Here is a 71,631-nt window from a genome sequence, read left to right on the forward strand (position 1 = left end):
TGTTTCTCCTTAAGATACGCCCATGGGAACGAAAATAATTCAGAAAACAAAGACTGGCTTTCAAAACTATGTTTTACTCAAACTAAAAATATCCTACTCTTTATTTCAAAAGGTGAACCTTTCTCTTCGCCTTTCTTCTTAATAATTGTTATCTTCTCAAAGGCAAATGGATGGTGCTGGCTTTTTTATTAATTTTTTCCTGCTGTCTGCTTTCCTGGGCCTACCTTTTACCAGGTGTACAATTCAGTTGGCTACACAATCCAGTTGGCTTTCTGTATTCTTTGAAGGAAAAAAAGAAAAACAACAAAAAATGACTCTGCATTAAGGCTATACAAGTTCTGAAAAGATATGGCTTCTAATGTCATTTAACTTAATCGCCCCAAATTCTAAACGAAAGAGAGTTTCACATTTCTATACAGCAAGGGAACAAATGCTTACACAGACCTGGGCCAAGAAAGAGCCCATTTACCCCTGCCTGGGATCAGCTGTAGTGTTGCCAAGAAAGTTTCCCCTGTCTCACTCAGATGTCATAGATAGAGGTCACGACACAGTCCTACTATGCCTGACCTTAATTCCAGATCACATTTACTCTAGTAGACAAACTCACATTTCTTGTTAGACAGTTAAGAGATTACGTGTTGCTAACAGTGTAAAGTTTGAATGACATCATGTAGAAGGAAACAAAAAGATTTCATTTCAGCCAAGTTTTAAGCCACTGTGGCAATGCACCCAAATAAACTAAAAGGCTCTGAGATGGACCAATGCCATATGTGTAACACAAACTCAGATAATTTCCATATTAGTCCCGTGGTGTGTAATTCTTTATTTATCTCATGGCTCTTGCAACGGTTATCAAGGGGTGCTGGAATTATTCCCTTGGTCTGCATGAATGTTGAACAGATAGATGCCAGATTAATTCTCGTACAAAAAAAGGCCTAGATTGGGGGGATTATTTTGCATGTCCAAAAATGTATTATAGTTGGCTGCATAATTATCATTATAGAGTTAGAATGAATGTTAGAAGGTATCTTTGTTCAAACTCCTCATTTTGCAAATTCATTTCAACAAATGCTCATTAAGTACCTAAGGCCAGAATAAGCCTAATAAGTGCTTGTCAATCCTTGTTGTGCCTTGAATTGCCTAGATTTATTTAAAAAATATGCATACTGCTCTGGACGGTTGCTCAGTGGTTAGAGTGTCAGTCCATGATTGAAGGGTCCAGGTACAGTTCCCCATCAAGGGCATGTACCTGGGTTGCAGGCCTGATCTTGGCCCAGGCCGGCATGTGTGTGGGAGGTAGCTGAGTGATATGTCACTCTCACGTCAATGTTTCTCTCTCTCTTTCTCCACCACCCCCCCCCCACCTTCCACTCTCTCTAAAAATATGCATACCTGGACTCCAACTGAGGAATTCTGATAAAATTGCTCCGGTGTGAGGCCTGTATATTGGTAGTTTAAAAACTTCTCGAGTGATTCTCATTCTCCTAGCACTACCCTCTCCCCCCATTAAAAAACAAGCAAACAAACAAAAACACCTGGCATTAACATTTTTTATTGTATATCTTATCTACTTACTTAAATTAATAAAGTAACGGAGGAAAAAAATAGAGGAACTTTCCAGCTGCCTCCTCGCTTCTATAGGCTTTCATAACCTCATTCCTTTTACCTGTGTATTTTTTCAGCTAGTCCAACCTCTTTTAAAATAAAAAATTGAATACCTCCTGTAGAATGCACAAGTTCCATTCACTCAAAATGTGATTTTTACTCCTCATTATGGATACTGTGAAAACATATTCAGGTAAGGATAAATCATGCTTTGTAGCTGACTGATTTGTCTGAGCTACCAAAGGGCACAAAACTTCAGGCTCAATGATTGTATAAACCCCAGCTGGACCACTGCCCAGCAGTCCTAAATGCATCATTTCCCAAGGAAGAATTGACCGTATTTGGTGCTATCAGACATTAGACACAAATTAAAGAAAGAATTTCAAGGACTTTAAGGCCTGAGAGAATGGTTTGGATAAAAGTCAATAGTCAGAAATGGGGGAAAGGAGAGCTTGCTGTTTTAGGTAAAGAAATGTTGTGTGAGATCAGCCCCTAGTGGGCACCTTGAGTATTACAGTGGTTCAGCATTTCCGTGGAGGTGATGTGGCTTGATACTGGAAAGTTCATTTCTACCGCAGACCACGAATGTTCTAAACACAGACTGGCTTCAGATGGACAGACTTATCACATTCTCTATATTATACATCAACATGTAATATTAATCTTTCACAGGCTCTATGGCAAGAGGCTCTCTCTGCCTCTCTCTGAAACAGGCTTGTAATTCTTGGTGGTTTTCCATCATTTGCAGAAAAGAGAGACCCCTGGAAACTCCATGTAGGAAAAAATGGTCCCACATGGCCTTTGCCCTTCTCACCTCTCCATCCTCACCTTCTGATTCGTCAGGATCCCATTCACAGATTTAGGAGGAGGAGGAGTTTTCCAGGTGGAGAAGGAGGAAAATGCATTCAGAGAGGAGATCTCTATGCAAAGACCCAGCGTGTGGCAGGTTTAGGGAATTGCAAATGCATTTTTGAAGTGTATAATGCAAGAGAGGATGGCTGGCTGGGCCTTTTAGTCTGGCTTTCATTGCCTCTCATTTCCACGCTAAGTGACAATTGGTGGAACAGAAACAGGGGCACAGAAATACTTCTCTGCCCCAAAATAAACCCAGAGCAAGCAGGGGTTTTCACAGCAGACAGAGTCCATCCAGAGGTGGCGGGAGTCACGGAGAATGTGGCCCCTGAGAAGGTCCCTGTTCCATCTTAGCCAGACGGCCCATCCTCAGCTCCAGTCTCTGGGAAAGGGGTCTGATGCTGTGGGGTTTCCCACATTTTCAACAGAATTCCAAAGTCTGGATTTTTATGAGAATTCTGCTCTCTCTGCCCCATCTATTCATTCATTCATTCATTCATTCATTCGTTCAATATTTATCGAGTGACTACTATGTCTTATTCTAAGCCTAAGGACACAGCAGAGAACAAAACAGACAAAAACCCCTACCTCAGGGCACTTCCAGTCTAACGGGAGAGATAAATAATTCTAAAAATGATGTAAATTATTAAACACATAAGATGGTAATAAGTGCTATGAAGAAAAATTATGCAGGGCAAGAGCTGAGGAGGACTGGAGGTGTGTTACAATGTTGAATAAAGTGGTCAGGGAAGAGAACTGAGAAGGTGACATTTCAGAGCTCAGGTGTCATGTAACTAGTTCACTCATTCAATACATTCTGTGGTATCTATCTGTGTGCAAGGCAAGATTCTAAACACTGGAGATAGACTGATGAACGAGACAGACAAGTTCCTTCCTACTCAGAGATTATATTCTTGCTGGGGAGACAGACCACAAATAAGAAACCAGATAGGATAATGTCAGAAAGTGACTCCTTGCAACAAAGGAAATAGACACAGGTAGTGTGTTAGACAGAGGAGGAGGAGAAGTGGGTAGGCTGGACAAAGTAGTTGGAGAAGGCCACACTAAAGGACAATTGGTGGAATAACGGAAGCCTGCTATGCAAAGGTCTAAGGGAAAAGCTTGCATTCAAGGTCAAAGAAACAGCATCCTGGCCAGTATGCCTCTGTTGATTGAGCCTGGTCCATGCACCAAAAGGTCCCGGTCAGGACTTGAGCAGGAGGCAACCAATGGATGTTTTTCTTTCTGTGTCTTTCTCTCCCTTCCTCTCTGTATCTAAAAATCAATGAAAACAATTAAAAAAAAAAAAAAAAGGCCAAAGGAACAGCAAGGGCAAAAGCCATCAGGTGGGAACCATGGTGTTGAGCATCAGGAGGCAGTGAATTGGTTCATGAGAGAGAGCAATGCATATGGGAAACCCAAGGTCAAGCCCAGGCAAAATGGTGAAATAGAAAATGTGTCCAGTGGCTTCCTCCCCTCCCTTTCTTTCCTCTAGACATCAGTGCCTCCCCTACAGGTACTTCTCTGGTCTCATTTAATCCTGAGTTCTTTCTCTTTCAAACTTTCAGAAAGGGATGTGATAGTTCATATATACCCACCCCCTCAAAAAAAAAATACCCCACAAAACAAGCAAATGAAAAAAGCACACGATAAGGCTAAAAAGCTATTATTCCTCCTACAGGGATTTACATTTAAATTATAATGATTTAATTATGAAATTTAATGCATCAGCTGTTGGGGCGTTGGAGTAGTTTATTATTGGGGAAGTATATTAATGTCCTATGGCTGCTGTAACAAATTGCTGCAAATCTAGTGACTCAAAATGACCCACGTTTATTACCTTGGCGTTCTGGAGATCAGAAATCCAAAATGAGTTGGCAGAGCCGTGACCCTCTGTGAGGCTCTGGGGGCAAATCTCTTTCTTTTTCCAGCTCCAAGAAACTGCCCCCATACCTTGCCTTGTGGCCCAAAGTCACTCTGAGCTCTGCATCATCGTCACATCTCCATCTCTGACTCTGGCCCTCCAGCCTCCCTTTCGTAAGGACCCAGTGGGTACATTGAACCCACTCAGATTAGCCACTAGGCTAATCTCCCCATCTTAAAATCCTTAGCTTCATCACAGAGGAAGCAGTCCCTTTGCCATGTGAGGGGACGTAGTCTCGGGGCACAGGCATTGAGACATGGACATCTTTGGGGGGTCGTTATTCTATATCAGTGATGGTGAACCTTTTGAGCTCGGCGTGTCCGCATTTTGAAAAACCCTAATTTAACTCTGGTGCCGTGTCACATATAGAAATTTTTTGATATTTGCAACCATAGTAAAACAAAGACGTATATTTTTGATATTTATTTTATATATTTAAATGCCATTTAACAAAGAAAAATCAACCAAAAAAATGAGTTCGCGTGTCAGAGGTGACATAGGGTCGCCATCACTGTTCTATATACACACAAAGCGATATTCTGGAGGCTGTGAAATTAGATCACCAGAAAGCTCCCTGTATTCAGGTTGTTTCTGCTCACTATTTTTGTTGGAATTTCAGGAATGAAACAGTTCGGTAGTCTGTCCGAGGGGCAGCTTGCCCAAGCCATTTGGGTAATTTTCCTTCGTCTCCGTGGGTAAAGTCAGATAAGATTGAATCTCATTGCCCTTGAATTTCTGAACACATGGTTCACCCACAGGCTCATTTGCATGGCAGCTTCTGGGAAAGGGCTTCTCGCACTCTGCAGTGTCTGACCGCTCTGGAATTTGACAAGGAAAGGGCTAATGAAGCAGAAATAGCCGGGCCTGAGTCCGGACCTAAAGGGATGGTCATTATTGTTTACCAGTGAGCAGTTTTTTGTGCTCCCTGCTGTTGGAGGGAGCAGTCCTGTCCTTAACTTCCCAGCAGAGGGGCCTTTGAACCCTGTAGGTTGACCTGTTGTCTCTCTGAATTGCTTTGTTTTCCAAACTCTCAAAGACAGGTCACCTTGGGGGAAATGAGGCAGATCAGTACTGTAATCAGCACCCTGATTCTCATAAGCCAAACTCTGTCACCAGATTATACTCTGAGGGGCTTGCCATTTGGATTCTTCCCACACCTAGCTTTGACCCATTACCATTCCTTCCTTCAAATTCTGCCTCTCTCAGACATTTATTAGATTAGAGTCTTTTCTATTTTCATTCTTTCTATTGTAACTACTATGTCAGAGTCTTTTCTTTTCCTGGCCCAATTTTCAAAGGTCTGTGTCTTATGGATTCAGTGGGAGTTCATCTCCACCATGTCCCATCTCCTTTTGTAGTTCTTGATGTGTCCACACTATCGTCAATATTTGTTGATAAAAAAGATGAATGTAACAGGTGGTTGTCTGTTTAACTGTTATAATTAGCTAAAAATCGTTGTTTAATAGGGGTTTAAAAATGATGTCGACTTTAATTTTTGTTGTTACTTGCATTGCATTAAATCAAAGTTAGACTTTGGAAGAATATGGGTTCTATACTTAGAAGCATTAAAAATGATCTTTGAGGGTGATTTGTGTTGTTGACTTTAACTGAACATTGTCTGAACTGGAACAAGAGGCGGGACAGTTCAGGGAGAGCCTGACTCGAGGAATTGAAAGGATGGCTCTGGCATCAGGCAGCTTTGGGTTTCGGTTTGGCTCCGTCACTACCACCTGTGTGATCTCGCCAGCAAGTCAGGCATCCCTGCCAAGCCTGTTTCTTCCTCCGTTAAATCAGAATGGGAATAGCACTATTCCTTCCTACGGTTCTGAGGAACAACAATCTATTGCAAGTCAAGGGCTTTATATATAGCAGACAGGTAATCAATATTTGTTGAATAAATGTCTCATGGTCAGAGTTCTTTTAACTTTAACTATGATGATGAAAGTCTGTAAACACAGGATTCAGAGCACTTAGTTGTGGGCTCTTATAGTTGGACTAGGGGCCCAGTGCATGAATTCATGCACCTTGAAAGGAGCTGTGGGCCGCGAGGCTGCCTTGGGGACAGGGGTGGGTCTCAACCCATTCTCTGTGCCCCTGCCTGGCCCCTCCCTCCACACCTCCGGTCCCCTGTCTGCTGGCAGCCCCTCTCCCAATGCCGCCACTCCCATGCCCTGATGGCACTGACCCCGCTTGTACCCACTGATGGCGCAAAGCAATTGGGGCTGGTGCCAGCAGTGGGTGCAAGAGGCAGGTGGGACCACAGTGTGCAGGAGCAAAGAATTTTCAGTAACCACCAGAGGCTCACCCCAATGACAGCGACTGGCACCCCACCTTGGTCTGGTGCCCCACTCCCCTGCTCCACCATCCCGCCGAGGCCGATGTCCACCATATCCCCTGCTCTGCTGCCTGCTGCCAACACCCGCCATGTTCTGCGCGCCCCCTGATGAATAGCACACATCATAGTGACCGGTTGTTTGGTTGTTCCACCGTTTGGTCTATTTACATATTAGCCTTTTATTATATAGGATAACCTCAGATCAATACACTTATGCAAGGGGAGTGTGGACCACATTTGTTTCAACTCATCAGAAACAATGGGGTTCTTACTATGAGTTAGACTGGTCAGCTGCTGAGATATGGGCTAGGTATCTTTTAAAAATTCCTGAGTATACAAGTGTCGGTGTATAAAAAACAACAACATTGTTTAAAACTGAAAAATAGTTGCAAAAATACTGAGCTTGTCTCTAGTTGCTGCCAGTAACAGTGGTCATGGGTTTGCTAAGCCAGTGTAACAAATTCTGGAAGAAATGGTTCCCAAGCATCTCTCTAGAACTGAAACTAAATAGGCTGGATTTCTGCCTTTAACAAGTGACTCTGGAGGCATTTGTATGAAGAGAGCAGAAGAAAGCAGAAACCAAGGGGCTGCCTGCAAGGGTGTTTATCTCCTGGGTTCCCTTTCTGCCTCCCTCGCTTATCGCTTATCGGCACCAGCTTGTTTAATTCTCAGCTCCCTGAATCTCTCTACATTGTAGGAATTTGGATCTTTGTTTGAAGCAGATCCCAAAGTTTCTCTTCCACAAGATTCAGCTACTACCTGGGAGGGACGAAAGGTCACCAGACCTTTGCTCTGCTACTTCCCAGCTTCTCACTCAATTGTGGGGAAAGCTCTGATAAAAACTCCCTAGGTGGTGGTGCCCAGAGGCACAGGCCTGGGGTTGGCTATGGAGAAGCCCTCTGGGGGCTCACTGCTCTCGCACTATTTGAAACCAGCCATTGGCTCTTGTAATCGCGGCTCTTGGGCCCCCTGGGCTCGCATTTGGGGGCAAGTGGGTCACCCAACAATGGCAGTGCCAACCCAAGCGCCCTTTTTGATTCTTCCCCAGAGCGACTGCGGGAGACAAAGGGCGTGGGCAGGGGGCGCAGGTACCCGGGTACCTCTGGACATCACCTCGTAGCCCCGCCCCGGAGTGCAGAGGGCGGGGCCAGAGGCCAGCCTGGAGCCCCGCCCCTTCGGCCTCGCGCCAGCGGGCGGAAGTGACGCACACCCAGAGCCATTTCCGGCGGGCGAAACTAGGAAGAAACTTGAAGCTGCCAAGGTTTCCCCGTGCCCGTCCCCGCGGCTCCCGTGCCCTTTGGCCCGGGCCGCGCCGAGCCGTCGGGAGCCCTGGCCATGGGGCTGTGCGGGCGGTCGGCGGTGTGAGCGCGGGCCTCCCGCGGGCCCCCCGGACAGGCCGAGGGCGGGAGGCGGGAGGCGTCGTTGCAGCCGCGGGCCGGGGCGCCCCCGCCGGCCAGGGCTCGGGGCACCATGAACATAGACGTGGAGTTCCACATCCGGCACAACTACCCCTGGAGCAAGTTGCCGGCCAACGTGAGGCAGGTACGGCCGCCGTCTGGGGCCGGCCCCGCCGGCCGTCACCTGCTGGCTGCGCCCGCGGGGCCGGGCTGGTTGCTCGCGGCTGGCTCCCGCCCGCCCCCCGCCGGGTCCGGGGTGAGGAGGGGAGGCTCGGGGGCCGCCGAGGCTGGAAGCTGTGGGCTGGGACCGCGCTCTGGGCTCGCCTGGCGCTTTTGCTTGGAGCCTCCACTGCCCCGGGCAGTGGGCGAGGCGCCCGCGGAACAGATGGGAGACTGACCCCAGAACTTCAGGGCGCGGGGCCGGGGCGGGAAACCAACCAGAGCGTTGCAGGCGACAGCAGCTCTGACCCACCCGTGTTGTCATATACACACCTTCTCAGAGGAGGGAGGGAGCCGTTGTCCAGGGAGTGTCGCGAGGCTGTGTCCCGGGGGCATTCAAACAGGGCCCTAGAGGACGAGTGAAAGCGGGAATGAAGGTTTCCAGGCAGAGGGCACGTCCTGTCCAAAGGCTCGGGCGCGCGAAAGCGTGTCTGGAGAGAAGCAGGCGACCCACTGTCCCGGGCGTTTGGAGGCGCAGGTGCAGGGACCGGCTTGGAGCGGGGGTTGTCTGTGCGCCTGGGCTTGGGAGCAGGTGAGGCTGGAAAAGCAGAGCCGGGTTTTGAAGGGACTTCGTCCTTTTTTTTTTTTTTTTTTTTTTTAACTTTATCCGCATGACAAGATGGGTTTATAAGAGACGTTTCAGCAAGAGAGGTTTTGGGAGTCAAGTCTCAAATGCTTGAGGTTGATTTTTACTCCGTTGTTTGATGCGTTTATTGAACACCTACTGCGTGCTATGCCTTGTTCGCAGACAGACCCTGCCTTCATGGAGCTGACATTTTAGTAAAAAAAAAAAGATCGCAGATGAATAAGCGTAGAACATGGCAGGTGGTGGAACACCGTGGGAAGGGAGTGTGGTAGGAGCTGCAGATGAGCCACTGTTTCTCTGGTCAGAGGTTGGCCTTCCGCTGGGTGGGGAGTGGAGTTCTGCTTCCCTCGGTGCTGGGCAGTCGCCCTGGAAAATTCGGGAGCGTGGTGGTGGTGGTGGGGTCAGGGTTATTGCTCTCCCGGCTTGGAGACTTAGTTCTAGGAAATGAATAATTTAAGGCCTGGCGATGCATCACGTGGCAGAGAAAATACTTTCACTCCGGGATTTCAAGAAAGCAGGGAAGTGGAAGGATAAATTGAAGGAACTCGGAATGCTTGGTTGTCCGTGGCTGCCCGTGCAGTGCTTAGCTGGGCCTGGAAAGAGGGGTCTGCATCCGCTCGCTACGTGTGAAGGAAGGCTCTGGTGGACACTCTTGTTCTCTAGGGTTCTGTGGCATATCTGAAGACGGTCGGAAGAACCAACAGTCCTTTCCTTTGTTTCCTTTTTTTTCCCTCTACTCTTCCTTTCACAAACGTAAATGTAGCATAATGGAAGATTATGTCCAACATGAGAAACTGGCCTTAATTAGTATTGGTAAAAAAACATTTCTAAACCTTAGGCATGCCTATTAAAAGTAATTTCAGAACACTGTTAAAATTAGGTACAAATGTGATATTAGATTAAACAATTTTTGGGGGTAAGAGCACGTAAAAGAATAGCTGTTTAGCTTAGGATAAGTTTGCACTGGTACACGGCATTGCAAAGCACCTCTGCACAGGGTACGCTGGTCTTTCCACTGTCCCTGGGCCAGGCTCCGCCAGGGTGGCTCATCCGCTCTCTATCTCTGTGTCTTGCCCTGAGAATGGGCCCCTCCCATCCATTCTTTTTTTTTTTTTATTATTAGTTAAGGTATTACAAATGTGTCCTCATCCCCCCCATTAACCCCCAACCTCCCCCCCACTTCCTGTCTAGCTATCCCATCCATTCTTCACACTACACTGGGGTGAGCTTTCTAAACACAACCCCAATTCGCTCACCACCCGTCTCCTGTAGTGTAGATGTACGTGTGGCTTCTTCGTGAATCTCAGGTACTAACTCCTCCAGGAAGGGGTCGCTGGCCTCCTAAATCTGGGTCAGTTGACCCTCAGATAATGCACCTCGGCACTGTATTTCTACACTCCGATAGCACTTAGCCCGCTACAGTGCATTTGCTCGTTACAGTACTTGTTTTGCTTTGGTTTTTGGAGCACCTATCACATAGATTTTAGTAAATATTTTTGGAGTGAATGAATGGTGGCATCAGCCTGAGATCTTGCCCCAGGAGCTAAGTGAAAGCTCAGGCAATTTAAAAGTGGGGGATGTTCCTTGTGGAAAGGATTTGGATTTGGCATTAGAGAGATACTAAGTACTTTGATAAAGTTTCCAGCAACTTCTGATAAGTTTAATTGGGAAATGACTCATTTTCCGGTTCTGAAAGCTGGGGGGAAAGGTTTCAGATTGTTAAAATTTTTTTATTTCAAACTATTGTTTTAAAACTTGCTTTTATATGGATGAGATGAAATATTTTTATGGGGTATGGCTCATACTAGACTTAAAAAAACATAAAAAGTTGTGGAAAAGGCCATTATTTCAGGATTTTAAAAGTAGTTTATGAGTATCTTGTAGTCATTGTTCAAAACAATTCATGGTTATTTTATTTTAAATCTTATGAGGAGGTTCTGTATAATCCCAAAAAGGTCAATTAAAAAAAAATCTGAATTTTTTTTTTTTTTTGAGTTGCACATTGAGGTTGGGGTTTGTAGGAACATCTGATGGTGGTTTTTTACAGCCAGTGCCTCTGTTGCCCCTTCATCTGTTAGAGGTCCTTCTATATGCAGCCCAACTCCATTTGTTAGACCTGGTGGGTTCTTCTGCAGGGTCAGCGCTGTCTGAGGGTAAAATGAGCTTTCTTTAGTTGCCTCCTGCAGTGGCAACAGTGTTTTAAAATGTGAATGGTGGGAAATTTGGGGTAGGAGTGGGAGACAAGCGAAAGAATCTTTGTGAACAAAGCAGCTATATTTTATGTAGTGGGTAGTGAAGAGTAAAATCAACTGTTAATGTAGTTCTCGGGTATGTGTGTGCACACCAGTGAATTGATCAGGACCAGTCATTAAAGCCTAGTGCAGAGACTTAGATGTTTAATAGATACTGCACTTTCTAATTAGCTTATAAATAATGGACCCTTATATTTTGTATGAGTGGCTTGAGTTACACTTTTTCTTCTGGAGTTACATTATCAGCACATACATTCCGACGGTAGTGTGAGTTGTGGTTTAAGCTGTGATAAATAATCTAGTTGCAGGAAGATTTTTAGTTTTCTCACATCACCTTTTTTTTCCCTTAAGATACTATCCTCTAATGGTTCCAATTATTTGCCAGTTTATGTAGATGTGAGTTTCATCTGTTTTATGAAGATTGCCTTAAGTGAAAGTATGTGTATGGACATTTACCTGGGCTTTTAAAAACCTGTGAGTAGGAAGTATAATCACTCAACCCTCTGATCTTTCTGTTGCTAGTTTCCTAAGATGTCTAATTTTACTTTATAGCACATCGGAAGGATTATACCTAGTAATTAGAAGAGGGATAGCAGTCACATATTAAGTTTATGGTTACACATTGAATATAATTTGATTATAATCAGGCAAACGTATTCTTTGCTTTCGTGAGAACCCAACTTTGAGCTAAAAACACTATGTGCACAGCTGGAAAGAGTTTTTTGATCATTCCAATAGTATATTGGAATTCTAAAAGTTTCTAAATGTTTTCTAATGAGACCATAAGCAGATGATGTTTTAAAGAAGTAATCTTAAATTTAGAGGTACATTTGAAAGTACATTCTCCAGAAATCTTAATAATCATATTCCTCAGCTAAAAATAGCTATCAGACCAGAATCCATTGTCAGTGGCCATTCTTAAATTTAAATAAATGTAGGTGCAAGAAACCATCCATCCATTTACCCAACGGTGCTAAATTGGGAGAGTCAGGAAAGGAAATCTTTGTAAGTAGAACTTAGTGCTTTGTTAAGTGAAACTATGCTCTCAAATTGCTCTTTTATGTTAAATACTTCAGATAATTTCAGTAAGTCCTTTTAGAATAGCAGACTGGAAATAAACACATTAAAATTTTGCTGTAAAACCATAGCAGAAATTTAGGACAGTAGTATAATATCTAAGAAATTCTTCTCTATTCCGTTCTGGAAAGTTTAGATTTCAGATTAAGTTAGGGGACATTGTTTTGAAATCTTAAGGGGAAAATGTACTATAGTTTAGAAGTTATTTTAAATCTATTTGAACTTTTTTTTTAGAGTCTTGGAAATTCACAGAGGGAATATGAAAAGCAGGTTGTCTTGTACAGCATCCGCAATCAGTTACGATACAGAAATAACTTAGGTAAGTAGAGATATTTTTACATTGAGATGGAATTGACTGTTGCTGAATTATCATTTCATAAATCCTATATTTTCAATACATACTTTATAGTACTGAAATTATTCCATGTGCAGACTTTAAGGAACTATAATGACCCATCCCACCTAACAATTTGCATTAGCAAGTAGATTTTTCTTCCTAAATCTGATGAAATTTATTTTTTAGAGTATTGTTAATAGGTTTGTTTTACCTATAGAATATTAGTCTTGATTCAAATGCCCTCTTTTTACTTTAGGTAAGAAAACATGCCAGAAAAGAAGTATATTAGTTCTTAATAATTTTTTACTTTGAGTTTGTTTTTGTCTCCATAAGTTTTCCAAATACTATAACTTTAATGAAAACTCTTTCTATAATAATTGGAGTACTTTTTAAACACAGTTAGTTTCATGTTTTTATTTGTCAGGTTACTTTGATTAGTTTAATATATTGTCCTGCTAGTCTTCCCTCCCAGGTGCTCTTCTCATTTTAAATATAGTATTTCAGAGAGAGATTTTCTTTTTAAACTTATTTCATGAAAGTCAGATGTCTTTTTACATTTAAATCACAAAAACCAACAAATAATTTTTAAAAATAGACTTCATTTTATAGAAAACTATCATTTGGTTTGGCTATCTTGTAAAGTGGCATAGTAAGGGTTTGAATGAATTATAGATTATGTTTTATACCTTTTTTTGGGAGACATTCCATGCTTACTTTCTTTACTTTTTGATTTGGTATTTGTCTTGTCTGTCTCTATCGGTCCTAGTATACATCTTACTTACATATATTATACATAGTACTTATATATTTCTTGTCATATAATGTTTCTTTGTTCCAACTTAGTTTATTTTATTTATTTTCTTCCAAATTATATACTTTTCTTTTTAATTAATATTGAGTTGTAAAGTATTTCTCATTGCATTTGTAATTATATGTAAGTATAAGACATGTGAAAAAACTGGAGAATTTCCTTCTTTTCCTCAGTTAAACATGTCAAGAAAGATGAACGCAGATACTATGAGGAACTACTAAAGTACAGTCGAGACCATCTCATGCTATACCCTTACCATTTATCAGATATTATGGTAAAGGGCCTGAGGATAACACCATTTTCATATTATACTGGGATTATGGAGGTGAGTTTACTGTGTACCTGAACCATTAGGAATGGGATGGGACCACATGTCAGGCACACTTTGCAGATGACCAGCTCTGCAGCTCTTGCAACATTGGACATTGTTTCTGAGTTTATACTGTAAAAAGGTCTGATGGAGTAACCATCAGGTGGTTGATAACTTTAAGAAAAGTGTTTGTTTATAAATTAAACAGTACATTAGACATGTAGTGTATACTAGCAAAGTTAAAGTGGAATCGTTTGGGGGTCTGGAATAAATTAATTCAATTTACATTTCTCATGGGAAAAAATGATTCAGTTTTTGAACAAATTGCATCTCAGACAGCCTTCTAGAACTGATTAAGTTCAAGAATCGAGGTTCCACTGTAGTTGTCATTATCAATATTTTCACAGTACTTATTTTTATTTGTTCTTTTTCCCCCCCAAATATATATTTTTTTATTGATTAAGAGAGGAAGGGAGAGGGAGAGAGAGATAGAAGCATCAGTGATGAGAGAGAATCATAGATTGGCTGCCTCCTGCACACCCCCACTGGGGACTGAGCCCGCAACCCTGGCATGTGCTCTTGACTGTAATCGAACCCGAGACCCTTTAGTCCACAAGCCGACGCTCTATTCACTGAGCCAAACCAGCTAGGGCTGTTCTTTTTTTATGCTATTACTAGAGGCTCGGTGCCTGAAATTTGTGCATGGGTAGGGCCCCTAGACTTGGCTGGCAACCAGGGCTGATTGGGCCTTCTGGCTGCTGGCTGGTTCCTCCCTTCTCCAGCTGCCGGCCAGGGCCTTCCTTCATTTTATGCTGCCCCCTGGTGGTCAGCGCACATCATAGCAAGCAATAGAACTCCCGGTCTCCTGGTTGAACTGCGGGGACACTTTGCATATTAGCCTTTTATATAGATGGATAGATAGATAGATAGATAGATAGATAGATAGATAGATAGATAGATATAGATAGATAACATTAATCAGCCATTTTTGTTAGCAGAGTTTATATAACATTTATTTCATTTAATGCATGACTAAGGTTAAAAATGTGGGTGACAGATTGAACATTAAGATCAGAGAAACTTAATGTATTTAGCTGTTTACTACCTACAGCAACAATAAATGATGATATAGATCTGGTGTTATATAATACATGTGTCAGACTGCTAATCTTTTTGTAATTATTAACTTCAGATTATTAGCTGCAGAGTTAACTGTTAACCTTTTTCCAAAGGCAGTTTTTAGGCCTCTGTTGAATAACTGTAAATACCAGTTACATACTTTTTAAAACTGAGCTTTTTGTAAAGACTGGCAGCATTTATCTAGTATTCATTTGCTGTTTGATTATATTTGAGTGCTACTGTTTTGTGTTCATTTGCCACTTTAAGAACAGAGAGAAGCCTAGAACCAAAGGAGTTGGGCACCTGTAGTAACAGTGAGATTTGCTCCCTTTACTTATGTCCTTGTGCTCCTTACTCATGGGCAGTTCTATAGTCCCCTATTTTCTGTGTCCTTATTTTGAAGGAAATACAAAGTAAAGCTTGAGGCCTGACAGCCTAGGTTTCTGTCAGTCCCTTTCCTGAGAACCAGAGTAGCATAATGGAGGTGGCTGCTAGTCAGTGAGTAGAATTGTTGTTGTTTCTCTGACTATATTTCTGGTGTTGTCCACAGGTTTGGGGGAGATAGGGAAGTTTTGTCCCACTTACCAGCTTTCAGTTATGTCCATGTGCTTGCTGCTGTCTGGTTTCTGTTCTTACACCATTGGGTATAACTTTTGGGTTGAAAATGGGTGTTATCTCCACAGTAAACAGTTGGTTTAAAAAGCAGATGGGAGTTGGAAGAAGCTGGATCCTCAGTTGAACTCTGCAGCTGATTGGGACTTCTAGGAGCAGAGATGACTGTGTGGTCAAACACTTTGCTGGCAGTACATGTCTTAGATGTGTGTTGATGGAGCTGTGATACATTGCGTAGCCTTTTCTCAGGGTAGGAGTCTAGGATGAGGTGTGAAGTGTGGCGAGGTTAGCATCCTGAGCTCTCCTAGAGGTACTCCTTGCTTAGCTTCCACAGGGCAGAAGTGACAAGGCAACTGTGTGGGATTCATAGAGAGTGCTGAAGGAACCCGGACCCGACAGCCTGATCTTCAGGTATTAGGTGGGGAGGCCAGGTGGTAAGTGCCACTGTGTGGCACACATGCTTTAGGTACCCAAACTCTGATCTCAGTGCTTCATGTAATAGTTATTGTTCCTCTTATTGCTATAGAACTATATGTTTAGACACATATTTTTATCTATAGACATTTTGCATTTAAAATTTTTTATTTATTTTTTTCTTTAAAAAGGATATTATGAACAGTGAGAAAAGTTATGATTCCCTGCCCAATTTTACTGCTGCCGACTGTAAGTATTTAATCATGCTGAAGGCAGTAATGTTTAGTGTGTCCTTGTGTGTGCATGCTATTGTGTCAGTATTGTAATGTGTGAAACACTTGAAAGATGAGAACCGCAAGCATCATTGTTGATACAAGTCAAGTGTAAAATTTAGTCTAAATGTCTCAGAAGAATATTTTGGAGTGTTAAAATCAGAAAAATGGAACTAGTGTATTTATTTCTAGAGAATGAAGTTCTTCCTGATAACTTGGGCTGTGTTGTGTATCAGATGAAGAGAAAAAAAAGTTGTATATAATAATTTTATAGCATGATACACAGTTATAACTAACAATTTGCTGGTGTTTTATTAAGCTTATTTTAATGAGTGTATATTTGAAATGGGACATAGTTCTGTTGTATAAGAAGAAACTTTTGCTGAGAAGTACACTTTGACTTCCTGAAATTGGGAGGACTTCTGCTTTTAAAAAGTTTTTTCCTTTAGCATTGTCAGTAGTGTTTACTTTAATTCATCTCTCTCAGTTTCATTTTCTTTTATATTCTGTTTGAAGAATTCCTTTTAATTTGATATTGCCAACCAATAATTAAAAGATGAACAAAAGCCAAGGGTTTATTCCCTAAAAGACTGAGTGTCCTGACATGTCATGATGTATTGAAAGTCTTTACAGTACAGACTCTTCCTTCCAGGTCTAAGGCTTCTTGGCATAGGAAGAAACCAGTACATCGACCTGATGAATCAGTGTAGATCGTCAAAAGTAAGTTAGTCATTTCCCTTGCTTTCTCATTTCTTGTCCTCCTGATCACAGTCTGATTAATTTTCATGTGTTAGAAATAATGAATTGTAATTTCTCTGATCAAGTAAAGTATGCTTCATACAGAAACCGTACAAAAACTTAGTATTCTCTAGGCTATCACTTAAATGATTATTTAATTAAAACAATTGAAGGCATAGAACATATAGTTAATTTTTTAAAATATTTTTATTGATTTCAGAGAGGAAGGGAGAAAGAGGAGGAGGAGGAGGAGAGAGGGAGGGAGGGAGGGAGGGAGGGAGGGAGGGAGGGAGGGAGAGAGAGAGAAAGAGAAAGAGAGAAACATCAGTGATGAGAGAGAAGCATTGATCAGCTGCCTCCTGCCCACAACCCGGACATGTGCCTTGACGGGGGAATCAAACTGTGACTTCCCGGTTCATAGGTTGACACTAAACCACTGACCCACACGGCTGGGCTATTTTTTAAAATTAATTTTGTCCTGTTGGTCTTTTCTCTTGCTCATTCTACTCCCAGGGTTCACTTAGTGGGTGAAGTGAGTACACTTTTCCAAATGCATTTTCACATCCTGGGCTTCATTTTAGACTGGATTTAGATCCATATTTAATGATTAGTCTTTTTAAGTAATTTATTGAAAAATAATTTGAGATTATTTTCTACATTCAGGGTACAGATTCTTAGAAATGAGAATTTAAAAAGGTATTAGCCTGTTAGAAACAGTCTCCAGATAGGATTGATAAAAAAGAAAGTACTAAATTTAGACCAATTGCAAACTGTACTATTGCAGAAATTTTTCAGAAGGAAAACAGCTCGTGATCTTCTGCCAGTAAAGCCGGTAGAAATTGCCATAGAGGCGTGGTGGGTGGTGCAGGCTGGATATATCACAGAAGACGACATAAAGGTAATCTTATAAGTTATTTTTTATTTTTAAAACTATTTTTCATTGTAGTTCTCTAATTTTTAAAAAGTAACACTATTTTTGTTTTCTTGAAGAAAATTAAAAATTTAAGTGACCTTATTAGACTAGAATATTGGTAGGTTCCCACGATACTCTTTAATAATGAGGGAGACTTGACTTGGTTCATGTGCAATATGGGAATTTTAATTCAATAGCAATTTCAGGTAAATTGATGTGATGCTGCAGCTACCAACAGTCTTTTTGGTTAACACTTTTGAGCACTTGCTCTGTGCTTAGATGTGCCTGGCACTATTCCAGTGCTTTTATGTTGTCTAATTTGTTGCTCAGAGCAACTCAGATGTATGTGTGATTTGTACCCCGTATCACATATAAGGAATGTGAACAGAGAATTGAAGCTATGAAGATGGCTCAAGTCATAGTGGTAATAAAGGTCCAGGATTTTCACCCAGGCAGTTTGCTATGGAGCCTGTGTTCTTAATTACTGTGCTAATTACTGTGTGAAGTGGTAGGTGCTTTGATGGGATAGTATCAAGGTGAAGAGAAATGGTGCTGTCAGTGGTCAGACCACATTTGATATGAGCCTATGGATTTTAGAAGAGACGCTGTACAGGAAAGGGGTGGGGTGACGGACAAGGGCCCTAGAGACCAGGTCGGTCATATTCTGTGTGGCTAAAGAAATGTAAGTGAGCACGTGGATTTTTTGTTTGTTTGCATTTCATTTTACCCCAGAGGATGGATAAATCAAATGAGTGGAAGGCTTAGAAATTTTGTTTTAGTATAAGTATTTCCTAACAGAGCTGTCAAGCTAAGTCATAAGATAGTGCACTTCTTACTCAGCATAATTATGTGGAGTTTGAATCAGCTTTATTTTTGAGAGGTTCAGAATCACAGATGAATCAGATTCCAATTCAAAGAATGTCAGTAAATACTGGTATTTATTAGTGAACATTTATTGCTTACCAGCAAATATTGTTATTTATAGTTACTTTGTTTTCTGAGTTCTGTTGCTAGCATCTTTTGGTACCCTTAATTGATGGTTATGAGCATACCTTTTTTGTTAGAGTTCTGAAGTGATAAATGAAAAAAAAATGTTCAACAAATGGCATCTAATCATTGGTTTAAACATGAATAGATTTGAGGAGACATGGACTAGTTAATTTGGACAGAACTTAATTGAAAATATTTTGCTTTTCTTAGATATGCACTTTGCCTGAGAAATGCGCTATTGATAAGATCATCGATGCAGGCCCTCAGCTCTCTGGATCACTAGATTACAATGTAGTACATAGTAAGTGGTTAGTAGAAATGGTCTTTTGTCAACATAAAAACATGTTTTAAGGCTTCAACAATTAATAGCAATTACTTATTAATTAGATAAAAATAGTAATATTTCCTAAAGGCATGTTATTGTATGAAATGCGACCATAGTCCATTGAATCCCACTGTGGCTATAATTAGTCACATCCATTAGAAATTTATACAAATGGATCATAGAAAAATTTTTAGTTCTGAGCATATGAGGGAAGCTGAGATTTGAAAACTATAATTCTTCAGTTTACTTTTTCACATGGCATTCAGTTGTATGAATCTTTACTACAGCAAATTAGGAATCAGTTGTTTTTTTAAATGTTTAGTATTCCATCTAAAAGAAGGTGCTTTTGCTTCTATAGGTTTATATAACAAAGGATTTATTTATCTGGATGTACCAATATCCGATGACAGTTGTATAGCAGGTAAGCATATGCTAATATTTTTCCATTTTTTTTAATCACTCTGGGCACAGAATTATTACTCTATTAAGTTAGACATAAATCATTCTAGGATCTTTGATGTTACAATTTTGCAAAGAAACTCTTTTTTCTCATTACTCTGTATTCCATATTTTTATTTTTATAGTATTTTGTGTACATACTATATTAAAGTAATAGAAACTTAAGATAAATTTCTCACAGTACTAAATCAGAGTATTGTTTTTATAAATTTATGTCACATTATAGTCCTTGCTTGGTGCATTACAGCTTTTATATACAGTAATATCATAGAATTGTGTATTCTCCATTTCCACTTATCTGTGCCTTATATTTCATGTCACTACCATCTTTTTTATCTTCATCTTCTCACTTTCTACTTTACCCAAGTTAAATCAATGAGGCCCTTGTGTATTTCATTCTACGCTTATGGGGTATATCAATTCATTAAATCATTCCCATATTGCTGGTTATTTAGATTATTTCCAGTGTTTTGCTACAATAGTGATGTGGTTAACATTTTTGAACACAGGATGGAGCTCTTTTCCTATAGGTTAGATTTCTTACCGATTGGTAGGAGCACTTGTTATATGTTACAAGTATGTATTCCAGCATTCTTGTTGTGTTATCTTTTATTATACTAAGGTATCTCATATTTGTGTGATCAGTTATAAAGTGTCAAAAAAATTCCAGGGAATGGCCTTACTATTAACAATTGACTGGTGATAGAGCTACTACGAAAATACTTCCTCATATCAGTGTTGAATCTTTTCTTTTTTCTCTCTGCCTTTCAGTGTTGAATCTTGCCTGGTTGTCATGCACTAGTGTGTCCTGATCTTCATTTGTGTTAGCATGTGTTATGATTCTTTAATAATGCATTCGTATAGACATGAATTCTGTTTTAAGCTTGGGAGACAGCTAAAAAACTCAATGAAATACTAATTCTGGTTTGTATAGTGGGTGCTATAACAAATCAAATACTGGTTTTAAAATTTGAAAGATTTTGACAAGGAATTAATTTCTGAAAGACCGGTGGTAGTGGCTTCCTGTCACCATTGGAAAGTACGAAAACTTTACTCTGGTCCCTACTCTCATTTGATAAACTGACTGAGTCATCTGCGATCCACCTAAAGAGATTGGTCTTTGATTGGTTCATTTCAGTCCATTTTGATAGTTTAAATATTATATTGGCTCAGGTTATCTTTAAGTTTTGAAGGGAGCATCAGAGAAGGGCTGAATGGATGGCTTCTCTATTACAGTGTCATGTTCTGCCATGGCTCACACAGTATCTGGCAAGTTTTGGTGGTACAGACAAGACCCATGGTATTATAACTGCTGTCACCATGTTACCTCTGGCTGTTCCCCAAATTGGAATAACCCATGAAAGGAAAGCAGTTTGATAACATGGAAGTCATCAAATTCAGCACAAAAGACACCTGACGGTGATTTCAAAGGAAGCAGTCCAGCTATGTTTCAACAAAAAAACAAGTACTGTGAATGGTGGAACAAATAAATGTGGGGAGAGAAATACTTTGATGAGAATAATTATGAAAGGGTCTGTTGCTAAATAAAATCCATTTATTCCATCATCACATTTTATACTTGTACATTTTATGTCTACCCATTCCTTTTAGAGCTTTTAGATTTCTATTGTGCTTAGATAGAGTTCTTCTAGGTTATATAAACAGCCTAAAAGTTCTTAAAAACCTTTGTCATATATTTTTAAAACTGTAATCTTGGACTTTTTTTCCTACATGATGTGAAATACGGGCTCAACTTAAATTTTCTTCAATTGGATAACCCATAGCATTTGGAGAAATGCTAGCATGTTTTTTCAATAACTCATTATCACTGAATGGAAGTATAATTTGTCATATATTAAATTTCCCTCTATATTGGATTAATTATCATATCCTTTATTCTTCACTTATTTGTTTTTATTCTTAGACCATATTATTTTCATTACAATGACTTAGAGTAATCTTTAATATTAGTTATAGCCAGGCCTTCGTTGTGTCTTTTCTTTATAACTTCCTAGGTGCTTTTAAAAAATATTTATCTTTATTAATATTTTTTGAGTAGGCAATAATTATGATATAAAATTCTAAATTTACAAAAGAATATAAAAACATCTGCTTCCCCCCCCCCAATTAGCAATCACTGTTAAGTTTTTGTATATTCTTCCAAAAGTATACTAAGCACATAGCATATATGTATTTGTCTTTTTGTGTGTGTGGTTTTATTTTTATACAGATTGTGTATTCTAGCTCATACTTTTTAAAAAAGCAATATATATTGCAGACTATTCTATATCTTATCATATAGAATGCCCTCATTCTTTTTGCCTAGATGTATATTTCTAACCTCCCAGTGCTGTGGTTTTCTCATCTCTAAAATAGGGGTATAGTATTGAACAATTCATGAGGTTAAAAGGATTGAGTGAAATTGTATATGTAAAGTACCTGGCAGTTGTCTGGCACTTAGTAAGTGTTCAATGAATATTTGTTATTACTAATTGTTACACAACTGGTAGTGTAGTAAAAAACTAATTATATCAAATATGGGAATTCTAAAATATTTCTATAAAGAAACCTTTGATCCTTAAAAGTACTTGGATGACTGGAACCATGGGTAGCACTAACTTAGAAGATGATGTGTTCCAGGTCTGTAGTGAACAACTCCTGAAATGTACATTGTGATTCTTCACATGTCTTCATTTGGGCCCCTTGAATTTTGTCTGATTTTTCTCTGTTTGGAATAATTTAGATGGTGTTAGGGTCAGGGGACACAGAGAGACCCTAATTTTGCTATGCTCTAAGCACTTGTGCTTTCTCAAAAATTTTTCAAGGGAAATGTGCCCACGGGGCAAAGGGAAGCACGGTGCCTGTTACTGCCTGGGCAGAGTGCTCTGCTAAATTGGATTAGAGCATCTGGACCAAAGAGAGGGAACTAGTGAGTGTGGAGAGCCAGGATTGGGCTGTGGAAGGTCTTGACTTTCTTCCCACTGAGAGGATACAGAATAGAGAGCCCCAAAGAGGAAATTACACCAGTGATGGCTGGTAAAAGTGGGTGGCAGTCACATAGATGTGTTTCCCTCTTCTGGATGGAGTGGGGATGATGGGAGAAAGGCAGAGAGCCAGTACTTTCAATCCGTCTGTTTTTTGGGTAGCCTAGTAAGCCAGTCCTTTATTTTCTGCCTTAGCTCAGTCCCCTCTGCTGCCTTCCCATTCTGAAGCAGCCCCAGTCCCCTGGCCTTGCTACCAAGCCCATGTCCTCCAGCACTTCCTCTGCCTCCAGTGCTGAGAGGTCCATGCCTGTAGGATTTATACTCTACCATCAGTCTTCTGTGTGTAGACAGGGTTGTACATGGCCGTAACTTTAGGAGTCTTGGTATTGAGTGGGTAAAGTGAATCAAAAGCTGAATTTAGTCTTTTAAGTGAGAGGTTTCTCTTTTTGAATAGCTATTTGAATTACACATTCTTGTTTTATAAAATAACTGAGAAAAGTCTATTTTGTTTATTTTAGTTCCTCCTCTTGAAGGTTTTGTAATGAATCGAGTGCAAGGTGATTATTTTGAAACTCTGCTCTATAAGATATTTGTTTCAATAGATGAGCACACTAATGTTGCAGAGGTGAGTGTACCAGCGTCTTGTGAAAGAATTTAACCTCAAGATTATAAGTTAAGTTTGTGTAAAGTAGGTAAAAGTATTTAATGATACAGTTAAAATGTTTTAAAAACTTGTTCATGGGTAGATCATGGACTGTTAATATGCTTTAGTCCTATTCTTGTTATTTTCTGCATATATAAAATTTGGTAAATAACTTTTTATAGGACTTTACAGTCTTGCTCTGGGTAACAACATGAGAGAGGGACCACATATATGACAGTGGCTGCATAAGATTATAATGGAGCTGAGACATTTTCTATGGCCTAGTGACATGCACATAGCACAATGAACTGTTTTTGTGCTGGTTTCTGTCTGTGGATAGTAATGTTGTCAGCTAGACTTGTGCACTTTCCACAGTCTTTCCCCTTTCTAAACCAGTGTTACCGCTGGACCTACCCTTGTGGTTCTTGTTACAATTTTGCAAAATGCCCTTCAGCAGTATCCATTAGCAAACTTTGAAGAAAACAAGTTTCTTACTTTTAGGCACTGGAATGTACAAGGCACCTGTTGGTAGGATGGGGGGGGGGGGGGTTGGGCAGAAAAAAACAAGTAGCCCAAATGATCAGTTATGGAAATCAAGAGCTAAAACACAGGAGCCTGGAGGGGTGGGCAGGTAGGAGGTGGCACGGCTCTTTATCTAGTCCAGTGCCTGGCAATGTGTTTATTCCAGTTAGCCTTCTTTGGAATGGACGGCTCTGCACTCAAAGCTTAAACCAGGCACTTAATTACAAAAAGAAAAGCCAGCTGTAGGGCTTGAACTACAGTTACTCAATTACCCACATGTTTGTGGTGATGCTGGTGTGAACACACCCACTGCACTGCCAGCAGTGCGAAAGTACGGCACACACAGTGACAGTAGGGCTGTGTCATCTAGGTTGGTGTACGTACACTCTGATGTTCACACAAAGACGAAAGTGTCTAATGTCGAATTTCTTAGAATGTACCTGTCTTTAAGTATTGCATGACTGTATAATAAAAGGATTGTAGACTATTTCTTGCTCATGGAAATTTCTTATTTTAAATTAGATAAAATTAAAGAGGAAGGTATCTTAAATTGTTAAGGTCATTACCTGAATTCATACTACTCTAAACATTTTAGAGATATGGAAAGGAGAAAGTTCTGATTTCAAAATTTATTCAGTCTTCCAGATTTTCATAATTTAAAATGTTGCTGATTATAGTTAAAGTGTCTATTGCAACCATGTAATATGCTGATAATTCTAACAATGTAAAACAATTTTTTATTTTCCAGCTTGCAAATGTCCTTGAGATAGACTTATCCCTGGTGAAGGTATATAATTTTTATACTCTTTTTACTTACAGTGTAAATACTGAATGGATTTTATCATATACTAGAGGCCCAGTGCATGAGTTCGTGCACGAGTGGGGTCCCTCAGCTTGGCTGGCGATTGGGGCTAATTGGGGCCGGCTGGCCCGGGGGAAGGACCATGGGAGGTTGGCTGGCTGTGGGAGGTTGGCTGTGGGAGCACACTGACCACCAGGGGGCAGCTCCTACATTGAGCGTCTGCTCCCCTAGTGGTCAGTGCTCATCATAGCGACCGGTCGTTCGGTCGTAACGGTTGCTTAGGCATATATGTATATATTTATCTTGACAAGCTACCAAGAAACAGAGGCAGTGAGATTCTTTTTAGCTGTCAGAGGACGTGTGCAGAGGATGTGCTCACAAGATAGAAAAGAGCAAGATAAGGGCCCCCATGGAGTGAAAAGGAGGGCGCACCCACACTCTTTGCTGAGCAGGAAGCAGGCTGATCGGTGTCTTGTGATGAGATAATTAAAGCAACAGCTCTGATACTGGGGATAGATCTAGGGAGGGCCAGGCCGGAAAATTGGATGCCTTCCCTCTCTGACACATGTGAAGTCAAGGGGACAAACAGGCCTACTGAAAATTGCTTTTTCTACCCGTGGGTGAAAATGCTTGAGGATCACTATAGGTATAGTCTGTGATACTATTTTGTCTACAGAGGTTCTGATGTCGGGTTTATTTTAAATGCTCATTTCCTATTTATTTCTTTCAGAATGCTGTTTCAATGTATTGCCGATTGGGCTTTGCCCATAAGAAGGGACAAGTAATAAATTTGGATCAACTTCATTCATCGTGGAGAAATGTTCCATCTATAAACAGATTAAAGTAACTCATTTATTTAGTATGAGATATTAGAATTTTTATTTGGAAAAAAATGTATAGTCTTACACACTAAAATTTTTACCTATTCACTCTGTCATTTGAGGTGAACTCTATATATTAGTGGTCTTTTAAAAAAATCTTGTGTGTGTGTGTGATGAATTGTTTTTAGAATCTGAAGAAAATTAAGAATCTCCCCAGAAAAAAGCATATACAATATTTCACATATAATTTTAATGGCTTCTTGAATTCCCTGAAGCCTGTCCATGGGTCTTGGTTCAGAATCCTTGTTCTATGAGGCACAGCATTTTGGGGCTACATCTCAATTTCAGACTTGAAAATGACTGGATTTAGATAGGTGTTTATAATTTAAGTACTACATTAGCTACTTTATATCATCATATGATTTTTAAAAGTGAATGATTTCTTCATCAATAGGAGTACATTAGATCCGCAGAGGATGCTGCTGTCCTGGGACGGTGGGGAAAGCAGGAGTCCTGTACAGGAAGCATCGTCGGCTACTGACACTGATACAAACAGTCAGGAGGATCCAGGTCAGCAGTCCCTCAGTTTAATTTGGAGTCTCTCTACAGATACGACGTGTGTCAGCACATACCCCCACAGAGTGGACTCTCTACACCTATTTTATAGTTTTGTTCTAGATTTCACTCATTCAAGATGCCATCTTTGAGTACTTAACAATATGTTGGGCACTGGTCTAGGTCTTTAGGGTATAAAATAGACAAAAATGTAGTACCTTCCTTCTAAGAATTAAGTCTAGGAAGAGAGAAGGCAGTGCAACCACAGAAATCACAATGTGAGAAGTGTTGTAGTGCTTGTGGGAGCAGAGAAGAGCCCTCTTACTGCCTAGAGAGGTTCTGGAAGCCTCAGGGAGAAGATGATACTTGCTGGTGAGTGAGGGGAGGCCATCGCACGGGCTTCCACGAAGGGAGGCAAAGCATGGGGGATGAGTGAGGAGGTTGCGCCTGGTTTTATGTCCAGGGGGAGGGCAGCACAGCATGGTCTCCCAATTCTCCCCCAGTGACTTGTCTGAAGAGATTAGGCTAGTTGGTCTTATTCATCTGGCAGTTATCAAGTCTTGGTTCATTATTGCTTTTCAAAAAATTGACTACAACAGTGAGTGCCTTTAAAATACGTGGGGGTTTTTTTGTTTGTTTTTTTGGTTGTTTATGTTGGAGATAGTACCGGGACCTCTTAGGTTGACAATATTGCTTATACTTAATTATGTACTTTCTGATTATTAAATAAAGGCAAAATGAAATACATTCTTATTCCAAATGATAAGCAAAGTATACTTTTCATTTACTTAATCTTAAATTACAATTTTTTTCCCCAGCTGACACAGCCAGTGTAAGCAGTTTAAGTTTGTCTACAGGATATACAAAGCGTATTGCATTTCTGTTTGACTCAACTCTCACTGCCTTTTTAATGATGGGAAATCTTTCACCAGTAAGTCAAATTCTTGTTCAAATATAAAAATGTTTCAAGTAAAGATTAGATATAAAATAATTCAATGCTCTGTCTTTTTTACAAGTACTAGATTTATTCTTGAAAACATAACTGCCTTTGTTTTATATTCCTTAGAGTAGTATAGTAACTTTTTAGTGATGGTTACGTTTGTAATTAGAAGAATCAGACTCTCACCTCAAGTTTAAATATATTGGAAAGCATAATCTTCTATAATAATAAAAGTGTAATACGCAAATTAGACCAGATGTCCTTCTGGGCGACCTACCGGACAAAGTCCGGGAGGCGAGGGAAGCCCAGATGCCTGCCAGTGGCCAGAGGGAATCCCGGGACTCGGGTGCCTGCTGGTGGCTAGACGGAAACCGGGTCCCGGTTCCAGAGGGAAGTTGGTGCCAGCAGCCAGGGGAAGGAAGGCCTACTCTTGCATGAATTTCGTGCATTGGGCCTCTAGTCCTATCTAATAATAGACAGACAGGGTAATTGACCGTACCTTCGCTACGCCTCCCATGGGCTAATCAGCACGATATGCAAATTAACCGCCAACAAAGATGGCACTTAATTTGCATACATAGGCTCCAAGCGGCGGAGCGAAGACTGAAGGTGAGCTGGAACCACAAAGATGGCTCCGGCCGGGGCCGCGAAGACAGAGGACGGAAGGCGGCTCCGGCCGGAGGGAAGGCCTGGGTCCCGGGTGCCAGAGGAAAACCGGTGCCGGCAGCCAGGAGAAGGGAAGGCCTATTGCACGAATCTCTTCGTGCAACAGGCCTCTAGTGCTATCTAATAAAGAGGGAATATGCTAATTGACCCTCACACTGTTGCAAAGATGGCGGCGCCCACAGCCAATAAGGAGGGAATATGCTAATTGACTGCCCCCCTCAAAGATGGTGGCACCCACAGCCAATAAGGAGGGAATATGCTAATTGACTGCCACGCCCTCAAAGATGGCAGCTCCCACAGCCACAAGATGGTGGTGCCCAGTCCCCTCACACCCGCCCCCAGGCAGGCCCGGCCTTGCCACGTGCCTGCTTCCGGGGTCCCCCAATCCCCTCAGCTCCCAGCCGCCCAGGGCAGGCCTGAGGTGCAGGTAACCAGGGCTGGCTGAGGCTTGTGCTGCCGGCAGTGGCAGCAGCAGAGGTGTGATGGGGGCGCTGCCTTCCCCTGATCTCTGGGTCGCCTCCTGCCCCTGAGGGCTCCCAGACTGTGAGAGGGGGCAGGCCAGGCTGAGGGACCCCCCTCCAGAGCATGAATTTTCATGCACCGGGCCTCTAGTATAAATATTGGATGCTATGCGCAGCATAAAATGGGAAAACTAGAACTTGAGTGACTTGTATAAGGCACTGAAATACATTTTAGTGTTTTTGTTTTTGCTTTATTGCAGAACTTGAAAAGCCATGCAGTCACCATGTTCGAAGTTGGCAAACTCTCAGATGAGTCTCTGGACAGCTTTCTTATAGAACTGGAAAAGGTAAGTCTAGATTGCTGACTATGGGCTCTCAGGGCATTTGGAACATTTTTTTGCTTGTTATTGATTTATGTAGATTTTTGGTATATTCTTGCTTGTTCCAACCTCATTTCCCACCTGAACACTGTGGTAGTCATTGAGATTTAAACATATTGAGTAGATGAATACATTTTGTGATTTTAAAAATGATTTGTCTATCTCATTTAATGGCATAATTTGATATAAAGAAGAAATAGGGTATAGAAATCTTAGTCTGGTGTAGTTTTTTACACTGCATTCTTCTAAAATAGCCTTTATGTATGTATGTATGTATGTGGGACTCTCTGAAATCTCTTAAACAATTTCATTTGAAGTTTTTTCCCACCTATTTTAAATTTGGAACAATGTTTCTGGGTATCATGCCGTACAGGGTGGGGCAAAAGTAGGTTTACAGTTGTTCATGTGGCAAATAATACAATCCTATCTAATAAAAGCGAAACATGGTAATTAGCGTACGACCACTACCCTTCCCATTGCCTAATCAGGGCGATATGCAAATTAACTGCCAGCCAAGATGGCGGCCAGCAGCCAGGCAGCTGGAAGCGAACATGAGGCTTGCTTGCTTCAGTGATGGAGGACTCCAACGTTCCCTGCCTGCCACTGCCGGCCTCTGAGCTGCAATTCTAAGCAACTGTGTTACAAATATAGAAGCTAAACAAAACCCCAGAAACCTGCTTTAGTCGCCGGGCTTCAGCCAGCAGGATTGCAACATTGTTTCAAATACAGAAGGTAAACAAAGGCCAGAAACCTGCTTTCAGCAGCGGAGGCCTAAGAGCTGGAGCCTCAGAGCTAAAGCTGGCCCAGAATAAAAAAAAAAAAAGAAAAAAAGGAGCGGTTGGGAGCTTCAGTCACCTGCCAGCCTGAAAACAGCCTCAGCCCCTCACCCAGACTGGCCAGGCACCCCAGTGGGGACCCCCACCCTGAAGGGTGTGTGACCAGCTGCAAACAGCCATCATCCCCTCACCCAGGTTGGCCAGGCACCCCAGTGGGGACCCCCACCCTGATCCAGGACACCCTTCAGGGCAAACCAGCCGGCCCCCACCCGTGCACCAGGCCTCAATCCTATATAGTAAAAGGGTAATATGCCTCCCAGCACCGGGACCAGCGGAGCCGCGAAGCCTCCCGGCACCGGGATCAGCGTGACAGGGGGCAGCGCCCAAACCCCCTGATCGGCCCTGCTCTGTGCCTGATAGGGGGGAGCTCCCCAACCCCCTGACCGGCCCTGCTCTGTGTGTGACAGGGTGCGGCGCCCCCCCCCCCCCCCAACGGGCCCTGCTCTGTGTGTGACGTGGTAGAGCCATAACCTCCCCATCGGCCCTGCCCTGAGTGTGACAGTGGCAGTGCCCCAATCCCCTGATCGGCCCTGCTCTGTGGGTGATAGAGGGCGATGCCCCAACCGCCCCCCACGGGCCCTGCTCTGTGTGTGACGGGGTAGAGCCATAACCTCCCCATCGGCCCTGCCCTGAGTGTGACGGTGGGGCACCCGAACCCCCTGATCCGCCCTGCTCTGTGTGTGAGAGGGGGCGGTGTCCCAACTCCCCTATCGGCCCTACTCTGTGAGTGACGGGGGAGCTCCCCAACCCCCTGATGGGCCCTGCTCTGTGTGTGACGGGGGAGCTCCCCAACCCCCTGATGGGCCCTGCTCTGTGCGTGACAGTGGGTGGCGCTGCAACCTCCCCATCAACCCTGCCTTGAGTGTAACAGGGCGGTGCCCCAACCCCCCAATCAGCCCTACCCTGAGTGTGACTGAGGGTGGCATCGCAACCTCCCAATCTGCCCTGCTCTGTGCATGACAGGGGCAGCGCCCCAACTCCCCAATCAGCCCTGCTCTGAGCCCGACCAGGGGCTGCACCTAGGGATTGGGCCTGCCCTCTGCCACCCGGGAGCAGGCCTAAGCCAGCAGGTCGTTATCTCCCGAGGGGTCCCAGACTGCGAGAGGGCACAGGCCGGGCTGAGGGGCCCCCCCTTCCCCCCGAGTGCACAAATTTTTGTGCACCAGGCCTCTAGTCCTATATAATAAAAGCCTAATATGCTAAGTGTGCAGTCGTCCGGTTGTCCTTTCAACCAATCAAAGTGTAATATGCTAATGATATGCTGAGGACCCTCAACCGCTTGATATGACGTGCACTGACCACCAGGGGGCAGATGCTCTGACTGGTAGGTTAGCCTGCTGCTGGGGTCTGGCCAATCGGGACTGAGTGAGATGGGCCGGACATGCCCTGGAGTCCTCCGGCGATCCCTCCCCAGCTGGCCAACCTCTTGCATCCCTCCATGGCCCCAATTGTACACTGGTGGGGTCCCATGGCCTGGCCTGCGCCCTCTCACAATCTGGGACTCCTCGGGGGATATCGGAGAGCTGGTTTTGTCCTGACGGTGGATTGACTGGTTGCTATGACACGAACTGACTATCAGAGGGTGGACGCTCAATGCAGGAGCTGCCCCCTGGTGGTCAGTGTGCTCCCACAGGGGGAGCGCCACTTAGCCAGAAGCCGGGCTCATGGCTGGTGAGCGCAGCGGTGGTGGCGGGAGCCTCTCCCATCTCCGTGGCAGTGCTAAGGATGTATGACTGCTGGCCTAGGCCCGCTCCCTACCTAAGTTGGCAGTCGGACATCCCCCAAGGGCTCCCAGATTGTGAGAGGACGCAGACCAGGCTGAGGTACCCGCCCCACTGAGTGCATGAATTTTCTGCACCAGGCCTCTAGTAATTAATAAATAAGAATATAAGAATAAACTGTGTTTCATGTACTCACAACTGTAAACCTACTTTAGCCCCACCCTGTATTTGCTCTTAACCACTTTTTTTCCTACGAGGACAGCACTGATTTCCCTGAGCTCTAAATCTTTATTGCTCTTCTGTTTTCATGCTCTGGATATTTTATTCTGTCTTCTGCTCTTAATGCAAAAAGTTTGTGTACCTGATCTGTTTCTTGACTAGTAATTGTGGTACCTTTTGTGCTTTAGTGATGAACGCTGTGTATTAAATGGGCTGTTTAGAGAATTTTTGATGAACATGCATTGAAATGTAAGCCCAGTCAAGGCAAGGGCTTTGTTCAGCATTCTGTTCTCACATCTTAGACAGGTCATAGCACATAGCACATAAGAGGGACTCAGTAAATCCTTGTTGAATGAATTTAAGTTGTATTTTCAGCAATGATGAACAGCTATGTTGAGTCACATACCTATTGTCCCTTGTAATGAGTGATACAAAATTGTGAAGAGGGTGATGAGAATTAGAGGCACAATTGGTGACTGTGGATTGGAGTACTTTCCTGGATGAAGCCAAATGTATATCTTAGAGGTTTTTAAGTACCCTATTTGAATCATACATAGGACATACAATTTATATAATGCTATGATTTAGCATTATTAGCTTGCTAAAGTTGTTAGTTTTACTTGTTGGGGTAATTCTGTTCTCATGAAAGATGTTGTCAAATGGAAAATTAGTAGAGATTGAGGTTAATATTTGTTTCAGTATTGTCTGGGAAAAATTTTTATTTAATAATTTTTAATAATATCTTTTTTTTTCCTTAATTTTTTTTAACTTAAATCTTTATTGTTCAGATTATTACATTTGTTCTCTTTTTTCCCCCCATAATTCCCCTCCTCCCAGTTCCCACCCCACCCTTCGCCCTCACTCCCCACCCACTGTCCTCATCCATAGGTGCACGATTTTTGTCCAGTCTCTTCCTGCTTCTCCCACACCCCTTTCCCCCCCAAGAATAGTCAGTCCATTCCCTTTCTATGTCCCTGATTCTATTATAATCACCAGTTCATTCTGTACATCAGATTATTTATTCACTTGATTCTTAGATTCACTTGTTGATAGATGCATATTTGTTGTTCATAATTTGTATCTTTACCTTTTTCTTCTTCTTCCTCTTCTTAAAGGATACCTTTCATCATTTCATATAATACTGGTTTGGTGGTGATGAACTCCTTTAGCTTTTCCTTATCTGTGAAGCTCTTTATCTGACCTTCAATTCTGAATGATAGCTTTGCTGGATAAAGTAATCTTGGTTGTAGGTTCTTGGTATTCATCACTTTGAATATTTCTTTCCATTCCCTTCTGGCCTGCAAAGTTTCTGTTGAGAAATCAGCTGACAGTCGTATGGGTATTCCCTTGTAGGTAACTGAGTTTCTTTCTCTTGCTGCTTTTAGGATTTTCTCTTTGTCTTTTGCTCTTGGCATTTTAATGATGATGTGTCTTGGTGTGGTCCTCTTTGGATTCCTTTTGTTTGGGGTTCTCTGCGCTTCCTGGACCTGTAAGTCTATTTCTTTCACCAGGTGGGGGAAGTTTTCTGTCATTATTTCTTCAAATAGGTTTTCAATATCTTGCTCTCTCTCATCTTCTGGCACCCCTATAATTCTGATGTTGGTACGCTTGAAGCTGTCCCAGAGGCTCCTTACACTATCTTCGTATTTTCGGATTCTTTTTTCATTTTGCTTTTCCGGTTGGGTGTTTTTTGCTTCTTCGCTTTTCAAATCTTTGACTTGATTCTTGCACTCCTCTGGTCTGCTGTCGGGTGTCTGTATAATATTCTTTATTTCAGTCAGTGTCTGCTTAATTTCTAGTTGGTTCTTTATCACAACATCGAGGGTCTCATTAGATTTCTTGTAGATCTCATTAAGTTTATCGGCAGTTTCTAAAAAATTATTGAAAAGACCTTAAAAGTGCGGTTTTGAGCTCTATATCCTCCATTTCTGTCATGTTTCTTTGTCTCCGCATTTTTTATGCTTTCTTGGTGCATCCCCTTGTGGTCTTTGTGTGCAGTCTTGTTGTAGTTAAGCCTTGATTGTTGTCAGTAATACTTGGGGTGATTTGACCTCCAGGCTAACGGCTATGAGAATCAGCTGTGTCTGCAGTGGGAGAACTTCTGTGCTGGATATAGTTACTAGAGGCCCAGTGCATGAAATTTGTGCACTTGGGGGGGGGAGGGCGTCCCTCAGTCCGACCTGCGCCTCTTGCAGTCTGGGAGCCCTTGGGGGATGTCCAACTGCTGCGGAGGCAGGAGAGGCTCCTAGCACCACCACTGCGCTTGCCAGCCGTGAGCCTGACTCAGGGCTTCTGGCTGAGCAGCGCTTCCCCTGTGGGAGTGCACTGACCATCAGGGGGAAGCTCCTGCATTGAGCGTCTGCCCCCTGGTGGTCAGTGTGCATCATAGCAATCCATTGTTCTGCTGTTCGGTTGATTTGTATATTAGCCTTTTATATAGGATATATTAGAACGAATGGTATAAGAATGATATTTGTTGGAACTTTTATTTTCTCTTGGTTTAGGTTCAGAGCACTGGTGAAGGAGAAGCACAGAGATATTTTGACCATGCACTTACTCTGAGAAACACGATACTATTTCTTCGTCACAATAAAGATCTAGTTGCACAAACCGCACAGCCAGACCAGCCCAATTACGGTATGAGTTTTATACTTGATTTTGAAGACATGATCCTATGGAAGTTCTTTCTAAGAAATTAAATAGGTCATGCCCACTTATTTAATCATCATTTACTTAATACATTTTTGTAAGTATAATGAACTTATAGCTGGAGGCTTGTCATGTGAATTTCTTTGCTTGTCAACTGTTTCTTATCTTATTCTACTATTTCTCCTCTATGTGCAACTGACATTTGTAGTATTTAAATCTGATGAGTACCTACAAACAGGGTTGGAGTGTCAATTTGTTTAAGTAGCTGAGTGGAATTTGGAACAGGCATGGGTTCTGAGGGGTGGACAGGTGCAAAATTGAGTTAAATATATTATGAAGCATAAAATTTCAAGAATGAAAGATTCCATTGCATTAAAAACAATAAATAAGAGTTTCTTATTCAAATGCTGCTGGAATGCTTATTTACTGAAGTACTTTACTTTAAAAAATAGACTGGGAACAGAACCCTTTTTTAAAGAGAAAGAGAAAGTGGTGGCAATTTTAATGTATTGGCGAACTCCCGGTTGCTGTTGCCTTAGGGTGCACTCTCAGTTTTGTGATAGGCAGGGAGTGTTCCCCAACCAGAGTTGAACTGATGGTATCAGGATTTCAGATTCTGATTCAGTAGGTTCTGCATTGTGGAATGGCACCCAGGAATGTGTGTTTTTAAAAGGTGGAATGGCCTGAGCACCAATGTAAGAGCATTTGGCTCAAGTCCTTGGACATTCAGAGGAGTTGCATCTTAGGACTCCGTGAATTCTTAGCACCACAGGAACATTTAATTTCACTCATTTTTTCAAATCCGTAACCTTTTTTTTTTTTTTTATCTTTTATGACATTCCTCTATTTTGAGAAAATAGTCCCTTTTTTTTTTCTTTAAAGATAGAATATTAAAAGTTCCAAATGTCCTAAGGGACCACTAAGAAGACACTTTTAAGATTTAAAGCTAATAGTCTTTATTCCTGGGCCAAAGATAACTGTCTACTGGTGTTTCTTTAGGCCACCTTTTACTTTTTAAAAAGTGCTTGCTTTGCCATTCTTCCTCTCCATCCCCAGCCACCCCGGGCAATGGCATGATGAAAGCCCGAGTACCACAGGAAAGCTGTGTCCTTCCCTCCCCCAATTCCCGATCTCTACAAACAGCATCTCAGCCGAGTTCTGAATTTAGTTTAGGAACAGGAGTTCCGCACTTAGATATATGTGCCTAAACCGCTGGTCCATAAAGGTAGGTAATCAGTATTTTGTCTTGGACATTTTTGTTTCATATTGTCAGTCTTTTATTCTCTGTGTGTGCTTGATCACAATTCAGGTTTTCCTCTGGATCTCTTACGCTGTGAAAGCCTTCTTGGTTTGGACCCTGCAACTTGCAGCAGAGTTCTAAACAAAAATTATTCACTACTTGTTTCCATGGCTCCTCTCACCAATGAAATTCGGCCTATTAGCAGCTGCACCCCTCAGGTAAAGACCCACTTGGGAGAAGGCCGGTGCTGTCACTTCATTCGTACTCGTGGTGACTTGAAAAAGAGGTTTAACAGTCTTACAGGGTTAATTCTCAGTTTGCAGATACCAGATTCAAATTGCTGACTCAGAAAGCAGTTTTGTATTTTATGCTGTTGTAAGATGTTATGTTCAATTTGTGAGGTATAATCGGTACATTTTATTTATCTATCATCTGGTGACTTGCGACACAGCAGATTAATGTTTTCTTCTTGAATGCAGTCTTTTAAAGAGAATATTTTGGAGGCTTTGAGAGGGGAGTCTGGATTGCCTTGAGGAATAAGATAATTTTAAATAGGAAAAATGAAATGCTATAGAAATGGGGTTATGATTCTGACTAAATGGAAAAGAAACAATTGTACTGGAAAGGAAGTAGAACTTTGGTTATCTTTAAAATTTACTTGTGACTTCCAGCTTTTACTTTTAAAAAATAAATCATTTCTGTGGATTTGTATACTTAGCAAGGGCATTGTGGTCTGTACCATTTTCAAAGAGTGGGGATTGTGTTACTCTTTTTCAGTGTTACATCCTGCTGTGCAAGGTTTAATGGTGTAGAAGAAAGGAAGGGATTCTTTTAAGGGGTGATTTTGTTGCCTGTGCTGATCTAGCTGCCCCAGTGAGCACACCCTCCCCCCACATTTGTTCTCCGTTCAACTGGAGTGGTTATAGGTTTGCGTTCAGCAACCTTTTTTATAATTCTTTGTGTGCTACCTCCAGTACCACTCCACTCCACACTCCTATTCTGTAATGCAACCTCTAGACATAATAGTTCATGAACTGTAAATGAATGGGAGGACAGTCCCTTTTGGGAGAAATTGCATGTGATTAATAATCATAATGACAAACATTTTTATATAAAGCTTACTATATACCAGGTACTATTTTCAACTTTTTAAACAACCCTACAATGTCCGTATGAGGTAGATGTTTTATTGCTACCTTACAAAAGAGCAAAATGAGGGAATAGAGAGCCTTAAGTAATGTTAGAGGTGATATGGCTGAGGGGATGAAGGCCAGATTCAGACCTTGGTGGTCCTTCAAAGTCCATCCTCTAACTGCAGTGATAAGATGTGCTTTCTCAGTTCCAGCACAAAAGAGAAACTATTTGAACAGAGAATTTAAAAGTTATTTTCATAAGGATAATAGCAATTAACATTTATATGAGGAATTAGCTTTTAATATGAGTATACTTGGTTACTTAGGAAATTTGGCTTTTTTAGCTAAGTATTACAGCTTTACCTTACCTGCTTTTTTGTTACAGCATATTGGACCAGCTATCCCGGAAGTCAGTTCTGTCTGGTTTAAACTGTACATTTACCATGTCACTGGGCAGGGACCACCATCTCTTTTGCTGTCCAAAGGTACAAGACTTCGAAAACTGCCAGATATTTTCCAGGTATGTTGTGTGAGATTTGTTTGTTTTAATTACTTTGGGGGAAGATATTAATAATGTCTTAATATCTCTATTATATAGTTATATATTAGAATAGTTATATATTAGAAATTAATAAGTGGCATTATAGATAACTTAATTTTTTGTCCATATTTCTGAGCGCCATTTTATCTCATTCATTTCTCTCCCATAGGGTTACGATCGATTACTGATAACATCTTGGGGGCATGATCCTGGGGTAGTCCCTACATCCAATGTGCTCACCATGCTGAATGATGCTTTAACACACTCGGCGGTTTTGATTCAGGTACAGTTACTTTATTGGAATCAATCCATTTTGGATTTTTCTTTTAAAGATTGTACTTTGTCTATCTTTCTGCTGAATTGCAATCAGATGTCAGTAATTTGAAATTTGTGAAGCTGAAACATAAGGAATCAGATCTAGGTTTCAGTCCTGGCCTTTGGCTGGCAGTGCAACATGGACTTTGAAGTTAGACTCAGCTTTGAATTCTAGCTTCACCTTTTGTTACCCTTGTGGCTGTATTTTTTTCTTTTAGGAATAGCTTTATGAAGATATAATTCATATAGCATACAATTCAACAATTTAAATTGTACAGTTCATTGTTTTTTTTAGTATACATTAGTTCTCCTTTTGCGTGGTTCCACTTTCTGTGGCTTCAATTACCCAGGGTCTGCCATGGTCTGAAAATATTAAATGGGAAATTCCAGAAATGAAATAATTCATAGATTTAAATTGCATGCCATTCTGAGTAGTGTGATGAAATCTCGAGTGGTCCTGCTCCATCCCTCATGGGGAGTGCATCATCCCTTTGTCCAGCATATCTACACTTGTGTATGCTCCTGCCTGCAGCCACTTAGTAGCTGACTTGGTTATCAGAGAGAGGGGGGGAGAGAGAACATTCACGTAACTTTTATTACAATATATTGTTGTAATCAATTTTATTACTAGTTATTGTTAGTCTCTTACTGGGCCTAATTTATAAATTAAACTCTATCGTAGGTCTGTATGTATAAATAGGAAAAAAAACATAATCTACGTAGAGTTCAATACCATCCTCGGTTTCAGGTATCCACTAGTGGTCTTGGAATGTATCCCCCATGAATAAGGCAGACTACTGTAGTCACACATATCTTCAGCCATCACCATACTCAATTTTATTTTATTAATAATTTTTATTGATTTTTAGAGAGAAAGGAAGGGAGAGGGAGAGAGAAACATTGATCAGCTGCCCCTGCACACCCCCTACTGGGGATCAAGCCCGAAATCCTGGCATGTGCTCTGACCAGAAATTGAATGGGCGACCTCTCTGTTCATGGGACAACTCTCAACTCACTGAGCCACACAAGCCAAGGCCACCATATTCAGTTTTAGAACATTTTCATCATCTCAAAAAATCTGCACCTTTAGTCTCACTCCCCTATTCTCCCAGCCCCCACACCCTAAACACTACTAATCTACTTCCTCTCTCTAGAGCAGTGGTTCTCAACCTTCCTAATGCCGCGACCCTTTAATACAGTTCCTCATGTTGTGGTGACCCCCAACCATAAAATTATTATTTTTTTAAATACTTGTGAACTTTATATATATATATATATATATATATATATATATATTTTATTGATTTTTTACAGAGAGGAAGGGAGAGAGATAGAGAGTTAGAAACATCAATGAGAGAGAAGCATCGATCAGCTGCCTCCTGCACATCTCCCACTGGGGATGTGCCCGCAACCCAGATACATGCCCTTGACCGGAATTGAACCTGGGACCGATGCTCTATCTGCTGAGCCAAACCGGTTTCAGCCATAAAATTATTTTTGTTGCTACTTCATAACTGTAATTTTGCTACTGTAAACAATATGTAATTATATATGTGTTTTCCGATGGTCTTAGGCGACCCCTGTGAAAGGGTCGTTTGACCCCCAAAGGGGTCACGACCCACAGGTTGAGAATGGCTGCTCTAGAGCCTATTCCTGGCATTTCATATACATGAAATTATATAATATGTGGTCTTTAGGGACCAACACTTGATCTCATTCAGTCTCCACTTGGCTGACACCTGAGTTACCTGTTAAATTAGCCTCCTTTTTAAAATTTAGCCCATGCACTCAATTTGAGACACATTACCTTATAGATTCATTTATACTTTAGATCCGGGGTCCTCAAACTACGGCCCGCGGGCCACATGCAAATACAAATACTGTATATGTTCCCATTTTGTTTTTTACTTCAAAATAAGATATGTGCAGTGTGCATAGGAATTTGTTCATTGTTTTTTTTTAAAACTATAGTCCGGCCCTCCAACGGTCTGAGGGACAGTGAACTGGCCCCCTGTTTAAAAAGTTTGAGGACCCCTGCTTTATTTTTTTTTATTTATTTTTTTTTTATTTTTATTTTTTTTTATTGCTTAAAGTATTACAAAGGGTATTACATATGTGTCCATTTTATCCCCCCGCCCTAGACAGTCCCCTAGCCTCCCCTATCCCCCAATGTCTTATGTCCACTGGTTATGCTTATATGCATGCATACAAGTCCTTTAGTTGATCTCTTACCCCCCTACCTCCTGCCCCGCAACCCTCCCCGGCCTTCCTGCTGCAGTTTGACAATCTGTTTGAGGCAGCTCTGCCTCTGTATCTATTATTGTTCAAAAGTTTATAATGGTCTCTATTGGAGGACCCCTGCTTTAGATTGCCTTTGCTTGCTGTAGAAAAATAGAAAATTGTTTAAAGCACTTTGATGGAGTATTAAGGTAGAATATACCACCATGTGGCACAGTCTTATTTGGTGCTTTAATAGCTATTGTTGGAAATGTCGTTTTCTCATACACCTTTCAACTTGTGTGTCTTCACGTTTAGGGACATGGCTTCCACGGGACAGGAGAAACTGTCCACATACCATTTCCATTTGATGAGACAGAACTACAAGGAGGTACCTCACTTCTGATTTGTATCTATTTCATTTCTTTATCACTAATCTTTGTCACCAATTTGGTGGAAAACATAGCAGGAAGTGAATGCTTAAAATTTTGAAGTTCTAGGGTGTTACCATTTTGTTTTTAAAGAGTATTGGCAAAAGGTAGTTTTCTGTCATATGCCTTTTCCCACAAAGAACCGATAGTGTAAGACAGACTTAGGACCTTTGGAGGAATACGAGTCTGTCTTGGAGATGAAGAGAATACATAGGCGTCTGCCCAGATGGAAGACTAGGTTTTCTGTATGTTTAGTCTTTCAGTTTCTTTTTATTGCTTATTATTTGAAGCAAGTCATAGGGAAGATTTTATGCTTAGAAAGATGTTTAGAAAGTTGGTCACCCCCAATGTTACACACTGGTTTTCTTTTAGGGGCTTTTTTAGTTATTGTAGAAATGAGTCCTAATAAACGTTTGTCTCCTACTTCACACTTTACAGAGCACTTGCATGTATTTCTTGTCTCAGCATTTTTATTTATAATAAATTTTTTTTTGCTGTTAAATTTTATTTTTGCTGATGAGAGGATTTGAGTGGATTGCAGTTTGAGCTAAATTAGCTGGTTAGCACCAAGGGGAAAGCCCTGGTTAATGTTGGCTCCTGGATTTGGCTGTGCAGTCTCATAGTTGATAAAGATGCAGAGAAGTTCTGTAACAGCCAGTTCATTCTTCCTTTTGTCTAATAGAGAAGATACCTTTTCATTGTTGAATATTAAGAAAATATGTACATTCAGAAGAAAAAATACTATCTGATTAAAACTTTGCATATATTTACATAGCACTTAAGTTTCCTGCTCTATGTAAAACTGCTGTTCTGTAATCTATTTTTCTGATTTTTAGAGTCTTATTGCTTGGAATTCAAGAGAGCAGTGAATGGTTCAAGTAATTTAACCGAAGTTATCCCATATAAGAACTTACTGTTCTTTCAAAATGTTGCTCACCACTGCCCTTGCCCCCTAAAGCAAGGAAAGGCAGAGGATTTTTACAGATATCGTCTCCTTTTCGCATGGCCAGACTGGGGGAGCCTCATGTTTGAAATTAAGTGCTCTGTTTTGGCTGTTGTAAGTGTGTAAAAAATGTGGGGAAGAGAGGACTCAAAATAGCCATTTTTTCAGAAATAAGTACTTGTCTGCAACTAAACTGTGCTACTTAATCCTCTGGTACTTTATAAATTCTGTGGGGGAAAATGTTCACCTGAGGATACAGGGTAGTGACCACAGGAATTAAAATGTAGAAAATCTCAAGAACTAATTGGTAGTTCTCTTGCCTTGGGAGATTATTGTGAATTATAAAAAAGAGAAATCTCCATATTTGGATATAGAGCATCTTTCTCTTTTGTAAGTTCACAGGTAAGAACTTGAGTTAAAACTTAAATAATTCATTAGGACATAATTTCAAGTATATTAGCTTTAATTTCAAAAATATGTATATTTAATAAATTTCCTGGTAGAAGCCCACCAAGTATTTGAGGCAGAATAGAAGCACAAATAGACGCCTAGAGAATTTACCACTGACTATTTGCTTCTGTTATACCAAATACCTCCTGAAGGCTATAAACATGTTATATGTATATAATATCCTTTTATGTTCACAGATATTTCTTCATTGGAATCAATCTTGATAGATTAAAGTATAAAAGTAATTCTAAGAATTGTTTAATAAAAATATTTTTAAGTTTTTCATGCTGTATTATTTTACAAAACTATTCATTTATAATTTGATGTCAACTCTTTGTTCTTAGAGTTTACTCGTGTCAATATGGGTGTTCATAAAGCATTGGAAATATTAAGGACTAAGGTGGACTTGCAGCATTTTTGTGGCTATGTCACCATGTTGAATGCTTCGAGCCAACTTGCAAGCAGAAAACTCAGTGATTCTTCTGATGAGAGAGGTTAGCCAATAGTTGGGTTTTGAATTAAAGATTATTTGGTATTGAGTTAATTACAACCTAATTATTTAAAAAGCACGGCGACTTTTGTAGGGATGTTGAATTATTTAACTCTTAATGCTTTTTCACTGACATATGAGAAAATACTCTGTGACATCATTTGGACAAGGATCAGTTGTTTAAATGGAGGAAATATTAAGTGCATAACTACAGAAGTGATGACCTGGGTGGGGTTGGGATACAGAAAGGTTATCAGGTTTTAGCCCTTTACTGTCATATCTATGTTTATAGGCTTTAAATTAACTTCCTTTATGGGGTGATGGTTTCAAAGTTTTAGTGTCTTTGTAACGATGTCTCCAGTGCTTCCCTTTTGACCTTTCTCTTTCTGTGATGAAGGCACTGTTGTCTCAGTTACCCAGGCCAGAGTCCTATCGCCGTCATCCTTCTCCTTTTCTGCACTGTCCAGTTGTTTCCAAGTTCTGTGAATTAATGGTTGGAAAAGTCTCTCATATCCGTTTCTTCCCTTCTCTTTTTATTCTCTGTAACTGCTGTTCTAGTCTGAGTCCTGGTCCTTGAAGCAATCATTGTCTGCTTAGCTTTCCTGGCCTCATTCTCTTTCTTTCTATCTCCAGTCTATCCTGCATATTGATGATGGCTAGTTTTCCTTCGATATCTTTTTCTTTCTTCTTCTTTTTTTTTTTTAATCCTCACCCAAGGATATTTTTCTTCTGATTTGTAGAGAGAGTGGAAGAGAGAAGGAAAAACAGAGAGACATAGCGATGTGAGAGAATACATCGATGGGTTGCCTCCTGCATGAGCCCCGACCTGGGCTTGGTCCGGGGAGAAGCCTGCAACTGAGATACATGCCCTTGACCAGAATTGAACCCGGGACCCTTTGGACCGCAGGCCGACGCTGTATCCACTGAGCCAAACCAGCTAGGGCCTCTTTTTCTTTCTTTTTAATTTAAAATTTTATTTTCCAATTACCTTTTCATGCTTACTAATTGTTTCTGCTCTGTCCTAATTCTGGCTTGTAATGTGGCTGTGGTTGCCATGGTGCCAGCTCTGGTCTTTGACTCCAAGGAAACATTTCAGTTCAATTGTCTGTCGTCAATTGACTACTCCTTGAGCCTCTTATGTTGAAATCCTGAGAAAATAATTATTGCTAGCCATCCAGTGTCTTGGATTGGCTCCCTTTGAGTTAGGTATCTGTTTGTGGTCCATTTACCTTTGGCCAGAGGATTTGGGTAACTTTTGATTTTTGACATAGCAGGTTTTTTATATTTATTATTGCTGTGTAATAGGCAGTTTTCAACAGTTAACTGCCAAGTATCACAGGAGCATTTTCCAGAGAAGAAGGCTATGGAGTTAAGCAGTCATTTCAAAGCATGTCTGCTACTGCTGCCATGTTTTATTTCATTCATTCCACAAACATTTACGGACTGTCTGCTTAGATGCTGGAGACATTTAAATTTGTAAGACCTGAGGAATTATACCCTAGAAAGGGAGAAAGCAAGTGAACCAGGCTGCTGTGCTGTGTTAAGACACTGGGATAGGGCTCTGCCTTAGCTTGCAGTGCTGAAATAGGACGGCTGAGCTATCAGAGAAGGCCTCTTATGGAAAGGAAAGTTTGGACTGAATTTTGAATAATGAGGAGTTATCTACACAAAAGATAATTGTTGTTTATGTGGAAGGTAGCTGCCTTTCAGGCAGAGGGAATCAGGGAATAGAGTAGCTTGTGGCAGCCAAAAGAAAGGATCTATTGGGCAGAAGTAGATGAGAGTAGAGAAGTAGATGCAGTAGAGAAGTAGGTGAGCTCTAAGGAGCATCTTCAGTGCTGAAAGATAGGGAAGTCAAAAAGACTTTTGAAGAGGAATGATGTAATCAGACTGCATATTTCCATGGGGTAGAAATGACTTTAGTAGTGAGCTTACTGATAGTCTAAACTTCTCTTCTGCCATTTGAATCCTTGTTTTTACAACCTTAGCACTATTTACGTTCTGAGCTTTGTTGTGGGGCTGCTCTGTGCACTGCAGTATGGTTAGCATCCTTAAATATCAGTGGCATCCCTGTTCCCATTCATGACAACAAAACCTGTCTCCAAACATTGCCTAGTGTCCCTTGGGCGACAAAATTATCCCCCAGTTGAGAACTACTGTTTTAAGGTTAAGGACTATTCATTGTTTTCCATTGCCATTTCTGTTGCCTGAATCCACTTTTATGTTAGAACTGATTTATTGACAACTTATACCAACTATTAGAATCTTAATATTTGTGTTTGTCCTTAAATTACAAGGTGAACCTGATTTGGCTTCTGGCTCAGATGTAAATGGAAGTACAGAGTCGTTTGAAATGGTCATTGAGGAGGCAACTACAGATTTAGCAACTAAGCAAAACTCTGGTAAGGTTTTAAAAATTATTTGCAGTCTTCTAAAAAATACATTTTTATTGATTTCAGAGAGGAAGGGAGGGGGAAAGTGATAGAAACATCAATGATGAGAGAGAATCATTGATCGGTTGCCTCCTGCCTGCCCCCTACTGGGGATCGAGCCTGAAACTCGGATATGTGCCCTTAACTGAAATCAAACCTGGGACCCTCCAGTCCACACTCTATCCACTGAGCCATACCAGCCAGGGCTTAACTTTTTTGTTAAGTCATCTGGATGTCATTTGTCCATAAAGGACCTTGTAATAAGAATTTTCTAGCAAACATTTTTGTATATTTAGAATAGTCAAATATTATTAAAATATTATTAAAATACTAGAGGCCCATTGCATGAAGAGATTCGTGCAATAGGCCTCCCCTTCTCCTGGCTGCGGACACCGGTTTTCCTCCGGCACCTGGGACCCAGGCCTTGGTTCTGGCCGGAGCCTTCAGTCTTTGTGGCTCCGGACGGAGCCTTCAGTCTTCGCTCCACTGCTTCGCCCCTACATATTCAAATTAACTGCCATCTTTGTTGGGTTAATTTGCATACTCTCCTGATTGGCTGGTGAGTGTAGCGGAGGGACAGTTAGTTTACATATTTGTCTATTAGGTAAGATGACCTGAGAATAGTGACTTAAGTTTCGTATTTCCTTTGTTAAATATTTCAGTTAATTCTCTCATTTTGTAGATATCTTGCAATTGGGTAAAAGACCACTTTGAACTGATGAAAACTAGTACCTTCTCCTCAGAAGCATGTACATACATCCTCAAAAAACATTCTTTTCTATTTCAGAGATTCACTGACACTCCTTCCCTCTCCCCCTAGTTCTCTCTCCTGCTCAGCCAATTGGTGTGTGAGAGGAATCTATGAAAATCCATTGACCTCAATTAAGAAACCCTGGTCAGTTATAATATATAAATTTATGCATGACTAATAAGTTTACATGTCCTTTTATAGTTGCCACAACAGAAGCAGATTGGGTTCCTCTTGAGCTATGCTTTGGAATTCCACTGTTTAGTTCTGAATTAAACCGGAAAGTTTGTAGAAAAATTGCTACCCATGGCCTTTGCAGAAAAGAGAGGTAAGGGTTTATGTTCATTGTCATCTTTTCATCTATGAGATTTTTAAGTCAGTAATATTTGCTATATCTTTCTTGTATTTTATACATGAACATAGCAATTACCTGTGTATATTTGTTTATTGAATAAAGTTTGCTACTTTAAGGGTTTTGATATATTTTCAAAATTAAACTTTTATACCTCAGAAAATAGGCACATACAAACATTTTAGGCACATGTTTTGGCTAATTATAATTATATTTACGTAGTTACCCAGATTTGGTGAGGGTGTGGTAAACGGAGAATGCTCATGAGAGTATGAGCCTGGTTTTTTAAAATATATAAATGTTTGTAGAGAATTTTTCTTGTGGACTTCTCTTACTCCACAAACACACACTCAAGTTATGTTATCTTAATAGTGATTATGTCTTGAGGTGGAATTATGGCTGACTTTCAAAGTTGTCTTCAATTTCCACATTTCCTAAAATGAGCATTTATTACTTATCAGAGATGACATGTAGGTTTTCCCTTATGACAACTCTGATCCATTGGTCGTGGCTGCTAAAAGGTAGTATTGTAAAGACTCTGAGACTGACTGGGTTAGTTAGAAAAGAGCATCATTGAATCTGATGGTCACAGTGGATAACTTGGAAAGGTGATATCTACCGATCTGTTTTACTTATTTAGGAAAACAGAGTTGGATAATAAATCATTCATTTTACTGGCTTAATGTAGCTTATATCAGAAGATTAAAAGTGCTCAGTTGACAAGTAATTTTATTTATGTATTTATTTATTTATTTTGGTTAATCCTCACCTGAGGATATTTTTCTACTGATTTTTAGAGAGAATGGAAGGGAGGGGGAAAGACAGAGAAACATCGATGTAAGAGTGACACATCGACTGGTTGTGTCCTGCACATGCTCTGACCAGGGGAGGTATGTGCCCTTGACCAGATTCGAACCTGGAACTCTTCGGTCCAGGGCCGATGCTCTGTCCACTGAGTCAAACTGGCTAGGGCGACATGTAATTTTTAATAACTGTCCTCTGAAAATAAAATAAGACATGAATAAAATAGAAATGCTATAGCTTTGAAGATTGTCACTATAATTGTTACCTATTTATATATTTGAAAAATATTTAATTTGGTGGGTTGATGTATGTTAAATATGTCAGACTTCATCCCTCCAAGTGCATAAATTTTTATTTAAAAAGGTTATTTAGTAAACATTTATATTTGCTAAACCTTATAACAATAAATTTTAATTTTGGTAATTTATGATGTTTTATGTCAAAATGGTCTTTTTATGTACTGTTACTCCCTATTATTAAAAGAGGCAACAATTTCATTGATGAGAACCATTGAAATTGGTTTTTAAAAAATTTTAATGTGGTTAATCAGGATTTATATGCTGATATAAATGTTTTGAAATTAGTAAAATTAAACTGTTGAAATTAGCAAAATTAAACTCTTGTCATTATATTTGTACTAAACTTTCCCCCCTTTCTTTCAGCCTTCAAAACCTCTTACATTCCAGTAGAAAACTTTCTCTACGAGTCCTTAACTTTGTTCACTCATTCCAGGTAATAAACCAGAAGATCCAAATGTTATTGGTGTAGAGCTTTAAATACAAAACACTTCCATGTTTGCTTTGAATCTCCACTGCAGTAGACATGAAATAAGCATTAATTTAAATTTATACCCGAAGACACCAAGATTCAGGAAGTAAACTGACTTGCACCGAGCTCATGAGCCAGGACTTCTGGCTCTAAAGCTTGAACTCTGTTCTGTGCCAGTTCTTCATTCAGGAGTGTGTTCAGCATCTGTTACAGGCCATGCATCATACAAGGTGCTGGCTCTTGAGTCTGGTACTCCATTAATAACTGCAGGGAGCTCCATTGTCTGTGTGGTAGTGAAAGCCAGTGCTCTAGACCTTTTGTGTCCTGTGTCGTCCCCCCCCCCCCCCCAACACACAGAGGAAAGAATACCCTAGATTTGATTTGTAGATAAACTAGAATGGAATATTTCTGTTCAGAATATCTGATCTAATAATTTGAAATTAATATTTTAGAGTTTTGTTTCATTCATTCTTTCAATAAATACTTGCGTTTACTCCATCCAGACCCTTTACCAAGTGCTGGGGAAACAATGATCTCTAAGACACTAGAGGAGCCTAGAGGGTTGTACGAGACACTAGTCAAGTAAACGTCGATTTCAGTAGGTACTTTGAAGGATTCAGGCTCCTTCAAATCTGATGGATTCCAAAGCTAGACCTACTTTAAATAGGTAGAGATGCTATATAATCTGAAACCTAAAGGATGGAAAAGAGTATTCCAGGCAGAGTTTAGCAGGCACAAAGGTCCTGTGTCAAGAAAACAGAAGGCCAGTGTTGCAGAAGCCTCATGAAAGAGGGGCAGTGGCAAGAGGGGTGGGGAGGGCCTTCTAGAATGTATTAAAGCATTTGTGGTTTATGCTGAGTGCATTCAAGACTTAAACAGAGAATGACATTATTTCTTTAAAGATTAGTTACTGTTTAGAGAATAAATTAAAAATGGGCAAGCATAGAAGTAAGATTAGTTTGGAGACTACTGTAATAGCCCAAGTGAGAGATTTCAGTAGCAGCCTTTCTCATTAAAAAAACCCCCCACAAAAACATAATTTTGTAGGTATCCACAATACAGGTTTGTTTATTACACATATATACTGTTACACCAATAAATTACATATATTATAAAACATACACAAAAATAGAAATTCTTAAAGGATGCAATAAGTAGATACAAGATTTTAAAATTTTCGTAGTACCATACCCCACTTTGGAGTGAGTACCCCACTTTGGAGGCCACTGGCCTAAACTGGCAGTGGCTGTGGTGAGTTAGGTAAATTATTTTGGGATCCATGTTGGAGGTTGATTGACAGAACCTGGTGATTCGTTAAATGTGAGGAAATATTGAGGGTGTGATAGGAAGGGAGGAATCCGGGAGATTCTCGTATTTCTGAGTAGCTTGATGTGGGGGGTAGGGGACACGGTCAGTGTGGCACGTGTGGTGCCGCATCTGAGCGCGAATGTTGGGCATGCTTGAGCCCGGAGTTCGCGGGGGAGGTCTGTGCTGAATATGTGCCTGTGAGAGTCCTGCGAGTGGATGGGCTGTTCTGGCGCTAAATGCTGCGTGAGGGTTTTTAGAGATTGTCTGAGAACTAACCTCCTCTTATACCGTAGTCTCATAGCCTAGTATTTCTATTCATTTCAAAGCACTTAGCATAGTCCAACTTGTGGTAGTCATTTCTGCATATGTTAATACCTCTCATTGATTATTTTGGGTTTGTGAGGTAGGTCTTTGCGTCTCCATTAGTACTTTGCATTCCATAAACATTTCTCCGGTAATCAAGTCTGTTAGCTATACTACGTGGTTTGGTAACATGTAGAATACAGAATTTTTCTCTTGTTTCTTGATCTTTTAGGAAGGTGCTTCAACACTGGATATTCACACAGAGGCCAGCTTTTCAAGTTTGCTCTCCCAGTCATCCCAAGCAGATCTGGGAGTCCCACTGCCCGCAAAGAACTTAATATTTAAAGATGGCATCTTATCTGAATGGAGTGGACGGTCACCTTCCTCACTGCGTATTGCTAGTCTCCATTTGCAATGATTTGGTTACACCATTTGTTGCTCACACTTTCTGCCTTTTTCTTTCTTAAGGTTAGCTTTATAGTGCCAGCCACTAAAGAAGCATCCTGCCGCTGCCGTGCGATTCATGCTTACCTGATGTTTGAAGTTTGGGGGACACGTTCACGGTTTCTGAAGTTTTCCTCATCGTTGCACCTCCTAATGCAACCAAGAGCTTTTTAGCAGCCTGCACTGTATTTTTTACCTTGAGACAATCTTTATTTCTTTTATAAAACAGGATATACTTTATAGGCTTTATGATGACTGTTATGTTTATAAGCGGTCTCTACGAATATTGCAGTGGTAATTTTATATGTTAGGTTATCAAACGTAAATCTTGTTTAGTTTTATATTTTGTTACCTACTCTGTAGGGGATCATGGGAAGAGGGGAACTCTTCCTCTGCGAAGGCTTCTTGGTACTTAAGTAGCAAAACTATGAAACATACACACCCAGGACTGAGAAATGATGTGACGGGGCATTAAGAACTCCTGTGGCTGTCTGTAAATTATGTAGATCAGTTGGACATTGTTGAAGGTATGTCAATCAGCATAGTTCTGTGTAACTTACCCTTGATTTATAAGGTCTTAACTCCGACTCTGACTCTACATTGACATCTCATGAGAAGCTTTGGAAAGCATTCTATTTTTAAACAACATTTATATGTGGACTTCTGTTGTCACTCACTTTGGACTTTATATTTTCATAGAGTCTTTCTGGAAAAATAGAATTTATTTTCCGTTCTTGTAGCTGTGGCTGCTGCACATTTTCACTGTGACTTATTTTTTGTTTGTAATTTTACCAATTAATTGTTATGAAATTGAATTTGATGTTCTCAAACCAAGGGTTATGATTTTAGGTTAGAATTATATAAGAGAAGCATTAAAGCTATGTCTTCTGATCAAAATACTTTAGTGAAAAGCCTACTTTGAAGACATAATTAGGTAGTTTGGATCTTAAATTTATGTGAATAGTTCGGGGAGGAAATGATAAAGGAAAATTGAGTATTTCAAAATGTTTCTTAAGTCATTGATTCTTTTAGTGTCTCAAATATTAGAATAATTGGAATCACTTTTTAGATTTTTCAGGTTACCTTGGGAAGTTTGTGCAGTGTTATAGTTTAGTTTAGCTCTTCTCCTAGGATAACGGTTTGCTAGTTTAAAACTGTAACCAAATGAACTGATCAAAGAACATATATCTAAAACACTTAAGGCATTAGAAAATTTGGGAATGCTAAACCCTAAACTTTCTTGCTGATAATTTTTGTTATTTGTAGAACTGATATTTGTGGATTTTAACATACTTCTGGAAATATATGCCTTTTTAAAACTGTTAACATAACCATGCATTCAACCCCATGGCCTACCCACAGAATTGAATCTTTTGGAGCAGGTTACCTGTGGCAAGTCAGTGCCGTGTTTAGGTAAATGCAGTTAACTTTTAGTTTTCTACTTTCTCTCTTATATGAGGTAGAAATCAGTGTATCTTATAAATGTTTGTCTATAAAAGGAAAAATACATACTATTAAAATAATTTCTTATGACTGTGAATCACTCATTCCCCCCAATAATTGATATTGGACATTCCTAGTGCTATTAGGTATGTATGTAACTTACAGTTTTTCAACCAAAAGTTGAAAATATTTCATTTGATCAGGGCTCTCTAATCTCATTTGCTTTGTTTGAATTAACTGTAGTTATTTTATTTATTCCTGTATTATCAGTCTAAGTCTATTGTAGTGACATGTACACTAATAAAGAATCAGATATTTGTACTTGTTGGCAGTGAACCCAGTTGTTGGTGAATTTAAAACTTAAAATGTGGAAGCGATTTGCTGCTGCATTTCCTTTGAGAAATAATGGAAGAAGAAATAGAACCTAATCATGATCATGAATTTTAGGGGAAGTACTGAAAAAGCATGTGGCGCGCTCTGGTTTCTCCTGTAAATAAGGAAAGATTCTGGTTCCCAGCTGAAGACCTCATTTTTAAGGAGGGCAGTCTGCTTTTTTATTTTTATTTTATTTTATTTTTTCGTTAATCCTCACCCAATGATATTTTTTCCATTGATTTTTAGAGAGAGTGGAAGGGCATGAGGGAAGGAGAGAGAGAGAAACATCTATGTAAGACAGACACATCTATAGGTTGCCTTCCGCACGCATCCTGGCCAGGGCTAGGGATTGAACCTGCAATCCAGGTATGTGCCCTTGACTTCGAATCGAACCAGCGACCCTTTGGTGCACAGCCTGGTTAGAACTGTTAGCAAAATGTGCAGGCTGCTTTGTGCTTTGCTTTATGAATTTGGCTTTGTCTCATTTATATTTTAACTCATGTAAAGATGCATCTCTTAAATCTTATAAGTATTGATCCATTTCAACAAAAAGGTAAATGTAAAATACAGACTTTATTATTTGCCAAAGATGATTTGTGAAATAATTTTTTTGCAGATGTTTAAAGTAATTTCATTGGCTTTTGCTACCTCCCATTTCTTCCCGCCTGTAATGTAGCTTAAACCATGGCAAACATTCCTTGGAAACTAAGAGAAAAAAGGTATCAGGAAGGACATGGAATTTTCTGTGACACAATTTCACCTCTCAAGTGGGTCTAAAGAGCCGAAACTTTGTTATTAAAAAAAGATGATCATCTGATTTCCTCCCTTTTAAGTATGTAATCAGATGATTTTGTGGGTTTTTAAATATTGGTTTCTTTTATTTGATGTATTTAGTTTTCTGTTATCTTTCTCTTTTATGTTCAGTGTTTCAAATACAGTTTGTATTTAAAGATTTTTAAAGTACCAAAATTGTAACTAAGTACAGTGGATTGTTTTCTGGTATGATATTAAATATGAAATGTATAAAGTGTTGTCAATTTGATTATTGACACATATACTATGTTTACAAATAAACTGGTGGTGATCAATTACTGAGAAAATGTGTATAATCTTCTGTAAGTCCCTTTAAGTACAACCATGCTGCTGTGGCTTTCCTATACATTGTTTTAAACAACCGTTTTATTTTATAAGAATTTCACATTTACTCTCTATCCCCTTCCCTCAGCTTCCCCTAATGTTAACATCTTATGTAAACTATAGCACATCTGTTAAAACTCAGATATTCGCATTGATATGCAGCTATTTACTAAACAGCAGACTTGATTTGGTTTTCACCTTTTTCCACTAATGTTCTTTAGTTCCAGGATCCAACCCAGGATACCACATTGCATTTATTTAGTCATTAATGGTTCTTTAGACTCCTCCTACCTGTGACAGTTTCTCAGTCTTTCATGACCTTGACACTGAAGGGCACTGCTTGGTGGTTTGAAGGGTGTTTTGATATTTGAGGTGATGCTGTATCGGGAGGGACAGCACAGAGGTGATGTGCCCTTCCACACTGTATCGTATCATGGGTATGTGGTGTCAGTGGGCAGCACTGGTGATGTTCCTTCTTTGGTTTAAGGTGGTATCTGCTAGGTTTTTCCACTTTCCTTACTTTCTTTGGAAGTGAATCATTAACTTGAGCCCACATTCAAGGGGAGGGGGGCAGTATTTAATATTTACATTAATATGTGATCCTGGCTACTTATTTTATACTTTAGTTTGAAATCCAATACTGTTATTATTTTGTGCAAATTGTTTCAGCTTTGGGTATTGGGAACATTTGTGATCTGCTCCTAAATTCTTTTGACGGGCCCTTATTTTTTTTAAGACCATATTCTTACTTTGTGGCACTACAAGTATTATCTGGACGCCTGCCCAGGAATGAGCTATTCCTTCAAGGATCCCTGATTCCTTTTACTGGCGACGGTATTTAGAAACCAGGATCTGGGTGATGGGTGTGCTTGTTGCTACTGGTTGTATGCCTCTTCAGTGGAACAAGCTGAGAGATATAAATATGTATACTAACCAATATAGGTGCACATCTCTGTATTATTTCTAGATCTATCTCTGTGTATATTACATAAACATGAACTTAAACTGACTCCCATCAGCAGCACAGGTTCATTCTGGTTTTGCCCTTTGCTTATTTGTAATATTCCTTCCTTTGAGAGGGAGTAACCTGGCTCCTGTTATCTATCTGCAATTTATTTATTTGTTCAGCCCTAGAATACTTATAAAGTGGTTTCAGAATAGTTAAGTTGCACCCTGTGAGAAACAAATTGACCAACTAGAGTATAGTGTTTAGGTGCTTTGTCTTTAGCCCTACAGTATCTACTCAAAGTACCATTTCCCAAGTAACTTAGTTTCACGTCTTTTATTCCCACTCCTTTCATTGAGGGTATGGCATACATTTGTCAAACATTTGTCACACTGCATTCCACCTGGAATCTGACATGCCAGTTGATTTTTTCACACAGTAAAATTCATTCAGTTCGGGCTTTGACACATGCATAGTCCTGTGTCCACGGTCTCAGTGCTATTCAGAATAGCTCCATGACCCAAAAACTCCCCTATGCCCAGCTCCCCACCCCTGGCAACCACTATCTGTTTTGGTTCCTATAATTTTGCTTTTATTCAGAATGTCATAAATGGTAGAATTGAAGAATTGATAGCCTTTTGAATCTGGCCTCTTTTGCCTACCAAAATTCATTTTAAGTTCATGTGTGAATCACTAGCTCGTTCCTTTCCATTGCTGAATACTTCACTGTATGGAGGTGTTAAGATTTGGTTATCATTTAACATAAACATATAAGCTTTTAATCTATAATAATAAAAGCTTAATATGCTAATTAGACTGGACGTCCTTCTGGACAAAGTCACGGCAGCGGGGGCTGAGGCAGAGGCGGCAGAGGCCCCAGACTGCGGCGGTGGCGGCAAGGGCCGAGCCCCTTGCATGAATTTCATGCCTCAGGCCTCTAGTAGAAACACATAATTTGTTTTGCTTGGGTAAATACCTAGGAGTGGGCTTACTGGGTCTTGGTAAGGGTATCCTATATAATAAAAGTTAAATATGCAAAGTGACCCTAATGGCAGAACAACTGCTCAACCAGTCACTATGAGGCACACTGACCACCTCTCAGTCCCTCCCTCCCTCCCCTTCCCCTCACCCCTCTGCCAGCAGGCAGGCTCCGATCACCCAATGGCAAATGGGGAACCGGGGGTCAGTGGTGGGGAATGCCAGCAGTGCCAGGCCAAGGCTCCTGCCCCGCAGGTCTCCCCACACACACAGGCAACCCGCAGTGGGGGTGGGGCTGGAAAGCAGGAGAAAACGGGGAAGATGACCCTGATCTAGGGACTGTACCCCCACACGGATTTCGTGCGCTGGGCCTCTAGTATTTTATAAGAAACTGCCAAACTGTCTTCCAAAACGACTGCCATTTTGCATGACCAGCAGCAGGGAATGCGCTCCTGTTGCAGTGACATCATGTGGCCGGTTTATTTGTTTCTGTACTGAGAAATGATGTTGACCATCCTTTTGTCTGCTCATTTGCCATCCACATACCTTTTTGGGGGAAGTGTCTGTTCAGATTTGTTCCCCATATTGAAAAAATTGGGTTTTCTTGTTGAGTCTTAAGAGTTAATATAGGTTCTGAATATAAGTCCTTTATCAGATATGTGTTGTGCACATTCTCTTTCTCCCATTCTGGCTTGTCTTTTCAGTCTCTTGATCATTTAAAATAAGAAATCCTCCCAGCCTCTTTATATTTTGTTTCTTTTTCTTTTTTAATTTGGGGGACAAAGAATGCCACCCTCAAAAGAAGCCACTGTAGTGGTAGGTGTAGGGCATGAAGGTGTTGCAGTTTAAAAAGTTGGCATTCCTGTGGGCTTGCCCCCGTCTGTCTCTTCCTTCCACGTCACTAGAGGGCCACCTTGCTCTTTCTCTCCCTGTTAGATGCTCTCTCTTCTTGCTCGGTCATTGGCTGCCCTGAGAAGACTGAGGCCCAGGCTGGAGAGCCGAGCCCCACCCTGTAGGAACTAACAGCTGGAGGTGCCAGATAACCACCTTTTTGTAGCTAGAAAGGGAGTCCATTCTTGAAGCAGGTTCTGAGGGCTGCGTCTCTGTGCTTGATACATTCACTAATCTCCTATATAATAAAAGCCTAATATGCAAATCGACTGACCAGCGTAACAACCAGTCACTATGACGCACACTGACCAACAGGGGGCAGACGCTCAAAACAGGGAGCGCCACTCAGACAGAAGCTAGTCTCATGGCTGGCGAGCGCAGCAGCAGTGGTGGGAACCTCTCCCGCCTCCATGGCAATGCTAAGGAGCAGTGAGCAGGCGGATGGTAAGGAGCAAGGGGTCCTAGGCTGTGAGAGGGATGTCTGACTGCCGGCTTAGCATGGGGAGCGGGCCTAAGCTGACAGGCAGACAGCCCCTGAAAGGTCCTGGACTGTGAGAGGGCACAGGCTGGGCTGAGGGACGCTCTTCCCCCCGCCACCCCCCAGTGCAAGAATTTCATGCACCAGGCCTCTAGTCCTATCTAATAAAGAGGGAATATGCTAATTGACCCTCACACAGTCACAGATGGTGGGACCCACAGCCAATAAGGAGGGGCTGTGCTAATAGACTGCCCCACCCTCAAAGATGTCAGCATCCACAGCCAATAAGGAGGGAATATGCTAATTGACTGCCCCGCCCTCAAAGATGGAGGAGCCCACAACCAATAAGGAGGGAATATGCTAATTGACTGCCACACCCTCAAAGATGGCAGCACCCATAGCCACAAGATGGTGGCACCCAGTCCCCTCAGCCCTGCCGCGCGCCTGCCTCTGGAGTCCCCCAGTCCCCTCAGTCCCCCAGCCACCCAGGGCCGCCCAAGGCTCAGGTAACCAGGGCCGGCCGAGGCTTGCGCTGCCGGCAGTGGCAGAAGCAGAGGTGTGATGAGACATCGCCTTCCCCTGATCGCTGGGTCGCCTCCCGCCCGAGGGCTCCCGTACTGTGCGAGGGGGAAGGCCGGGCTGAGGGACCACCCCTCCAGTGCATGAATTTTCATGCACCAAGCCTCTAGTAAAACAATAAAAAGACAGGCCAGTGTCTTCATTGCTGGCGTTTAAAAGTCACCCAAGTCCCAGGAGTGCTGGCGTTAGGCCAAACCAAGATGTTTACACTCAAAGCTGAGGTCCAGGCTGCCGAGGGCCTGAGCAGCTTGCTTCCTCTGCAGCCTCCTCTCTTCCTGGGGTGGTGGTATTTCACATCCTTTCTCTCTGGGAATTCTCAAGTTGCATGAGGACAGCACAGATTTTCTTTTCAAAAGAATAAAACAAAGTAGTTACAGAACAGTCACGAGGATGTAAAGCACAGCATAGGGAATATAGTCAACAATGTTGTAGTAACGATGTATGGTGCCAGGTGGGTACTTGAGATGTCAGAAGGATCACTTTGTCAGTTATATAAATGTCTAATCACTGGTTGTTCACCTGAAACTAGTGTAATATTGTACACCAACTGTAACTGAAAAATAAAAAAAATATTTTAAAAAAGAATGAACAGAATTTGTTTATGGTTCCCCTTCTTCACTTGCCACCCCCAGCCCTGCTAACTGTTGGTGGAGTTCTCTTGGAAAACCACTTTGACAACATTAGGACTTACTATTGTAGGTCGATTATGAATAAGTTTCCAGAGGAAAGGAGAGAGGGGAGACAGGAAATGGAGAGAGGAGAGGGAGATCCTGAGCATCCGGATGTCCTGACAATGATTTGGCTCCTGGTTTCCTGTCCCTGAGCTCACTGGACTGCCCTCCTGGTTCCTACAAGCCTTCAGTTCTCTGAGATACTCCAGCATCCTTCCAATGAAGCCCCATTTTGGCACAGCCTTCTGAGCTGGGTCTAAGTCTCATAACAGAGGGTTCTCTTTAATACCCTAGAGGTGTGAAAGGGAAAAGGAAAAGAAAGAGACTCTCCTAGGCCATCAGCCCCTATCCCTGTCATCACCCCAATTCAGCGTGCTTTCCTTGACTCTAGATACATTGTCACCAGAATCCTTAACACGGTGCTCCAGGCCATTGGAGTTCACACTAACTGAAACATATTTGTCATCCCTGATGTAGGGACTATTCTTGGATTATCAAATGCATTCCTTGCCACAACCCCATGATGGTGGCACCCTCACACCACAAAGGAGAAACTGATGTCAAAGTGGGTCGGTGAGTTGCCTAAGGTGACAGCTAGAACATGGCAACGCTGATGGGTGTGATCATCAAATCCAGGCTGCTCCCACCAGGCCCCACTGAAGTCACATGGGTGTCACTGAGCCAGGCCTTCAAGCTGGGCCTTCAGACCATGCTGGGACTCCACCCCCTCTCAGTGAAAGATGCTATTCCGAGGGAAGTAGCTCTGGAAATGCAACTGTCACAAAGTCCCTGTCTAAAGATGGCCGAGAAAGGCAGCATCCTAGGAACCTTAGTCACACGTGCAGTCTGCCTGCTGCAAGTCTCTTTGGAGAAGAGGGTTATTAACGAATTCCCAATTCCCCACAGGAACACCGTGAGATACATGGGAGATATGCATATTCCTGCAGTTGTTTACGTCTTCTGCATCTTTACGTTGGGTTAATTTTGTTGTTAAAATTAAGCTGTTCTCCCCTCCCGGCCTATCTTGTAAAGGATTTAAACATGATTTCATTTTGCTTGGGAACAAATGTGCCAAATAAATATATTCTGAGTAACCACTGTTTCTTTTCTAAATCCAAGTGAAAACCCAAAGTAATGAATATCTGCAAAGGAAAAATGACCTAAAATGCCTTTACTTGTATTGGTGGATTTGGGGGGTCATTTTATAAAAACTTATGCAACACACCTCATAGGGGTTGGTTTGCAAAAATAGGCTGCCTTAGAACCAGAGTTTGAGTGACAGTCAGATATTTGGGGCAATATATTAGTGATCCTCACAGCAGCCTAAGACAAAATTTGCAAGTCATTTAGTTAGGCTAATTTGCACGTAGCCTGCAGTGAAGGACCCAATTAATAAAATTTTCTTTGTTCTCTATTTCTTTTGTCTCCAAAATGATTAATTGACAGAGAGAAGGAGAGAATGAGAGCAGAGTGTGGACTGAACTGAGCATTTAGGAGGCCTGGGTCCAAACTGTCGCTCCACCAAAGTGGTAGACATTAGGGCTTGCCCCGAATGTCCGATTTCCTCTTCTGGCCCATGGCTGGTTGCATTTCCCACCTCCTTAAAGTCAGTCCCAGCCACACAACTTGCTTTGGCTGATGAGATGTGGGCAGAGGGGCTGCGTGTCATTTCTGGGGTGAAATCTAAGAGCCATTGCCCAATTTGCTCATTTCTTTTCCTCTGTCCCTTCACAAATGAGGTTGCAAAAGAGGACCTATCAGCCTGAGTCCCCAGGTGAGGGCGCTGTGGAGCCAAGCCCCCTGCCACTTGTGATGGATGGAAGGGAGCCTGAGTGGGGAAACCTTTGTTTTAACCACTGAGATTTGGGAAATGTCCTTGCCAGTGCATATACCCTAGTCCCGTGGTCGGCAAACCGCGGCTCGAGAGCCACATGCGGCGCGCATGTAGAGTGCGATTGAAACTTCGTGGCCCATGCGCAAAAGTCGGTATTTTGTGGAAGAGCCACACTGAAGGGGCCAAAGAGCCGCATGTGGCTTTCGAGCCGCGGTTTGCCGACCGTTGCCCTAGTCTATTCCTAACTCACTATGGGGCCTTGGGCCTAAGTGCGTAACCTCTCATTTCTCAGTTTCTCCTGCCTCTGCTACCACCCCTAAAATATAGTCCCTGTTTTTCCTCTCCTGTTTTTCCTTTCTTCCTCCTCCCTCTCTCCTTTCCTTCCTTCCAAACTTCCTAGTCCAAGGCCCCTACCTTGCCAGGGGGGTCTAGCTTTTGTATTCCAGCCCCTGTGGATTCCTGCTCACTTTGCAGACCTTCTGGACTGGTCACCTGTGCACCGTGATCTCTGTTTCTGTGCCTTTGCACATGCAGTTTGAAGCCTGGTCTTCCCATCACCTGGCTTATGCCTCCAGGTTGCCCCCATCCAGAGCAGGAACTCTACCCTTGGGCTCTCATCACACTTACCAGTCCTCTCACCAGACCACGGTCCTTGAAGAAAGGCTTGTCTTGTTCACCCTGGTGGACCAAGTCCTATCACAGTTCCTCGTGCACCTCAAGGCTCAACACATAGAGATGGTGCAGGAAATAGAGAGGTGCAGGCTGGCTCCTTACTTTGTGCTGTTGGGAGAAGCCATTAAGAAGCTCAACTCTGCTTCTGGCAGGAACACAGTGGGGGCGAGCAACCTCCTTTGTCCTTCATGTCTCTCCCACGGGTCTGGGCCACCCTCTCACCTCAGAGCTTCTCCTTTCACCGCTGGCTTGGAGAGTGTGCTGATTCTTCTTTTTTTTTTTTTTTTTAATATATTTTATTGACTTTTACAGAGAGTAAGGGAGAGGGATAGAGAATCAGAAACATCGATCCGCTGCCTCCTGCACACCCCCAACTGGGGATGTGCCCGCAACCAAGGTACATGCCCTTGACCAGAATCGAACCTGGGACCCTTCAGTCCGTAGGCCGACGCTCTATCCACGGAGCCAAACCGGTTAGGGCAGGTGTGATGATTCTTGTCCCGATCAGAGGTCTTCCCAGAAACCATCGTTTAAGCCCAAATTGCCTCTCCGAGTAACATGGCCCTTGCATGCGTTTCCTGGGGCTGCGGTACCCGATCAGCACAGACTGGGTGGCTTACAACAGCAGAAACCGGTTCTCGCGGTCCAGGAGGCTGGAAGCCCAGGTGTCAGCAGGGCTGTGCTCCCCCCAGGTCTCCAGCGGAGAGCCCTTCCTCGCCTCTGAGATCCTGGGGGCTCCAGGCATGCGTGCCTGGTGGCTGCACCGCTTCCGCTTCCGCTTCCGGTCTCTGCTCTTCCAAGGACGCTCACTCACCCTGGGGTGACCTCACCTGGAGATGGCTCCCCAAAATCGGCTCTAGGATCTGCAGTCTCACTTTCTGCAACTTCAGGGACCCGCAGCCCGCCAAGGCCTGAAAACACGAAGCGGAACATCCCGGAAGTAACTTGTTCGTTTTAAATCGCGAGCCGTTCTGAGTCGCGTGATGAAATCTCGCGAGTCCTGGGCTGTGGCTCAGCCCTTTAACCCGCGTCTCCTCGCTGCCGCTGCTCCCTGCCCGCGAGTCGCCATCCCATTGACCAGGTCGCATCTCTGGCGTTGAAGTAACCCTCGTTTTCCACGTGAATGGCCTCAAAACGCAGGTGTAGTGGTGCTGGCAGGTCAGACGCGCCCCGAGGAGCTGGGAGGCACTCGCTGCCCGAGGCCAGAAGGCCCCCAGCAGCCTCGTGGCCATGCCGGCCACCGAACGCCATCTCACACGTGGGCACGTCATCCTCACGTCGCCCCGGCGGGAGGGTGAGTGCATTTGGGCAGGAGGAGCCACGTTCCTATCGCTTTCATTGCAGGACGTGGTTATTATGGTTCTGTTTTATCACTGGTTGTGGTTATTTATTCCTAATTTATCAGGTAAACCCCACCGTAGGCGTGTGTACAGGAAAACACAGCATGCTCAGGGCTTGGTTCTCTCTGTGCTTTCAGGCATCCACTGGGGTCCCCTGAGGATAAGGGGGGTGGGGGGGGGGGCGACTGCACGTCGCAAAGACGCGTTTTCCAACAAGGTCGCAGCGTCGGCGTGGTGGTGCGTCTTGGTGGGCCCACCGTGCAGCCCACCGCAGGGATCCCTCACCTTCTAATAGGCGCCCCAGGCCGGCCTTGGTGTATGAGACCTCGGAGGGGACACATGGGTCCGAGGCCACCTGTCACCACTTGAGCCAAACTAAGCAGGCCCAGGGTTGAATCGTGTGAGTGTTTATTCCAGTAACGCCGGCAGGATGGAGGGCAGCCCGTCACCTGGAAGCTCTGCTCTGACCCCCGAGCCGGGTGGCTGATCATACACACGAGGGAGAAGATAGCAGCTGTGAGTGCAGCATACAAAGGGGCGGGGAGGGTCTGCAGTCCGGCCTGCAGGAGCGCAGAGTCCCATAACCCGGTGGCTAATCCCCTGTGATGCTACAAACTGCTCAGCCCCTTCCTGGGACCTGAGAAAACTCCCGGAGGGGGTCGGGGTCCGGCACAGCCACCAAATCCGAGCGTGTCCCTGCCCTTGGTCTGTCCTCAACATGTATTTCTTTTCTGAGTCGTGGGCCCATCGAGGCATCTTATCTTTTTACAGCCTTGTCTCATCCTCCAGTTTCCCCGGGTCTGTAAGAAAACTTCTCATCTATGGTTAGTAGGTGAATCATTATTAGACAACTGTGGCTCTCTTCTCGTTTCACGCCCTTCCCCACTATCGCTGATACTTACGTCCTAGGAGGTATCAGTTACATGGCCGATGCTATAACAAAAAGAAAAGCATTGCTTTCTGCAATGAGGAAGCTGAATGCCCCTGATCGTCTTATATATGAAAAGTAAGAGTCACGAAAATATTCTGAATGTCGCGAGAACCTTCGTTGCTCTTGTGTTTACATCATTGGTAGAAGTAGGTGGAAGCCTAGGGCAGCACTTTCGGTGCCTTATCCACCTGACGCCCCATGGGAGCGCCAGACACTGTGGTCACATTGCTCTCCCAGCTCTTTGCTTTAAGGATGAGTCTCACTCATTCTAATCCTGCACAGTCTCGCTGGGGGCCTGGCTCACGGTTGGTGGTCAAAACGTATTTGTTGAGTTTGAGTTCATTTGAACACTGTCGTGTTGTGAAAGCAAAGGCGATTACAAGCCCCATCTTTGAAAAGGAAAAACAAAGACAATCACTTGGCTGTAAAAATACACTGTTTTCTGAGGAACATGCTGTGTATGGTTTCTCTGGGCTTTCAAGATCGCCGAAACGGCTCAGGGAGCTACACAAAGAACCTACTTAAGAAATAAATCAATGCTCTTGTAATTAAATTCAGCCATGCTCTGTTTTTCATCATTTCCCGATATTTTATATACAGAGATAAGGATTCTCTTGTGAAATTGTTTTCCTTCGGAGCCCACCTCTTAGCCCTCTGAAATGTAAACTTCTATGCTTGCCGGATGTCTGGGTTTGTGAAAGATAATTTACATGCTAAGAGTCATGAAACATGTCTAGTGTGAGAGATGATGGTGATATATTCTACCACTGTTAATCTCTTCAGCCGTGTCTAAACAAAAAATTTCCTTTTTCTTCATTTTTTTCTGTTTAGAGTTAAGTCACTTGTTTTGTATGTTTAATGCGGCCTCTGGTGTTTAAGGGAGATATTTATAATTGCTGTCTCATGCTGCAGAGGTTTACAAGAAATTTAAATTACATAAAAGTATTTTGGACAGTTTCATATTGCCAAGTACCATTATCTACAGTACTCAAAAAATTCTTCTAATTTTGTAGTTGCCTGGATCCTATCAGAAGAGCTGTGAGAAAGAAAATAAGCCCAATGCTTGTGGTTCAACCATAGCTGATCAGAATGATGTGCGGTGGGGGGATAGGAGGGCCAGGCATTCAGTGTTTTCCTAAGACTAGGTTTTTCTCCTAAAGGAAACAAAGCAGCAATACCAGTACTGATTCTAGTTGTCATGGTGATGATCCTGACAGTCTTCACATCTAAAACGTATAGAAGCACAAGAAATGCTTCATTAGAAACTTGATCCAAGAAACACCAAACTGTCAGAGGCAGTCAAATTCATGTTTAGGAGCTTTAGTTCAAGTGAGACAAGTCTTGTTTCTCTGTGCACCACGCTTCCCACATTTCCATGTTCACCCACCAGAAGCCCATCCTTTTGGGTTTCTGTGGAGGCTTCATTCCACAGGGACGATGGATTAAATCATTGGCCATTGTGATAAGACTCAACCACCAGCCCCTCTCCCTCCCCAGAGGTGGGGGTGGGACTGAAAGTTCTAACCCTCTAATCATGTGGTTGCTTCTGGGGGTTGGGGGTGGGGAGAACAGCTCCATTCTTAGGTGGCCTAGGAGCTTTTCCTAAGGCATTTATTAACATAACAAGAGACACCTTCATTGTGCTCTGGGCCCAGAATAGGATGAATAGCAAATGTGTATTTGTGGTTATAACTCACAGCAGCACACACCTAAACTGATATTTAAACAGGTCAGGACCTGCTCGATGAGCTGATGGTCCAGGTGAGTTGAGCATGCAGGGGGAGGGCTTTTTTTTTTTTTTCTTTTTCTTTTCTTTTCAAAAAGAGGAGGGAGTAGGTTGCCACTGGTGGACAGAGTGTGCAGTGGAGACTGGCAGCTTGGGTGCTCTGGTACAAAAGCACCCTTGGCATGGACATTCTCAGGATGGGTGCAAGGGAAGTAGCAGTGTGATATTCGTTGATGAGAGAGGTGCTGGAGAGGAAAAGTGTATGGTAGACTTTGAGAGGTGAAGGTATGTCTTAGTTAAAACAAAGCACCGTAGATTGGGTGGCCTATCAACCACAGAGATCTATTTCTCACAGTTCTAGAGGCTGGGAGTCTGAGGTTAGAGTCACGGTGGTTGGGTTCTGACGAGAGCCCTCTTCTTGTGTCCTTAGGTGGCAGAAAGATGGCGAGAGAATACTGAGGTCTCCTCTATAAAGGCACTGATTCCATTCACGAGAACTCCAGTGGAATGACCTAATTACCTCCCTCACTGTTTTGTTTTGTGTTTTTATAAAAGTCCTGTCGTCCTTTTCACCAAATTTAAATAAAGACTCAGGGCCACTTCTTAGGGAAGGTGGAATTTTACTTCCGGTACATTTTTCTCCTCTTCAATCTTCTTGGCAACTCTAAAGTAGGTTTGTCAGATTTAGCAAGTAAAAATAAGAGGTACCCAGTTAAATTTGAATTTTTAGATAAGTAACAAATAATTTTTATATATGTCCCATTTACATGAAACTCAAATGTTACCCAATAAACTTTTTTTTTTCTTTTTTTTCCCTCTGTACATGGCTTTTATTATTTACATAATACAATATAGCATCAATGCTGGGTAGCATGATTATGTGCAATACATAAATATGAACTATCTGTACACATCTGCAAATCTAACTCAGAACTAAGGTACAAAGATTTGAAAGCAAAATTGAGTGCTTTAAGAACAAAAGTAAAACTAAGACTGAACACTGCAATAAATCAGAAGTAGTGCCTGGTGTACATACTTAACTATTTACAGATGAAAACAGGCATTACCACAACACTAATCTAACTATACGCATTTATATATAAAAAACACAAGTTTCATATATCACAGAAAACCTTCCATTATAACACAGAAGTGATATTACCAGACAAGCATCAATGAAGTATACTGCCTCTTCTAGTTGTTATTGTACAATGCTGTAAATAATGCAGCCCATGCAACACACCCAAGAACACTAGTCCTATACCCAAGTACAATTAATATGATAAAGCAGCCCTCTGCAAGTGGTGCTGGATACCACTAAGAAGTCTACTGCAGCCATGTTGGTTATGATTTTCCATGCAGAAGGGTACAGTTACATTAACTGAAGTCTTTTTAAAAAAGCTCTAAACATTCTTTCTTCAACCAAAACATTCAACAAAAGATGCACATGAAAAATTAACTGTTCAGATACCTTTGCAACTTAAAATTCAGATGCATGTTACTCAACAGAGCTGCTGTATGTGAAAACCAAATGCAGAGTTTTAATTTCTTCTTGTAAACAAATTAATCCTAGTGCAACACATTTTTAGCAATGAGTAAGTAATGCAGACATCTTCTGGTGCAGGTCAACAATAAGCTTCAAAGATAGCTCCAGACCCTGTTGCTTGATGGTTTTACTCATAACCAGTTGCAATGTTTACCTTTCACAGAATGTCTTTGCCAGCTTTTAGGCCAATTAGCCATGCTTATATATGGCATCAAATACTGGTTTCATGGAAAGTTCTGATCCTCTTTTATCACCTTCTTCCTGCTTCCAAAGAACATGTTGTGAAAATTAACAGTGAAGTTTAACTATGGTAGAAGTAGACTGCCAGTCCTTTTCTGGTGTACCATTTTTTTTTAGAAAAATACAGGCACATAACACTAGCCAAAGATTATACCTTGATACATTCCCAAGAGGCAGATATGCTGCAAACATGCAGAGATTTCATGTTTTGTTTGGCATGTGGGAGCTAAATTTTGTCCCTGTTATCTGTGAAATTCAATTTGATATGCAGATTTCCATCCAATTTTATTCAAGGGAGGGCATATACATTTTGTAGGGCTGTATCTATCCAATTCTTCCTGTAACAAACACCCAAACATCCTAAAATATCAATTATAAGACAGACAAGTAGTATAAAGTAAAACTCTGGAGAACATCAAAGGAAAATAGCCATGCATCTGCTCTTTAATGTTTTCCTACGATATATTAAAATAAAAACAAAGTTTCAGTCTCTTCACAAGTAGTAATTTATATTCTCTGGATTTTTTCAGCCACAACAACTGGATTCTCTTTTCTGATTTTTGCTGCAGCTTCTGCTTTGTAATCATATGGACAGTTGTGCTTGTCAGAGTAATGGTGAAGTCCACAAAACAAATTTCCACATCGGCAGTCAAACCCTGTAAGGCCAACTTTCTTTCTGCACATGAAACATCTATTCTTCTTTGGTTTGGGTAACTCAGGAGCTTTTTCTTCACTTTGAGAAGTACTAGGTTGAGAAACTGATGAACTGGGCTGAGTAACAACTGGCTCTGACACCTCTGTTTTTGGGGTAGTTATTTTGTCCTCTCTTGAAATGCTCATTTCTGTCATTTGCTGAGTTACAGGCAAGGCAGCCACAGGCACATTTCTTGATTTTTCAGATGTGCTGCCAGCAGCACCTTCACAGTTGTTTAAACTAGTGTCTGCTCTTTGCACAGATGCAGAATCTGAGGTAGGACTGTTGGAACCACTAGCTGTCCCCATTGGGCTCATTCTGCCACTATTCTGCTGCCTCTGAAGATGCTCTTTGTAGCAAACAGAACACATTCCATTTGTCCTAGGATTCCCATAAAAGCCACATCCTGTACTACACAGCATGGGCCCTGGGGTCTGGTTAGTCTCCTGAGCTATATTTTTCTGCGGTTGCATCTCGGTGCACTGCACGCGGGATGCTGTCGGTGTGAGATCGATGTTGCTCTGTGCCTCTCCTCCTCCTTTCTATGTTTCTCCAAATGTTACCCAATAAACTTCTATGTTGGGAGTAACTGACTTGATTTTGTCTGGGAATCTACCACTCACTGTGTGGATTTACTTCTGGATTAAATCCTGATTGGTCCGAGTGACCCATAATAGTCCAATTCTCCTTGGCAGTGATTGGTTTAGACAGGGGTATGTAACTCAATTCTTGAATATGGGGTTTGAGAACACATTCTTATTCCTCTGAGTATTGTCCTGATGTGACACCTGGAACTGTGGCAGCCATCCTAGGACCGTGAGGGCAGCTAGACTGGGACAAAGCCGACATTCTGAGATTAGCCGAATGGAGACTTGGAAAGAGCCTGGGTGTCTAACGATGTCATTGACCCACTGAATTAATTAAGTCCGAAGATACCTGACCTTGGAACTTCTTACTTGGGGAGATAAGTTCCTTATTGTGTAAGCCATTTTCATTTGAGTTTTCTATTACATGTAACCCAAAGCATTCTAAGTGATAAGTTATTTATTAGGCCAGAAACCTAAAGCTCAAGTTGGTAAGATAAATTATCCAATATCACCAAAAAAGGAATTACTGAGGTTGATCAATGCTGCTATGCCAATGCAACCATTTCCTTATAGTATAGTATAATTCTCCCATGTCTCTGATCTATAAAGTGGGGAGGTACGTCTTCCCTCTCTGTGATGTATTAAAGATTTTAAGACATAGCATGAATAGAAAGGTCCGCATGAAGATGCCTAGTAAGTTTCCTCCTTTCTTGTATTTTGTGCTATTATTCTTGGGAATTTTCATTTACTCCTTGCTGTGAAAGATGACTAGTCCTCTCATTTGAAAAGGACTGGCAGCCCAGCAGTTGTTGCTCAGTGGTTGAGTGTCGACCTATGAACCAGGAGGTCAGGGTTCGATTCCCGGTCAGGGCACATACCTGGGTTGTGGGCTTGATCCCAGTGTGGGTCATGCAGGAGGCAGCTGACCAATGATTCTCTCTCATTGTTGATATTTTCATCTCTGAAATAAAAAAAAAAATTATAAAAGGGCTGGCATATTAAAAGGACTTATAAAAGATAAGTGAAGTTCTTGTTCCATGGAATTACTTGGACCCCTGAGTGACTCACTGCTCATCTTACTTAATGAAGCTCATCAGTTCAATGAGTTCTTCAGACCACAGGGATCACTCACAATTGTATCCACGCACTGGAGCGTTTCCTTCCATCTTGCTGCAGTTCTTCAGTCCCACCAGCACCAACTTCTGGCACCAATTTCTAGTTTTCACGCGTGGATGACAGCCCCAGTGGGGAACAGCCCCCACAGCAGCCTAGCTTAATGGTTCCCGGGACCATGCTTTCTGCAAACGGAGGCAGGCCCTCAGTGGTGAGGATACTGGCTTAGGGACCTTGCACAGGTGGCCTAATCATTCTGAGCTTCACTTTTCCCATCAGGAAAACGGGGATAATAAGACTTACCTTGCAGATTGATGCAAAGATTATAAAGTAAAGTGAGAGCATTGGATGCATCGAAGGCGAACCTTCAGTGAGTCCTGCCAAAGACAGCTCAGCAGATTGCTAAGATCCCCTGCGCAGTCTCAATCACCTACCAAAAGGTTCCCTTTTATAAAAAACAAAAAAAACACACCCCCAAAACAAACAAAAAAACCCGGAGATTCATGAAGAGAGGCTTCAGCTTTTCATTCATGTATCATTTATCTTTGGAGACCGAGTAGCAATCAAGTTTCCAGAACGAGTGTGTTCTACAGGGGGGGGCAGGCCCCGCTTAATCAGAACCTCAGCCCGCACCTCCCCACTGTCTCTGTTTGAATATAAACAGGAAAACCTGAGGGACTCAGGAGGCTCAAATTTGGAGTTTGAGTAACTCTAAACCTGGGCAGATAATTACGTTCCCTTCAACACAGCCCTCTAAATTAACTTGTGCCAGTTAAGATCACTCCCTTTTCAGAGGGTAAGAAAAATGATGAAATAAATTAAATTTTTCTTAGATTCAAGATAAAATGTGCTTGTAATGAGAAGTTACAGAGAAGATAGACTAAAAGGACCCTGGCTAGTCACTCAGGCTGTATCCTCCCTTAAATCATTGATCCAGTTGGTCTGTATTTATGGAATACACCCTTTCCTTTCCCTGATCTCTTCATGAAATTGGAAGGTCAAATAATGTGTGTGTGTGGATGTGTGGGTGTGTGTACGTGTTCGCGTGTGCGTGCACTTACAGACATCTGAATTGAACATTTCTAACACCCCAGAAAACTCCCGTGCCCCCCCCCCCCCCCTGGAGAACTGCTATTCTGTCACCTTACTTTCCACTTACATGGAAGCATGCAGTTTGCATTCTTTTGTATGTGGCTTCTTTAGCTCATCTGTTTGTATGTTAGACTGTTCCATATTGTTGCGTGTAGTCATAGCATTTTAGATAGAATTTATTTTTAGAGCAGTTCTGGGCTCACAATGAAATTGAATAGATGGGGGGTAGATTTCCCATAGACCCCAGCCTCCCCATTATCAACATCCCCCACCAGAGTGGGGTATTTGTTACAACTGATGAGCCCACACTGACACATCCTTACCACCCAAAGCCCCAAGTTTACATCAGGGTTCGGGCTTGGTGTTGAGCATTTTACTTATCCACCATTATGTTTCATTCAGAGCGTTTTCACTGCCTAAAATTCCTCTGTTTTCCTCTTACTCCAATCCTGGCTCCACAGTGTTCTGTGTGACGCTGGGCAGATGACTTAGCTAAGCTTCAGTTCCTTCGCGTGTAAAATGGGGGCACACTTGGTACTTGCTTCGTAGAATAGTGTTTTTGAGAAAAAAATTAAGTTGCTTTACCTGCAAAGTGCTCTTAACAGTGCCTGGTTCATGGGTAGCGTACCTGAAAGGTTGGGCGTTATTATTTTCCACTGTATTTGCATGCGGTTGTTTTCATGGAGAGGGATGCTATTTTTCCTTATTTTTTTTAAGTTTCTATAAGTGTTTAGAGAAAAACTCACATATAATAAGTGTGCAGATTATAAATTTCTGCCAACTGGACTGACCCTCATAATTGGCATCCGGATCAATATACAAAACATCACTAGTACCCATGAAACCTTCTTGTGCTCCCTGCCAATCACTATTTCCCCCCCCCCAAAAAAAGAATAAACTATTATTCTAAATTCTAACAGCATAGGCTCTTTTGTATCCATTTTTGCACTTCATGTACATGGAATCATATGACATGTATGTTTTTGGGTGTCTGGCTTCTTTCAGTCAACATTACATATATGAGTTCTACCCCTCTCCTCTCCTCCTCCCTCCCCTTCTCTCCTGTTTATTGGAAGGGAATAAAGTGCCAATACAGAGGGAAAATACATGAGTGGATGACTTAATAGGAATTTTTAAAGAGGAAAATATGCTATTTAGATTAATTTAGGATTTGGTGCACTTACTCTGCCTTATTAAAGTCTTGGCACTTAAGAATCCCAAGTGTGGGAAGAAGTTTTGAGTTAGTGGTTTGGGCTTTGAGGAAGGGATCAAAGAGAGAGAGTAATGATCGGTGAGAAACTGCTTGTATTTTCTCTAGGGCCGCGGCGCAGAGCAGCCTGCTGCTGGGGGTGCTGTCAGTTCAGAGCCCTTTCGTTTCCCTCTGCAATCTTTTCCCCGGTAATTTTATTTATCATAACTCAGGTTCATTTCTTTTTGTAATGAAAGCACACTCTAAGTACAAGATGTTCTCCAGGAAATTGATCTTGACTGCCTGCACACATTTTGTGAGGTGTCCCCAGGTGACGCCCTGCCTCTCCCCCCGGGCACACCGTCCTATGGACCTGTTGGCATGTTTGTGCGAAAAGTGCCTGTTGACCTAAGTTGATCTTCATCTGTATTTTTAAATTTCAGTAGGATCATCGTCTGCTTAATTTCCGGACATAGAGGTAATCATTTTTCTCTGTCTTTCACCATAGCTGCAAAACAAATTCTCAGCTAATGGCTCAACTAGGCCCGAAGTCACCAAAGAGTTGCCAGACATTTCGAGAGAGGTATAATGTAAAAAAAAAATAAAGAGCCTAGCTCCACAGAGAGATTACTAAGTGATGTAATCAACAATTCAGACGGGGAGGGAGGGTTGTGGGCTGTAACTTGTCAAGTTAGCCCTAGTTCTGCAGCTGCAACTGGATATAATTTGTGGCTGATTTGGGATTGCTGCTAGGTGAGATGGAGAGGTTGTTCAGGGTGACTAAGGTAGAATAATAGGCAAGCATATTTTTCCTAAAGAAACAATGGAGGAAGTTGCTGTTGGATAGGGTCTGAAAGAAAAAAACAAAGGATTAAATTAATGCCTATTTCAGTTTTGCAAGAATTAGCCCTTTGCGGTCGTTTGTCTACTCTCAGCCACCAAAGCTTTTTTACCGTTCCGGTCGTATGTCTGCTCTCAGCCACCACAGCAAGGAACCGTACGAATCTTAACTCTATTTATTCATGTATCAGTTCATAATTTCTCTGAAAGCTCTTAAGTGTCTAAGCGACCTTGTCACGAACCAAAACACTGCCCTGACAAATTGGAGATATTGAAACTCAATATAAACAAACGCGGTCGTTCCACACTCACCATGCGAAACGCCGTGGCGAGTCAGTCGCCTTTTGAGAGTGAAGAAATCGACAAGCTTCGGAGATACTTCGCAGAATTTCAAATAAAGCTTTACAAATTACATTTAACTGTAATTAGGCATTCTCGCTTGTTCAGATATTTCAAAATAATACTCCAAAATGGCAAAAAGAAAGTTACCGAAAGAAGTGTACTGCGAATCTGAAAGTAACGATGAAGAGTTTTATTTTGGCACCTTGAATACTGACTCTGACGTAGAAAGTGATAACGTTTGTAGTGATTCTACTAGTAGTGACGTAGTTCCAAAAAAGAATTAATAAATCTTGTTTATTCTTCATAATCTTGCATGTTATGTATCACTGCTCTTTCAATGGAAATTAATTCCGACCAGTACGACACCCATGTCCAAATTTAATACGACCGCAAAGGGTTAACTTTTTACTATCATAGCTCATTGTAGAGTTAGACATTTTGAGGTTTCTTGTGTATTGCCAATAATGATCTCTGTTGTTTCCTTGTACACACCTATGTCTTCAGCCATCCCCATGCATTGGTAACTCCCAAATCTGTGTCTTGAGTACATCCCATCCCCTGGGCTCTGTGTCCATCCAAATGCTGGCTGGGCATGTCCATCTGGATGTCCTGCCATCATCTCATAGGTAATATGTCCAAAGGTGAGCTCATCATTTCTACCTCTTTCATCCATTTCATTCAGTATTATCTGATTTGATAAATGGCACTGCTCACTTGCAGAAAGTCACCTTGTTCTCTCTTTCTCACATATTCTCTTATTGCCACATCTTGCCAGTTCTACCTCCTGAATACCCCTTAAGTCCAACCCTTTCTCATAGCCCCTGGAGAGTCCTTTATATTTCTTAACCAAATTATTCCAGTAGTCTTCCACGTAATCATCTGGTCTGCCGTCTTGTCTATCTACACTGAACACCGATGCTGTAATGATGAATATCAAAAGCATATCCGAGTCTACTAATGTATAAAGAAAATTATACACAACAACTGGGTGGTATTTATTCCAGTATGAAAAACTGGTGCATGAGTCAAACATCATTCAATATAATTCACCATATCAACAGGCTAAAGTATAAAAATCATGTCATGGTATCAAATTGATACAGAGAAAGAATCTGATAAAATCTAACACTCATTCATGGTAAAAACTCTCTGAACATTAGGAATAGAGAGGAACATCCTGAACTTGATACTGAACATCTACAAAAAACCTAGAGTTAACATAATACTTAATAGTGAGAGATTAACACATCCCGCTAAGATTAGCAGTGAGGCATAAATGTCCTCTCTCACTACTCCTACTGGAACTCCTAGCTAGTGGAATA

General features: G+C 41.7%; 2 protein-coding genes across 5 annotated transcripts; one reads left to right on the forward strand and one right to left on the reverse strand.

Moving 5' to 3' along the window:
• Nucleotides 1-7,945: 7,945 nt before the first annotated feature.
• Nucleotides 7,946-51,574, forward strand: FAM91A1 (family with sequence similarity 91 member A1). Of its 4 annotated transcripts, none has more exons than XM_036338632.1 (24): nt 8,187-8,258; nt 12,482-12,566; nt 13,569-13,720; nt 16,042-16,099; nt 16,775-16,842; nt 17,645-17,758; nt 18,974-19,064; nt 19,447-19,509; nt 23,050-23,156; nt 24,445-24,483; nt 25,229-25,341; nt 25,774-25,889; nt 26,693-26,805; nt 28,202-28,288; nt 33,602-33,734; nt 35,056-35,204; nt 36,505-36,639; nt 36,830-36,943; nt 39,511-39,583; nt 41,361-41,510; nt 43,804-43,908; nt 44,891-45,014; nt 46,505-46,574; nt 48,454-51,574. In XM_036338632.1, exons 1-24 carry the CDS (start codon nt 8,187-8,189, stop codon nt 48,637-48,639), a joined length of 2,517 nt encoding a protein of 838 aa, XP_036194525.1. In that variant the 3' UTR covers nt 48,640-51,574. The 4 variants fall into 4 exon arrangements, with proteins under 4 accessions (XP_036194526.1, XP_036194525.1, XP_036194527.1 ...); XM_036338634.1 differs by lacking the exon at nt 8,187-8,258 and adding an exon at nt 11,551-11,644 and having other exon boundaries at nt 48,454-48,639; XM_036338633.1 differs by lacking the exon at nt 41,361-41,510 and having other exon boundaries at nt 7,946-8,258.
• Nucleotides 51,575-64,718: 13,144 nt separating this feature from the next.
• LOC118670973 (AN1-type zinc finger protein 5-like) lies at nt 64,719-65,610 on the reverse strand. Its single transcript, XM_036338636.1, has one exon. The coding sequence runs from the start codon at nt 65,566-65,568 to the stop codon at nt 64,960-64,962; it is 609 nt and encodes a 202-aa protein (XP_036194529.1). The 5' UTR covers nt 65,569-65,610; the 3' UTR covers nt 64,719-64,959.
• Between the last annotated feature and the right edge of the window lie 6,021 nt (nt 65,611-71,631).

Source organism: Myotis myotis, unplaced genomic scaffold, assembly GCF_014108235.1.
Source record: "Myotis myotis isolate mMyoMyo1 unplaced genomic scaffold, mMyoMyo1.p scaffold_m19_p_16, whole genome shotgun sequence".
NCBI classification, from domain to species: domain Eukaryota; kingdom Metazoa; phylum Chordata; class Mammalia; order Chiroptera; family Vespertilionidae; genus Myotis; species Myotis myotis.

Bases quoted from the DNA above. Each gene is read 5' to 3' on its own strand.
- LOC118670973 (XM_036338636.1), bottom strand. From the start codon at position 65,568: ATGCTGTGTAGTACAGGATGTGGCTTTTATGGGAATCCTAGGACAAAT.
- FAM91A1 (XM_036338632.1), top strand. From the start codon at position 8,187: ATGAACATAGACGTGGAGTTCCACATCCGGCACAACTACCCCTGGAGC. The intron at 26,806-28,201 runs GTAAGTCAAATT...GCTTTATTGCAG, and splicing joins TGATGGGAAATCTTTCACCA to AACTTGAAAAGCCATGCAGT. The intron at 36,944-39,510 runs GTACAGTTACTT...CTTCACGTTTAG, and splicing joins ACTCGGCGGTTTTGATTCAG to GGACATGGCTTCCACGGGAC.